Source organism: Cyphomyrmex costatus, unplaced genomic scaffold (genome assembly GCF_001594065.2).
Source record: "Cyphomyrmex costatus isolate MS0001 unplaced genomic scaffold, Ccosl1.0 scaffold302, whole genome shotgun sequence".
NCBI classification, from domain to species: domain Eukaryota; kingdom Metazoa; phylum Arthropoda; class Insecta; order Hymenoptera; family Formicidae; genus Cyphomyrmex; species Cyphomyrmex costatus.
This window is the reverse complement of record NW_017277148.1, coordinates 440,252-512,340: the sequence shown is the minus strand read 5'-3', so window position 1 is coordinate 512,340 and position 72,089 is coordinate 440,252. Positions and strand designations below refer to the sequence as shown.

Below are 72,089 nucleotides of genomic sequence, written 5' to 3'. Positions count from 1 at the left end.
TGACCGTATTGGAATGGTCGGTGGGATATTATCGCCTTTAGTTTTTGGCATTTGCCAATGCTTTTTCTATGCCGTATTAAACGCATGTTGCATAAAATGGAATTAAAATGAATAGATATAAAGAGTAATGTAAAACTCACCTTAAAAAGGTATAATTATAAATTTCGGTATTAATTTTTATATCTCGTGTAGGTAAATTAAAAAATTTTAGGAATATAATATTTCAATTTCTCATTTAGTTAATTTCAAGTATTGTCTCATTTATTTAATTTTGAATATTGATAATATAATTGATTTTAATTTTCATATATAATATAATACCTTAAAAATAAATTTAAACTTTTTTTCTAGACTTTTCTTCTTAACAAAATTAAGTAATTTCTTATAGGTTCTTTAATACTGAAAATGAATTCGTAAATAAAATTGCTTTGAATTGAGTAATAAAAGTAGTATTGTTCAATGCTTTTAACACTTAAAATAAAAAATTAATCACTTTCTGTCAGTATTAAATTTCTGTAAGAGAAGAATCTAAATCAAACATTAAGATTTAATGCCAATTGTTAAAGTAATTACAAAAATAATTATAGTTGTATTCTTAATGAATTTTTAGTGAGTAGAATTTTCTATGCGAAAACGTTTGATAATTTCTCAGCCATCCTATGTAAGATTCAATCTTGTTTTATTAGAAGGTCTGTACTACGTAGCAAGTCAATTTGTGAAGTACTTCGTATCTGCAAAGTACTGAACCATGACTTCGCAAGTGACAAAAGTCCGGAACTTATATATTTCTAAAGTAATTACTTTGAAATGATAGGTAAGATAAAGTATTTTAAAATACTTTAAAAATATAGCGCTTCGACGCGACGCCATCCTAATTTGCTTGAGAAGAAAAGTTCCTTCGACTAAGTATGTATCTTTCCCGTCGCTCGTTCTCAATTGTGCACTCTCAAAAGCAAATTTCAACTCTACATTCTCAGCGAACAAATGTCCTCATTGTCTTCCTACGTCATTCCTCGCAATTGTCACATTCCTCGAACGTGCTTCCAACACGTGCGTTTTGTGACACACTGAATAAAATCCACGAGAAAATGTTATTGTACATATATGTCATCTCTTTGCTTAGTCCAGTAAGCTACATTTTTATAATTTCAGTTAGAATAAATATATACTATACGAATACGTATATAAAACAATTTAAATAAATGTTTCATGTAATTTTCTAGGAAAACATTGAAATGGTTGGAAACAACTGAGTTTTTTTATCGTTTGTTATTTTAATTAAAGTTTCAATCCGTTTAAAAATAATTTTTTCTTAGAGTGAGAATTTTTACGTGAGAAACTTCTCACAGAGTGAGAGAATATCGAACAAAGTCATACTTTATCGTAACTGCATTTTTGCAATTTTTAATATTGTGCATTTTGTAATAACGCTTGATATTTCTGTCGATATTTTTCTCAGAAGAAAATATTATTTCTTGTGTCTTTGATGTTATCAATTAAAAATTAGCTGCACATGCGTACATATAACTGTTTTATATTATGTATTTATAATCGTCATTTATTTGAATGTGGCTGTTATTTTTCGAAACCAGAATATTACCTTATTATAAATAGGAAAGAAATGTGTACGCAGTGGAATTATTGGGCAAAAATTATTAAAATTGTTAAGCGCTTGATAATAAAAATAACAAGAACAAATGTATAATAAATAATTATAATTCAAAATTAAATCGACGAGAATAAATCAGTGAAGAAAATAAATCAATTAAATAATTTTATTTTTTTATCAAAGTAGATCTTAGTGTTTAATTTTTTCGGTGTGAATGATATACGTCCAATTTTATAAACTGCGTACCGAAATCTTTTTCAATTTTGAAACGCAATCATAAACAGTTTTGTAGAATTGGATAAGTATACAGTGCGTTTAAAAAATCATTTATCATTTATATGGTAGATAGTTTATACTATACTGAGAGAGACAATAAAGAGTCTTAATAAACATATGTAGATCGAAATCTCAACCGTTTCTAGGATATAAACAATTATATGCATCATAACTGATTTATTGCTTTCTACGTGTCGTATGTTCCGAATGTTTTGATTCAATGTTCATCGTATATACTTTATAATAAAAAATTTCACCGAAAAATCAGAAAGTTGACATCAAGCAGCCATTATGATTAGATGGACATTACAGGAGATCACCTCATTGAACATGTAATTCTCTCAAATAGACTATTAATGCTACTTATCGAAATTTTTCTCTTTCCACGTTGTGTGCAACACGTAAAAGAAACAATAAGTCAGTGATGTGTATATGTTTACTAACGATGTGTACTAATGTGTACACAAATTATGTATATTTAAAAAACGGTTGAGCTTTCGATCTATGTTCACTAAGGCTTTTTTACCCATCGTCAATATATTTATGTACGATCTGCTACATACAAAATGTTAAATGGTTTATTTTATTACACGTCCTGTATAGAAATTTACACTGAAATATTTAAGCACTAAAATCCTCGTTAACCTCGTTAATAGGATTATTTCTCTTCATTAAAAATACAAACATAATATTATATACTTTTGTATATTGAAACTTTTGGAAAAAGCTATAAATATTTATTATGTATAACTATATCTCTTAATAAAAAATTTTTTTAATTAATAAACTGTTATAATTTTGTAAACAATGACTTATAGAGACACGAAGGATTTCCTCCGTGAATTATTTTATCCTCGAGGAATCTTTTTTTCTACTCCAAGGTTAATTGTATTCCATGATGATGAACTTTAGTTGCGACGCGCAAAGGAATGATTGAAAACCTAAACGCATTAGATCTAGCGAGAGAATGATAAAAAGACTGCGGTGCATACTTTTCGTGCTATTTTCGTCGGAAAAAGTCTGTCGTTGTTTTGTAGATAACATGGATTTCGCATTAATGTGGAGATGCTACGGGCATTTGGCAGTGATACGGGAAATTTTCGAATCGGCCGAAAACGACGGAAACGAGATAACGAGCGAGATGCAAGGTGTTTTCAGAGTCACTGTTTTTTAGCTGATAGTGTGTTTAAGCCACATAATTAATCTTCGTAATAATCATTTTCGAAATGTGAAGAAGATCACATATCATTAAAAATAATTAAAGATAAAAGAATACATATAACATCAACTGCAATAATGAACAATAAGATATAATTCCATTTATTTCAAAAAGGTGATCCTCTTCTATTAATTAATAGTACTATTAGTTATATAATATTTAGTATTATCAATTATACATATAATTATTAACATTTCAGATTTAATGGCCGAAATTTTATCATATATATAAACATATATACACAATACACACATTATACTCGTACACATATAATTTATTTCACATCCTGTGCTATTGAAGTATTCTTCACAATATTTTTTGTATGTTTGTAGAGATTTGTTGAGATTTACCAAGAGAAATTTATCTCGGCTGTAGTATTCGAAACACTTTTGCTCTAACTCATTACTTCAAATTGCAAACGGTATTCGATCATTTTGAACACTCGTTCTGTCCACTATAAATTTTACCATTATCGCTGCGGGCTGTTAACCGCAAAGCGTCATTAATCATACACCCTACTACCGCTCCTGTCGCGCTATAAACCTTGAAAGTATTTGTAATTTACAAGTTTCTCGTGTAACAATTTATTATATCCCGCGAGGAATATAATAGTCAACGTCTCCATCTCAAAACATTGTCTTGCTATGTAGATGTAAAATTGGTACAAGAAAACGCAATAAGCCACATATTTCGAGAGATTCGTTTTTTTTTTATTTTTCACGGGAAGAATAATTTTCTCGAAGTCTACCAATTATGAACGTTATTTACTTTCTCTGCGAATAAATATGCAGAATATTTTTAAAAGTGACATTTTACATAAGATTTTTCTTTAATGTTTACGGTATATTTTTATGCAATGTAAGGCGAATATTTCTAAGAAAAAAATATGGAAAAATGCGATAGAATCATTATCTGATTTGTAGCAGCTTATTTCTGAGAGTGGCAATTTAAATGAAGGATAATTACAAAGTTCTCTAACAAACTCAATATCGAAAATTCAAGGATTACTACGCACTAAGTTTTATGAGCGCTACTAGTTAACAAAATTTAATTTTTTAAATACGTGTCTGTGCCTTAATATGACACTCTTAATCGCCTAAATGTTTAATGGTTAAACTAGAAAGTTGCGAAAACCAAGACAGGAATGATAATATTGCATCTCATTTTCTAAAAAGGTGTAATTATATTATCATGCATAAAGTGATTAATTAAACTGTTGAAAACTTTGCAGTCGTATTACTTAACTTGAATATTTTCTCAATGAAAATTTAAATAAGAATTATTATTTATTATTTAAGAGTAAGAATTATTATTTATTATTTATTAATTATTATTTATCATTTAAATAAGAATTATTATTCGTTTATTATTAAACTAGTAAACATTTAAGCGTGTACGATCATGTTCAATACATATTGCCCCGTTTGTCTATGCGAAAAGTGAAGCGGTCTGAGCCTTTATGGACGCAAAAGTCGAGGAAAACTCGATGGCGATTTCATTTGTCACGGCGAACGCATGAGAATCGAAAAAGAATTGCGAAAGATAAAGCGCAAGGAATCTTCGTGTCCGTTTTTCTGATAGCATGATTTTGCGTCTAGCTCCAGACCCACGTTTGTCCTTCTTTAGTGCTTCTTCCTCATCTTTATCTCAAAGGCATCGACCCAAATAAAGTGGAATCACGAGAAGACAGACATCGCAAACGACAAGACTCTTCGTGACAGCAAAGAGAACAGAAGAGCCTCCCGAGTTGTCATCTCTCGAACAACATCGATCGATCAGGTGATACTTAGGAAAGTGTTCGCCCACCAGTGATCTTGATAAATTGAGATAGAGATCTTGCATAAAAAAAATTCGATAATTAAAATTTTATTCTAAAAATATTTTATTTTTGTCGCTAGAGACACTTAACAAAATATCGTTATTAAATCGCCAAAATTATTTTTAAAGTTACAAAGATTTAAAATTCCTTTTGAACTTTTATTAAAACCTCAAAATTAATGAAATTTTTCGAATTACATTAACAGCAATTAAATTCTTTTTAAACCTATCAAATTATAAAATAAATTAATAAAAGTAATCCGCGATATGAAACTTATAAATCGTTTATTTGTTTGACTGATTAATCACATATAAAGCTATCGGATCTCAAATAAAATATTTAAATCAGATAAAATTAAAGAAATAAATGTTAAAAGTATTTAGAAAGAAAGATATGTCAATAATGTTTATCATAAAATTTTCATAAAATTTAGAGAGTTTATTATCGCTTTATATTATTTTAAATATAGATTTTAAATAACTCGAAGAAAACAGTAAAAATTGTTAAATCATTTTATCATTATCCAATCTTAATATACAAAAATTAACCCGGGATATACGATAATCTAAAAGCAATTCGTGCTTTTACATGCCGTAAGCTATAAGAGATCCACACTGCGTGTTCTTGTTCATTACGTAAAACAAACTTGCAAACCTATGGACATATTTACGTTACTCAAGCCAGAAACTGACACGAAATGCGCGACAGAAACCGCAGTACATGGAACGACGGTCCTTTGAAGATGAAGAGATAATCCAAACGTCCAGCAAGATGTTGCTCCAAAGCTTGGTTTAAATTATATATTGACCAAAATCTCGTCCGCTCATGAAACCTGTGAGATTCAATGAAGCTCTAGTAGGTACATCGCCACATCTCACCTTGCTATATTGCTCCATTCAGTAAATTGGTTTCATTTATATCTTTGATCAGATGACTACATTTAGAGAAAGAGACATAGTGACATAGTAATTAAAGATAACAACTATATTCAAGTACTTACGTAAAAAATTAATGTACATACAGTAAATAGAAAAAATGTTCGATAAATACAGAGATATTTTTTTATTAAAAAGCCTTATTTATAGAAAATAAACGTTAATTAGCAATTTAATAATGAATATCTTGTGCCCTAAATAAACAAAAGTGTTTTGCAAAAATAATCTTGTTTATTCTATCTTAGAAACTAAATTTCTCGACTGTAAACTTTTTGTGCGTCCAAATAATACAATTTTTTATATTTTCTTATTATTATAAAAAAGTGCATTTTAATTATTATATTTTAGATAAAATAATTTTAGAAGTATATAATCTATTTTATTCTTATTTTTAATAAATTATTGATTACATAATGTTTATTTCCTAAAAATAAGAGAAGTTTTGCACTCACCGTACGTGTATATGGTTCAATAAATTATAAAATAATTTATTTAACTATACATCAATTCTACATATAGAACTTATATATAATTATCATCTTTATACACTCAACAGCAAAATTAAAGCATCATTTATCCTATTCCCCCAAAATAGACAAATTTCAAAAGAGTGTAACTTCATAAAAAATGATCATAAAAAATTTGTAAAAAAGCATTCTAAAGTTTAAAAAATCTCTACTTTCAAAAATGATAATTGATATTTCGATTTGATTAATTCTTTACGAAGTTATGCTGTCACAAATAAACGTGCGTCAAATCTTAAAAATTTTTACTAATTTTGAGAAGATCTATGGCGTGAATTAAAAATCGCATAAAAATTTTGTTTCAATCAACATTAAATCAAAAAGGACTATTTTTGCTTCAATGTGTGTTGAATAACTGGATAAAAAAAAATCATACAGAGCTCAACAAAAAAAAAAAATTAATTAAAGGTAAAGATTCACGCTTTCGAATGCTGTAAATCGAATTTTTATACGATTTTTAATTCACGCCATGGAACTTCTGAAAGTTAGTAAAAATTTTTAAGATTCACGCACTTTCATTTGTGTCCGCATAACTTCGTAAAGAATTAATCAAATCAAAATATCAATTACCATTTTCGAAAGTAGAGATTTCAAGCTTTAGAATGTCTTTTAACAAATTTTTTACCATCATTTTTGACGAAGTTACATTCTTCTGAAATTTGCCTATTTTTGGGGGGGGGGGGAGCAGGATAAGTAATGTTTTAATTTTGCTATTGTGTGTAGTTGCCATCATTACGTTATTTCCTAATTGTGAGTGTAAAACAAACTTAAGAAGAAAACACTACATTTCCTACTAATTCGCTGCCTATCATCTCTTATTATTTTAAGGAATAATTTAATTTAAACCCCTCTCTCACACATATACACAGCGACGCAAAACTTCGCTTCTCGTCAGAATTCTATGGTTTCCGTAAAGTATCTAACTGACTAATGCAGACATTTCCAAACATAGGGAGATAGTAAAATACAATAAGCGGTGGTTATATACTATAGTGCTTGTATATAGTTCTTAGATGAAGTTACAACGTCGCGTGACATTAACAGCAGAACTTATTGGAACCTGTCGAATCAGGCAGCTCTCATTGCAGAGAATAATATTCTAAACTAATTGGATACGCTTGCAGGCCTTCCAGAGAAAATTGAATTGAATGATACGTATATATAGAATATATGCGGCAAGAAAATGTTAAAATATGGTTTGAGACATAACTGTATTCTCTAAACGTTTCAATTCTATTCCTTTACAAAATATTAATATACTGGAAAATAATTATTAATTACTTATTTTCAATATTGAAGACATTGTTGTTCATTAATTATTTATGTATTTATTATAAGAACTATTGTTCAGTGCTTTTAACGCTTTGTGGACCGGTGATCCCATTTTAGATCATATCCTTCTATTTTGTAAACTATTTGTTCGATTTTTATGATACTTGGCTTCAAGGATAATTTAATAATGTTCCAATATATAACAGAAAATTTTTTAAATAATTTAATTATCATAAAATTCAGTTACATGCAATTCTGTATATTCAAAGTGAAAGCATTAAACTTATTTCCAAACTAACTTTTAAGCTTTGATTATGGAGTTCTGTAATGTTAAATTCTCATTTACTGGAAATTTCAAACTTGATACCAAGTAGTACCAAGAATCTTTTAAAATTGAGTTTTATTATATATATATATATATATATATACACACATTGTGATGTGACAATTTTTTCGTAACAATTCTAGAAGAGATCTTGCGTCCTTCCGGCTTAGAGGACGAGCGCACGTGCGAACGTGCACAAAGTGTCTTCATTAATCCGATTATTATAAGTTACTTTTCTAGTTTAATTCCGAATCTATATTTTTATTGACGATAAGAGACAGTAATCGCTGATTGTGTTATTCTTTTGTGTTTTCATTATCTCACTCACCGTTAGAAGAAGAAAAATCAATAGAGAAGAGAGAAGAATCACTATACGGTCTTGGAAATCGTGTCACCTGTAAGCCTGGTATACATAAAAATCGTATTATTCTATATTTCTTTTGTATGTTGCCGTTTATACAGCTCTGTGAATATTGCACAGTAATTACAGACAAATCACAAGAGAAAAGAGCTCTTTGATTAAGCATTTCTTTCCGAGATCGAGAACATAAGTTACCAGGAGCGAGAATGATAACCGTAGGTACCGTTCACCGGAAGGAAGGACGCTAAGTCATGAATCCACCGTGGTGAGGGTGAGGCATCAATTAACATCATTCGGATGCAGTGGCGGATCCAGATATTTTTCAAGGGTGGGCCTCTGACGCGCCGCAAGAAAAATTTTTTCAAAGTCAAATATAAAATATGAAATATTTAAGTTACTATTGGCACATTACATTAAAAAATACTATGTAATTATATATAATATAATAATATACACTTTTTTACGACGCTTCTGATGGAAATAAATTGCTGAAATCGTTAAAACCTTTATTAATTTGATAGATTTTAGTTATTCCAGCGATTTTAGCAACTTATTTCCATCAGGAACGTCGTAGAAAGATGGATATTGTTATTATATAGTTGGCATCTACTTCTTCAGAGGGCAGTAGTGCGCAAGGCACACACATTTTGCGGTTACAGGAAAAAGACTCTTGTGTCCTCTCTTATTTCATATGAATCTCATAATAATTTCAGAAATTCTATCCCACAATTACATTAAGTGATTACCCCCTCAGAAATTTCCTTACAAGAAAATTTAGGTATTAAGCCTCAAAGGCTTAATAAATAAAAAATTAATCATTATAACTGAATTAGATTTTTGTAAGGATTCTTTAGAGATATATCTTTTGTATTAAAAAAACAAAATGCGCGAAAATTGAAGAATGCGTTAAATTATTGTGTAACGTCAAGTTTATAGAAAAAAATCTCAAATTAAAGAAGAACACGAAGTTGCAAATACTAAAAATAAAAAATCCTAAGAAATGATATCTACTTTTAGTACGACATTTATTTTTTATTTATGCATTACGTTTATTTTAAGCGAGATATTGCGATGCGTAAAGCAAATAGACGGACAGTCGGATAACTTTTTGTTGGCAAATTCACCATTAGTGGTCTCGGTGAGTTTTTTTTAAAGTCTTTACGCCTCCTCGTTGAATGAAGTTTTATTGGTGCAATTATGACAACTGCAAAAACGTCAGCGATAACGCTTGAATAATGATAACCGCAGAACCGACGATGCATCCCGATGTAACCGCAACCGTGGCAAAAGTTATAAACACCCACGCAAAGCTAGGTCGTAAAGTCGTCAAGGAGAGTTTCATTTTAAAAGTGCATCTCGCAAATATATTTGATATCTACGTCTATTCACGACCACTTTATGTACAAAATAAATGTAACTTATTTCGATACATTTAAAACCATTTGGAGGAGCAAATGTTGCGCGTTTAATATTATTTAGAGTTAAAATTATCTTTTCGGTCCAGATGATAATTATTGGAAGTGACTTGATCTGTAATGCGAATTAATGGATACATTTCCGTATCTATCAGAGAAAATGGCTGTTCTAGTTGAGAGTCGTGGATGACAAACGGTGACGACTTGTCGAGGAACGGTTAAACACACGGATTCCCGGAAATTAGAATAATGAAGGACGAGAGAGAGAGAGAGAGAGAGAGAGAAAGAGAGAGAGTAATCCACGTTTAAATGCCACAGTCACGTATAATTGTATGCCGTTCGGTGTGCTATTCTAACGACGCCAAACTGCATCGTCAGTTTGCTTAATTCGCACGGAATTGCTTCATATGGATTGCTCGCGGAAGGGCACAGAATTCAGATCTTATTTTTTTCTTTTTCCTTTCACTCTCCTATCGCTTCGTTTTAATATCCCTTTACGTAGCTATTAATAAAAGATTTTATTTCTTTGGATTCTAATGCGACTCGTTTTTCTCTTCAGCGTTCAAATATTATTTATATATAAATAATCGTAAATATGAAATTCAGCAATAAATATAATTAGTCACATTAAAAAAAAATTAAAATGTTTGTCGATATATATACTATTTTACCCAAAATTAGACTTATTTGTGTGTTAATCAGTATTAACAAAATTTATAATTTATTAATAATTAAAAAATTTTATCTCAAAAATTACTTATTAATTATTTTATAATTTAGGAAATTTATTTGGAATTTAACTCTGGTTTTAATTTACAATTTGAGATTTATATTATTTTCCTGAGATGTAAAAAAATGTTTAAAAAGATTTTCGATTTCTTGTAACTTTATATAACACAAAACCAATTTTCTTTAGAAAAAATTGCTTGATTTATTTGATATTTATTCTTTTTAATTTGTGTTTGTATTTGTCGGTCATTTCTTTGAAAAATTTATTTTTTTAAACACTAATTTATTTGCTTATAATATTAGCAGAAAAGAAGAGACAAATTTGTATTTATATTATTTAATTTCTTTATTGGTTGACTTAATTGCAAAAAAATATAGAAATGAATGGTTAAAATATGCAAAGAAGATTTCCTTAAAATGACTTTTATGATAACGATATTTTTGTCTTCAAATTTTTAAGAAATATATGTATAAGAACATCGTCTGAAATTACGAAAGAAATCATGATGAAACAGACTGGAAAAGCGGTGAAATGTGGGCCGCACGTACTCCAAGTTGAGGGAAATACAAAAATAAATTTCCCACGGTCCATTATTTACTCCTCTCGTCATGTTTCATTTTTCATTCGTGTAGCATGTCAACAAATTCGCGTGGCATTAGTCTCACTCAAAGCAGAAATAAGAAAAATATTATATAAAATTGTATTCAAATTTTATTATTTTTTAATTTCAATAAGACATTTAAATGAAATAAAATGAATTTAATATTAAAACAATGAATATTAGAAAACTTTTTATGATCTCTAGTTGTCACTAGAAAGAATTTCAAAATTTTATTTAATATTTTCACAATTTTTTTATCAGTTTTTTTTGGATTTTAGCAGAAACCCTCTTTTGAAGAAATTATATGCTAATTTAATGAAAAATTCTATAAAATTTTGTAAATTTATTACTTCATTCTTATATCGCACATCAATAATAATACGAAATTTTATACGCGAAATAATTTATATTATAATATGTCTTAAAAATTATTTTAAAAAAAGAAAAAGTATGCCAAGTGCATGAAAAAGTTATTGAATTCTTCTTAATAAAAAACGAACATGAAATAAATGTAATATTTAAGTATCTTATTACGCAAGACGCATAAGATGGACCGAAAATTGCTAAAATTGTCAATTGGATTATGGTAAAGAAAAAACTTAACATGCCCGGATCGCGTTAAAACGCAATATTCTAGAACTAATATTCTATTTTTTACCACGAAAAGTAACTGATATATTATTAATTAAAAGTGCTAGTTTAAAGTGAACATACATAAACTGTATGTAACTTTCGGTCTATTTTCGAATCATCTCCGCCTTCCATTGTCCCCCTCACCTCACCGTGAAGTCCTGCAACGTCCCGCAACGTCCAACAACCTTGTTCTTTACAAAGAACCAGATGAATTGTAAACTAATGAATCTAACTCAGGTAAAAATTAAGACATATTCTAACAAACTGTTTTTTTTATCACAAATAATGTCACGATTTATCAATAATTTAAATTCATAAAATTTATACATCGAACAATTATAACATTGACTTGCGTAATGATATTATAAAATTACATTTTGGATAATTATAAGGAGTAATACCTAGCACACAATTTTATTTTATCCTTGTATTATCCTTGTATTATTCTGTTTTGCATTGTTTTAGTTTTGTTGTATACTGAAGATGACCACATTTAGGTTCAAAACTATTGTAATTATTCTATTGTAATTAGTCTATTGTAATTATGTAATTGTACTTTACAATACAGATAACTTTCACTAATATGATCCAATGTGTAGCATATTCTTGACCTCTTATTTTGTTTATTTTTTAGCCACTTAAATTTATATATTATTTATTATATTAACTATTTATCTTATTTTATTTATTTATTTAATTAGATTAATTAGTTTATTTATTTATTAATTTTATTAATTTTATTAATTTGTTTAACTTTATTTACTTAATTTAATTTAATTTTTAATTTATTTTTTGAATGTAGACATTGTGAACAGCAGCTTTAAGGACGAAACGCTTTATATGTATGTATGTGTTACACGTACGATTGAAAAAATCTTGAATCCGTCCCTTTTCGGGACTCGGTCTCTAAATTTCGGTATTGGCTGCACCAATGTTATTCGGACTGGTTGCAATCGAAAGATACCGATGACATTATATAATAAAAGTATTTTTAGATTTTTTTATTGGACTTTTAATTTCGGAGTAATATTAATCTAAAGTTTGTAGATGTCAAAACTTCAGATAAAAAGCTAACGGTAGCGTTGCGAATTTGGCAGCGACATGAACATATACACGATGATGTTCACGCGTCAAGCGATCATGTCAAGCGGTTATATATTTTTATTTTATGCACTTGGCATCGCGACGCTACCGCGTCGCTTGATTCACATTTTCCTTTATATTAATTTTATTAACTTTAATTAACTAACATGGAATATATTTATGTAAAAAGTGAAAAAATTATTGATACATAAAAAAAAGTATCTAATTATATTCTAGGATCAAAGGAAGCTCTTTCCTGTTTCCGAAACTTCTGCAACATGTTGCAAATTATTTTACTATCAAAAGTTTTACTGTTGAAACAAGCGCATAAAAAAATTCTTATTATAAAGTCTGCACTACCGTACATTACACTGGTTTGTTTCGTGTAAAGCAATAGCCACAAGGCGTAATTAAAACGTAATAAACTCCGCAGCGAATTAAACATCTGGCTTAATGCGAACTTAAATACTTCTATAATATTCTCTGAAAATATTTCTTTTATGTATACTCATTTAGTTACCCACAACAAAGATAAACGAGTAAACAGAACTCAGTTTGCCTTATTACTCTCCACTGTTGGCAACTTTTCTGTTTAATTTAATATAGTATTATCACATCTTAGAATATTAAGACATTTACATGTCTGTGTTTTTAGATTACTATATTTTACTAAATACTTTACCCGAAATCGAATTTGTTTTGGAAATAATAATAGTAGTTTGATTTATACGATTTATATCGCAGGCCTAATGTGAATATTAAAGTGAAATACAAAAATTATAATATGTTTTAGTTATAGGCTACAATTTTATTAAACAAGATAACAAAATGTACTTTGAGAATTTTTTGCGATTTAAAAGTCGTTCTTTATTTATATTAAACACACATCTTTTTATTTGTATACGACGACCTTATTGTGTACCAGTGCACAATAATACTCCCAATTGAATTTGCTATAAATCTTTATGTAGAATTTAATTACGAAAACAATAGCACCAACGAAATTTTTGCTAAGAAAAAATAGATTCTCCATATTTGTTTGTATAGGAATGCATATTTTCTCCAATACCGATCGCGATTCAATTATTTCAAAGCAAGTAAGCGCGTTTGATACTCGAATCCCTTTGCGTTCGGAAAAACTTTTCCACATTCTACCTTCGGTTGATACCAATATTAATTGAATATCGAACTGCCGAACATTTTGCGATATCGAAATTAATTTTTGGAAAATTGTTAATTACCAGTATGCATAAACAAAGTAAAACAACTTGACTTTTGAATAAAATAAATTTCTCTTTTATTTAATATAATACCGTTAATGAAAGTATTGATTATAAATTAATTTAGAAAATGTTGTGCATATATTAATTATATGAGAACAATTACTTTTCCGAAGTTAATATTAATCTAGCGGTTTGGTAATATTATAGTACTGATATATATATATATATATATCAGTACTATAATATTACCAAAAATTGTAAACTTTTATTATACTGTTATATGAGATTAAGACGTAAATCACAGAAGATAAAATTAAATATGCTCTATGATACAGTTTTACAAATATATATTTACAATGATTGCAAATATTTTTTGTGTTTAATGAGTAATTTTATTTATTGTTCAGATAAAGAATTTTTATAAAAATTTAGTATATACTTAATATGTTCTAGTTATTTAAAATATTGTGTTCTTAAGTTAATTATAACAAGAATTTTAATAAACTATAATATAAATTATACAAAACACAAAGTATCATAAAAATTATCATAAACTTAAATATACATACATATGTATGTTAGCTAGAAATTTTTAGCAACTATTGTATTTTGCAATTTAATAGATATATTATTACATTTTTCGTAATCAATATACTTTAAATTACAATTAATATCCTTATTGCAGGAACGCTTAAATTTAACAGATCCCGAGATTGCCATAAGATTAAAGTTACTATTGTGAACAGTTAAAGACATGAAAGGATGTGTAATTCAGTATTGTTTTACATTCTCGTGCCAAGAACGATCCTTTCTAGAAACATCTTTGCAAATAACTTCTTACTCCATTTCCTGTGAGATTTCTCTGAAGGAGTTTCTTTTGAAAATAGAGATCCTAGCTTTGAGATCTGCAATCGGTTTTCTCTGAATAAAAACTTAAATAGCGACCATATACAACTTTTAATATCGTAACGTGAGATTTCTTGACAATTTAGTCAGAATTAAATTGACTTGAAAAAAATAAAATTATGTACATATTATACAATTTCTATTACTTTTGAGAGATTAACTTCCCGAATTTTAAAATAAAAAAATTTTAAACAACATCACACGGTGTTCCCAAGAGGTCACTCTGGTCACTCATGTAATAGATAGAGGTACTCTATCATAAGTAAGTATTAGTACTTACTAATCTTGCTCAACATTGCTTGACTTCAGTGATCGTACGAGAATTGGTAGGTTTAGTTTTGAAATCGTATATTTGTAGGTTTAGTTGTGTTTACAATTTTAATTTTAACAGAAAAATAAAGTAAATTGATATATTAAATATGCGTGACTTTGTGACTGTCAGTAATTACTTAAAAATAGTAATATAATATACAACAAACCAAGTTTTCCTTAAATAAAATCCTATAAGATCCTATATCTTAATTCCTAATAAAATCCTATATCGTCCATGCATCTAATTAAATTTTTAGATTTAGACTTCAGTAAAATCATTCTTTCCGTGTAAGATAGATTAGTTTATAATTCACATATTCTCCGTAAATATAACGTATGTATTACGCGTACAGTAATAATTTTTATAAAAGAATATCACAAAGTTAAACATACATACACAGATAGTTTGTTATTCTCAAAATTATTCTTCAAGGTTATTCTGAAAAATTATTAACAGTAATTACTTTTTTATTAAATTTATTTATAATAATTAATTAAACTGAATCTTACTTTTCTATAAAAATGTTTAAATTCATTCTTAGCTCATGGATTTTTATGATATTTTTCAAAATAGTAAGTGTCATATCTCGCATAAGGATATCCAAGAGCATCCGACTTGCATCAGATAACAGAAGCTCGTTAAATTATCTAGATCTAACGACTGTGTACAAAACTGTGTTTCGTAGCAATGGGTAAGATGATCCAAGGTAGTATAAAGTATAAGAAGTATAGCGAACCGAGCCGATGTAATAATAAAACCGGTATTTGCAAAAATTTATCTCTGCTTGTTAAAGTAAAAATATTATGTGTGTGAAATTAAATTATTAAAGATTGTATGTATTACAATTTAAAGCATTATTAAAAATATAAAAATTTCATACAGAGTGAGAGAAAGAGAGAGGTTGTTCTACTATCACTGCATACCTATATAAAATTTAAGAACAAATTTCTTATTGGTTTAAAAGTTATTTAATTTCTTTATTTGTCTTGACCTTTATATTAAACCGCGTTTGTAATACTTATTTGCAAATTTGATAAAGTAACATTACGAATTAATTTGTTTATATATACTAATAAAACTCTAATATATATTTGTGCAAAGTTAGTTTGGATCCATTTACTCATTTAAAAGTTATTTATCTAAAATAGCAAAATATGATAACTGCATAAACTATTAAAAGCCTAAAAACCATTAAAAATAAAATAATTTTGTATTTTACAGTTGAATTCAGGGTGCATTTACGACAAAATTTTTAAACTAATATTAGCTAATATTGGCTTTTTTAGCTAATACTTCTAGTTGATAAGATAACTAAACATCCTTAACGAATTAACGATAAGAATCAAAACCTGCAAATTTCGAAAAAGTTACAATTATTAAACTTTTTGTGCGTAAAAATAATATTTATGTCGACATCAAAATTATCATAAAAATTCTTAATATCCTATATATTAAAATAATAATCAGTTTAGCCTTTTCCGGCATTTTCATGTTTACTAAAAGAAAATAGATCGTGAATTTTTGCCGTTTTAAAAAATAGATCGCAATCCACAAGTTTAAAAAACCCTGTTTTACAGTAATAATTTTTTTCTGCTTTATATAAAAATATTCCAAACGAGATACGCGCGCGCGCGTTATGCAAATATTATAAATACTTTCTCTAATCGCTGTACGCGATATGTTGTATAACCGGTGTACTTATATACAATATATTAATATAACTTATTGTCAGAAGGGTTTAAGACAGAGAGGATTCTCTATATGATAAATTCATACATCTGCAATAGACGTACGGCAGCACGGATTGTGTGAAAATGTACAACGTTCCGCGTTAAGATAACACCTGAAATACACTTGTGAAGAGAAGAAAACACTTTAAACGTTTGCTATGTTAACAAGTAAAGTTTATCAAATGATGTTTACCGTTTTGCAAATAAGGAACACACATCATGATAACTATATGCTTAAAGGAAATTAAAAAAGAATTGTACGTTATCGTTTACTTAGAATAGAGAGAGAAAGAGAGAGAGAGAGAATTGTCATTATAATTAAAGCTCTAGGATCTTCTTTCAAGCGCTGAAAAACATAATTACTTAATACGAATTGAACAATATAATGTGAAATGACATGGTAGTGAAGAGCTGGAGATAAAAAATATTAAAAAATGAAAAATAAATAAAAATAAGAATATAAAAATAAAAGGGAAAGTGAGAGTCATACATATGTCTCTGTATGCATTTATAGAGAAAATAGAAAGAGAGAGAAAGAAAGAAAGAGATATATATATATATATGTATTAGGTACATATGCTTAAGAAAAATTTACATAAACATTCTCATTCCATAAAAGATTCTTTACTACGTCGTCTCCTCACCGGTTGCTATTCGTCAATATGTGATTCAGCATTATGAAAATTATAATCCTTATCGCACTCGATCGGATAATTAATTCAAGCTTCGCCTATTGAAATGCACAGATTTCCATCTGAAATTGCAGACTTGTATTTAATTAGTAATAAACATCGGATAAATTGGAAATAGCCGACAACGGGCCGGTCTTTAACGGTGTTCGATACAAATGATACTCTATCTCGTTCTTTCTGTCTCTCTCAAATCATGTGAGCGTTATCTCGTTTTTCTTTTTTATGCTCCCGCCATCTCGGTGGGGTCCCGAGTTCACTTACGCATAACCAGTTAATTCCAGTATACCAGCATACTCCCCTCTTTCCTTTCATTCAGCTGACACGTTATCACCGATAAGACTATTCTCATTTAACAAGATGTTTGCGTACTCATGTCAATCGCAGCTAAACTCCGATATTGACAAATTCCACCGCAGAGTTGACTACGAAACACATTTGATTCATTATGTGAAATGCGATACATATTCGATGCAATAATGCTTCTTTTTATTCAAACTTTCAAAAAATATCTTGGTGCGAACGATATCGTATTTAAATAGTGATTAAATAAACTATAAATAATAAGAGTTATACATTTTAACAGAGTATTTATAATAAATATGCTCGAAAAGAGAGAGAGAGAGAGAGAGAGAGAGAGAGAGAGAGAGAGATTCTGTTCCCCGTCATTCGAAAAGTACAAAAGTATTGTGCAAGGCAGGGTTATCGAAAAGTGATATTTCATGAAACATTTAGTATTGCATATCGTAGTATATCAGTATAAAATATAAATATCTCACAAAGTGTCTCTCTTTTCTTCTCTCTTTCTCTCCTTTCAGTGACCTTACTTTAATTTACGAATGTAAAACTATAGTATATTAATGATTAAAATAATCAACCGATGTTAAGCAACAAAATATTCCGCTCTTCTATAATATTATATAAAAGACGATTTTAGTAAAATATCTAAAAATGTACAGATGCAAATTTAAAAATAATTTTGTTGAACCATCAAAATAATTACGTAGAAAAATCTAGATGCAGAGATCTGAAAATAATTTTGTTGGACCGAAATACATATCTCAAACAATGCTGCGAAAAGGTGTGACATTCTATAATAGTTTGAATATTCTGTATCTATTTTAATAGTTTAACAAAATATTTTCAGATTTGTATGCAGGAGATATTCTATATTTTGCGGCGTTTAATAGATTCCATATTTAATGACGTCAATGCGTGGTTTTCTAAGATTAAACGCAAGAGCATCAATCAATCATTCACGGATGGAGCTTGAAGTGGCATTTTATAACGTGGAACGCTCAATAACTGTATCAGTCTCGTGCTATGATCGCCAAGAGGGAAGGAACCAGGATTTCTGAAATGCGCATAGAACGAGAGGATCTCCCATGAGAAACTTCCAGGAATTACGAACGTAAGATACCGCAAATACGATTAACTCATGGCGTAAGAAACGCAAAACATTTGGTGATGTCGACGGTGTGGACCGAGTAATACTCTCAACAGACCAGAAACTATAATCTTTATAAGATGTTCCGTTAATATCTTTTGCCTGATATTTACTTTTTCTACAAAAGAAAATACACATATTATTCATTTTATTTTTATATTTTTACATATTATTTATAATTTTGAGTATTACTTTTCTCTTAAGAACGCTTATATCTCTATATATAACTCTGAAGTCTACTAATTTGAAATAAATTTTTGTGACAAAAAAAAATGCGAAATAAATGAAAAATCATATAGGACTTTGTTTAAATAGCTTTGAAATAAAAAAAATCAATAACATCTTTATTACTTTATTTTTGTTATTTTACTGCATATTTGATTTATTCTGTAAAAAGAGTTAAATCGAAATATAAGCTGTTGATTCAACACAGACTATATGAATTCGTAGTAAGTATCTAAAGTGCAATTTGCTCTGTCAATAACATAACAATTTAGTCAATGTTTATACAATAGTAGTATTTCTCGAAAGGTGTGCTTCATGGCTTGACTGAGAAAATAGAAATTTCATATCGTTCATTTGTTACAACACAATATAAAAATTGATGATTTTGGAATTACTTATAGAAAAAGAATAGGAACATAAATAAATATACTTTTAAAAAACATATTCTTATACCTCTACAATTAATTATTACACCAAAATTATATATTTCAACAAAATTACACCAAAATCAACATTACAATCTGAAACATTGCAATATGCACTTCATGATTGAAAAATTTTATGAGCTTTATGTATTCCTGCTCATTACATTTTTTTTAGAATCTGAGAAAAGTAGAAAGGAAAGATTTGTAATCTATGCAATTGTTGTTGCTGTTGTTGTTATATTATTATTATTATTACTATTATTATTATAAATCACTTTGTTTTGTTACATGAGACAGTATATGACTAGCTTTTTTATTCTCTCTCTCTCTCTCTCTCTCCCCTCTCTCCCTCCCTCCCTCCCTCCCTCCCTCCCTTCCTTCCCCCTAAAACTGTATGAATAATACATAAATTAGACGCGTGAATCGGTTAGAAATTTTACTCTCTTTATGCTTGAGAATCGCTGCATCTCATTATTCATATCACACAGGACGTTTTTTGCTTGCATGCCGTTTATTACGCCACTATCACGAGCTTCTCAGAAAGCAAATGTAATTAAAATAGCCAGAGGCAAGCTGTCAATTTCCCGAAGACATAATCGTTATATGAAGATAGATTAATCGCCGTTCGATCCGGTTAGAACGGTTTGATCGCCTACTTATTGTGCACGCGGCCGGATAATGACCTATACTTTTTCGATTAGTCAATTTTTGCTCTCGTAATATCTCCGGAAGAATTAGGTAGAAAAATATATGACGTATCTGTGAGCCACGACCGGTTATCATGTCACAAAGATGTCGCGACGGAGTTATTTTCCACGCTGATAAGATAACGCGGTCCGCTGGGGGTACCAAAGTCGGATGATTTCTTGACGCCTGACGATATCTTCGTTTACTGACGCACAAAGCGCGTTATTTTGGTTGATACGTGATGCGCGAAAACAATTTAGACGCGAAATTGATAATATCTCCATTTTATTGATTTTTATATACAATATATGGGCACATATTTGCAAAATTCGTGAAATCCGATGATCTTTACTTCAACGGGAAAACAGGATACGATGTGAGATATCGCACTGATTATAAAATACATGCATTATTTCGCTGCACAAATAAACATTATAACACAGGAAGGTTGCCATGTAAAATTACCATGGCCGCAATTTGAACGTTAATTGCGCGAAATACACGCGATAAGCTGTGCATTACGTTATTAATTTGATATGGCAGAAAAATGGCGCAGTTTTATTTTGTCTACATAATAGAAATATAGTCGGGTTTTGAAACACGATCCAAATGCAAGATGGAATAGTAATATTTCAAAATAAATTAATCATTGATTTTAATGATAATAATGCTATTAAGCATCTTGAAATATTGCAAAAAATTTGTTTCATATACTATGTTACTTTAGCCACAATTTGAATCTGGATTCAAAGAATTTAATCTTGATTTAAAGAAAATAAATAATATGCATAACAAAGGTTCCATAACTTTGGTCAAAATTAACTTATTTTCATTGTCTAGGACATTGAGTGAAATTACCAATTTCAGTATAAACAATAGAACCTCTTTTACGCTTTTTTTCTATTTTTTATGTACTGAATCATTTACAAACGTTTCAAACTAAACTGATGGGAAAATATTGAAAATTGCAATCAAAGATCAAATTTTATGTTACTCAAATTGTATTACTTTTAATGCAATTTTTAACATGTTCCCATCAGATCAGTTTGAAAGAATTGTTTGCAAATAATTTAACACATAAAAAAATACAAAAAACATGCATAAAAAGAGTTTTATTACTTTTCAGACCGAATTCAGACCGTAATTTTATCCATCTTTCTTTAGAAAGAGAAGACCTTTTTTTTACTTAATTAAAATTTAAATGAACATTTTGTCGTTTGAATTCTCACTTGTTTAAATTATGTTCCATGAAAATTTAAAATTTTTGATTCTTTGTTCTAAACAAGAATCAAAGGCGTGTGATTTGTGCTTTCATCTTGTAGCAATCGCGTTATCAGTCGTCGGAGAGGAACAGTGAAAATTGAGTTGTTTGCGAGAGACTGCAGAGAGCAAGAGTGAGAAAAGGAGCGAGAGAGAAAGAATGCAAGATGATTGCACCAGCGAAGAGTCATGGAGACATCACGCTGTAATAAGATTATTTGTCGCTGAATCGCGGACCCCCAGCAGCAGTTGCATCATGTTCGCGCGCCCCGACTTGACCCTATCGTGTTGCACGACGATGGAAAATATATTTTGCACTGCACGTGCTTTTTAACGAATACGCAATGCGATAACCCGCTGTTATAGTCCGTTACGCAAAAACGCTGACGTTTTTTTTTTTTTTGCAAATTGGATGAATCTCGTCAGATTTTCAGTATTTCGACAATGATGGTAGTGCAAATTGTCAAACTTATTCTACGATATGAACAGATCGATAGCACCGAGATATCGATAATGAGTTATCGTGAAAGGATGTTTCTTTCTTCTTTCTCTTTCCTCTTATGTTAATGAATTACGCGTTCGTTCCTCTCGATTACTTTTCCATTTACAATTTTCAATCAAACGCCGAAATCGATGGACATGTAATTTGTGTATTACAATCAGAGAACTATTTGAAAAACACTTTTTAGAATAAATAATTTTAATGATTAATTAGAATAAGAGATATAATTTTTATTTTAAAATAACAAGAATTAAATTTAAATTATCTAAGTATTATAATATAAGCAGTATGTTATTCTATAAAATAGAAATAGAAGAAGTATTATATTAATATTTAAAAAATTGATATGTGTAAAAATATTAGTATTTATGAAATAAAAATATTTTAATCTTTTTAACGTCAATCATTCGAATATGTGTAAACTTATACAAGAATCATAACTTTGTTTGGTGACTCAGTTTATTATTGCAGAAACATTTGTTCATTTCACGTGCAATGTTGTAAATATCGATGAAAACTATTTTGTCGAAAAGAATGAAATAATGTCAATATTGTACAATTCAATGATCATAAAAAATACATAACAGAATGTGTGAAAGAAGAGATTTTAACAAATTTCTAAGGAATTCCGAGTTTTCCCTTTTAACTCGAAAGAATCTGATTTGATTCTTTTAAACAGAAAGAGTATCATTAAATACGTATCAGATAGCAATAAACGAAACTTTACGTTTAAGAAACTTTTACCTTAAAGAAATATCTCTTATTCTAATAAATCATTAAAATTATAATGAAATTAAAGAAATGCACAAGCTAAAAAAATTTATAATCGTTGAAAATTATAAATAATAATTTAAAAATCACCATGCAATTTATTGAACCCGTTTTTAGCACAAAAAATATAATTGTATAGTAAAATTACATCTTAAATTATACAATTATTACATCTCACAATAAAAATTATTTTCATGTAATTCATAGAGAAAATATATTTTATTATCACGATTCTTCACGCTTGATTTAAAAGATAATTAGCAATCAAAATAAATATTATCAGTATTTACCACGTACTATTAATAACTGACATAGCATTCAATAACAAGAATGAAGAGAATTCGAATAATTTTTTAATTTTTTTATCTACATATTTTCTAAAACCATTGTGTCGATCAAATGCTTTCTAAATTAATACAAATGAAAATATATAAATGTTGATATCTAATAAAATTTTAATAATCTTTTTAATCACGTTTTACATCATTGTAAATTATTATATCAAGCTCTCAAGTAAATTAAACTAGTAGATATTAAAAATTGGTATACTAAATAATATTTAATATGAAATAATTAAAAGTATATAAAATGGTAAAATAAATAATAACATATATAATAAGTTTCTTTTAAATCTTAAAATTAATTCTTATATCTTGATATTACATTAATGAATAATAAAGTTATTTCCTTTATTTCTCGATTTTTTCATATATACGTGATAGATATAAAATTAATACACACACACACATACACACGTAACACTTTGATCACCTAATAATACGTTTATCATCGTAAAATGCCATCACTCCACTTTTCATTTCAATTTCCTTTTATTTGTATCGTTCCGTTTCTTCCAATTCATTTCACTTTTTAATTTTAATTTATCTCATTCCATCTCCAATTTCCATCTATTTCTGAAACGAAAACAGCTGATAATAATAATAATATTTCGCAAGATATTCCATTACATTCAAAATATCGGAATTCTAAACATCGTTGACGAAATATTTACAAGTGCGGGGCGAATAGGTCAAAAAATCGTAAATAGACATAATAATTATCTAAGCACATTCTGAAAATGCCTATTCGAGCAAGGTAAGATAAAAGCACTCGGGACGAATATACGTACAGACCGAGCGGTTTTCACCGGCGAGCGGACTGCAGGAAAGAGGGAGAGCCCCATCAACAATTCACTCACGACACTTCTCTCGATCCGTCCGAGAGTGGGGACTCCACTATAAGAAGATAAATGACAGTACAACGAGTCAGTTTACGAGTGGATCACCGTATACGCACCGATATAGTCACGAGACTTCTAAGTTTCTCTCTTTTCTGCACTCGAGACCTGCTCAGCCGAGACGTATTGCGAATTCTTCCACGAGAGGAGAGACACGGAAAAGGTAGGTCCCGCAAATTTAAATTCAGTCTCGTCGATCATGCCGCGCCCGGAAAGCTGACACCATTTCCGCTCCGAGAAAATCTGACACTTGTTGCTGACCCCCGGTTTCCGTCGTCGCCATCGTATACAGGAGGCGTTACGTAAAAGTGCAACGTAGAATTCGCGAGACATCCAGAAAACTTTGCCATATAATTCTTTAAACAACGTGTAACGCTTTAATAGCAATACAATTTTTAGGACAAATTTTCAACAAGATGGTTTTAAAGCCTCATTATTTCTTGAATTTGCATTTTGCGATCATCATCGTCAATTTTTACAATAAAACTGTATGAAGAGAAACTCTAAAAAGCAGGGTTTAAAATTTCGCGAATACGATAAAAATTTCGATTAAAATATGTTAACAGGTAGAAGAAGAATTTCTGGTTTTTGCTAATCATAAAATGGAAATAAGTGTGCATCTACCTACTTCACTTACGTAACTTTCACTGACTAGTGACGTGTTCTATATATTGCTACTATGAATACCGGTAATTCCTGAGCGAATAAATCGGCAATTTTGCGAGTTATTCTGTCGCATAATACTTTATTAGCTCGATATTACGTAACGAAACCGGAACTTTTAATTGCAATTAATTATGTTCTACAATTTCCGCATGTGTGTGGTACTGTTTTTTACATTTCTATCTAGTTAAAATGCAAATACACATTTTTATTTAACTTATTTAAATCAAAGTATAGAAATTTTCATTATGTTTGAAATGAAAAATACCGACTAATATCAATTAAACGCAGGATTATTCCTTAAGAAATTTGAATATTATAATTTTACTAACGAAATTATACACTGTGTGTGGGATAATAAATTTTTAATATAAATTATGAAAACAAAGAACTTCTTATTGGTCAAGTCTTTAAAATAAATGACAAAGATTATTCGCTGTTTTAATTGGGACGTTTCGACAGGATTTTTTATTACTAACTTATTTTAATTGTTAAACTTAAAAAATAAAAATGTAATTACATTCTTAATATTTATTTACTTGAAAATTATTTGAAAACATAAACACTTTAAATTTCTATAAAAAATTGATATTTACTTTATTTATATCTATGCTTATTTTTAAATGCAGAATATGTCATTCTTTTATTATGAATATTAATAATACATATTAAAGATCGACAACACTAAAGACACACTCAGTCTTATTAATTGAAATCCAGATCATTTTATATTTCGTTAAATGCAAATTAAATTTATTTTAAAATATATATTATCGCAGTATTTAAGAGCGCAATAAAGAAAATCATTATACTTCTGAGGCTAACAATAAATAAATGAGTAAATTTTTAAAAGATCATTAGATAACTGTAAGTTAGAATATTTTGAATTAGAGACACGTTTTTCTATTTTATATGATATATTTCCGATAATCGTAGTTACAAATGTTTAAAGTCATTTAATTAATTATCGAGATTCGCACGTGAATAGCTCCAACTACTTGCAATATATTCAACCTAATTGTAAACAGTCCGTAATTATTTACTATCGATATCAATTTATATCTGATAAAAATCAAAGAATAATATTATTATATTCGCTCATCAATTGTCACAACTATCAGAAGTATATTCATATTTGCCGATTGATTACGAACCGCCAACTATATAAGCCATCTTCTTAATTAAAATACGACGTTTGCGTATATTGTAAAACTCTAGAAAATATAATCATTACTAGCATTATCTAAAAATAGCAATTTAATAAAGCGATTTATACGGCGCGGAAATGTTTGATCGGAATATTGCTTCTAAATCATGCAGGCAAGATCAGCTATTCCTCTCTTCAAATAAACAAAGTGTTCAAGAGCTTCGTTTGTTTAAGGTTAAAATGTCGATCAACTTCAAAAGTGTTCTCATAAGCGATCCCGTGGACGAGTCTTGTGGAGCACTGCTCGCCGAGCATGGTATTCCAGTTACGACGAAATACAAGCTACCGAAGGATGAGCTGATCAAGGAGCTGCAGGTGGGTGGATTTTAATACTGTAAAACTCAGCAATTTCCGTGCTTTATTGAGCCAAAGCGAATCGCGATGGGAGTTGCAAAGTTATAAATTCCGCTCAATATCCGACGTCGAAGACTGTAAAAACGGAGAACTCCGTCTATCGTTGAAAAAGAGAGCGTAATTTAAAGTCGGAAACTTGAAAAGAAATTTACTTAAAAGGGCTGTTTCGATCTCTCCTCCCGTTCTCTAAAAATTCCACAACGCGGTCCTAAATTCTTAAAGACTGTTCTAAATTTTAATCGAGGCAGCATTGATCATTTTCAATGAAAGATATCGGTCTTTTCGTAACTTTCTTTAAGTGAATTTCTGAGCTTATATAAAACTAAGTTTAAGTCCGATTTATTTCAAAGACAGCGTTTATGAATTACCAGCTGCAGTCATTGATTCTACAGACTCATTGATACAAAAACTATTGTTTCTGTTTTAGTATGATCGAAAGGAAATCCGCGCTACTTAAGGAAAATCTATTATGTTTTTATTCTCTCTTTCATTGTCAAATAATATTTGTATTGCACTTTCAATATTTATTTATTTTGAGATAGAATGATATTAATAATAAACAATAGAGTCAGAATACAACGTAGTATAATCCCTATAAGCAACCATTGTATTTTTCATTTTATTGCCAAATATCGATCATAAAGTGTATTTGTAAGTTGTGAATATAAACTCGTATAAAGAATAACGATTGAATCCTGAAAAGATTACGCGAGATTAATTTTTCTTCAAGAATAGAAGTTATTGATATTGAAATCAAGGTTGTGTGCGTTACCAATATACGATCTATTGAGTGAAAAATATCACGTGTCAGATGAGAAGGCATCATCGATAATATTAGATTACACTGGAATTCATGTGGAAGATAAACACAGTTATGATAATGGAACCTCCCAGGTTGAGAAATCGTGTGGAAAAAACTCAATTATTTAAAAAAATTTCTAAAAGGATTGAGAAAGAAATATTTTGCAGCAAGTTTGTATATGTATACAATCACAAAACTAATTTTTTGGTCATTCCTTCAAACTATTGCCCAACCAACAAACAATATTCTGCAAAAATTGTTTAATGACGTATAAATGTTTCTCAAATAAATACATATATATATTTATTTGAATATTTGTTAAAAAAAAATATTGTCTGTTGGTTAAATCTGTTGGTCCGAATGTTAAAAAATTGTGATTTTACACACACATAACAGTACTGATAGTTTTCATTTATATTTGAGTAACTAATTGTAATACTGTCAGTGTCGTAATGCGAATCGCAACTTTTAAGAATCGAAAAATAATTTGAAAAAATCATCAATATAATAGTGCACACAGAGAAAGATATCTGGTTGAAAATAGACAGACTGGAAGATTATGATTATATCAATCAAGAATTTCAGTTGTCTCAACTAGTTTCTGATTCGTTCATTTTCAACTAGAATTCCAATTAATCCAACAAGATATTTTTCTCAGTGTTCAGATAATTAGTTTCGTGACTATGTACATACATACTCAAGTTAAATAATTTTTTCTTTTTTTATTATTAGATTAGATTAGATAACACAGATATGCAAATATATGTATATTTCTACGAAGAAACAAGTGCAGAAAAATTTTTGTGACTAAAAATTAAAATGTGTTTTATCATAGATAGGCTATTCGTTTTCATTTATGCACTAAGCCGATTCTGCCAATCAAGTGCTATTTGTAAATTTTTTTTGTTTCATTTTTTGAAACACATCCGATTCTCGATAATCCAATTAAACTTATATAAGGATCGAGTTATATTTCTTCAAATTAATATGATCATCAAATGCTTCTCTGCGCAAAGAAAAAATAAATAAAATTGGCAAAATTGTGCTTTCTTTTAAACATAAATTTAAAAATATGTAAAAATTGTAATATTTTATTAACTAGGTTTGCCATATATTTAGTGTGTATTTTATTATTTTGGTTCTTATAAGAGTAAATCTAATTAGGTACTATAACTAAATTTTTACACGATTTTGCTGAAATATTGAAAAATATAGCTATAAATATAGATCTGAAAATAATTTTAGACCATTAAAATAATTATAGAATCCTTAAACGACAATGCTGCAAAAAATTTTAACATTATCGATCGATCAGTTTAAACATCGTACAATACGTGATTATAGGTAAACAGTCCACAAACAAAATTATTTTCTAGTCAGTATCTATAACAATTTTTAGATTCAACAAAATTATTTCTTTCCGCCTATTTGTAATCCATTTTAAGGCAGATCATTCTCGATCTAATGCAACTATTTTGTACAAGCATAAAATATATGTAAATGTAAGTAGCAGCATGTGGGATGCGTCTTGTTCTCTTTCTCTGCCTTTTCTGTCTTTCTCCGTCTCGCTAGTTTCTTTCGATCCCTGTTTGTTTTTTTCTTCTATTAATTACTTGTGTTCGAGTCGGTGATCCGGTTCTATCCAGTTGACTCGACTGGTGCAGATACTGGTTAGTTGCGACGGGTCGTTGTACCACCGGTTTACTCTGCATGTGTTGCACACATGAGCGCACACATAGGCGCCTCTATATAAGATTTACTGTCGTCATTCGTATTTCTCAATAGATCTATCCTAGCATTCCTTCTACGCTCAATTTCTTTTCTCTATCTGCCATTTCCCATTTTCATTTTACAGAAAATCCAAGTGTAACAGTAAAATAAAGAGCATCTCAAATTGCACTTGTTGTCGCGGGATACATTCAGTATAACACGTAAGCTAAAAAATAAAAAGAAATTACGCAGCTAAGAACTCCCACATAGCAGATAATTCGAGTCGGACAGAAATTGGAGATTTTAAAGTCTCTCTCAAAATATTATAGATATACACAATGTGGACGCGGGAAACAAAATTTGAAATTAATTGAATTTAATTAAATTACGAATAGATTGGGGCAACGGGAAAAGAAAATTTTTTAGACACAGTTCAGTTTATAGTGATCGAAGAAAGAATAAAGAAATTTTGTACGAAAAAATAAATCAATTAAAAAGAATTGTTATATCATACATATATAGAAGAGATTAAATTTGTGAAGCTGTAAATTTTTAATTACCAAAATTGGAGGATGACATTGTCAAAATTTTGTCTGTCATTTCCAATTCTTTTGCACTTATTTGAATTGTTTCTCGCAGAAAACAAGAAAGATTCTTCCTTTATTTATAAACTAATATAAAAAGTATATCTCTCTTTGTGTCACAAATATTAACCAGTGCTTGAAATACCTTTTAAACGTGTTCGACGTACATTACATAATGTTTTCGTACTTTGTTTTTGTATACTGCAGTGATTCGAGGTAAATGTGCATCGATTTGATGAAAATAATATCGATAGACGCCCATGCGACCACATGTTATCCTTATCTCCATTTTTACGTGCATAATTATTACTGAAGTCTAAGCTGATTAAGCATGGAATACATTTCCACTTTGCGCAAGTTCAGTAACCAGTTTGCACAAGTTCACAAACAGTAGTCTCTATAAGCAATGAGCTAAATCATATTTCTTAATCATAGAGCCACAGATATAATTCACGTCTATGCATCTCTTTTCACTTACCGCGTTTGATACAAAAACAGAAAAATATAAATTCAGGACATATTTTTTAATGTAAACCAGAAAGATCCAGAGCAATTTGATAAGATCTAATTTTACATTCATGATATTTAAAAAGCATGAATAAATTTGGTCGACTTGAGAAACTTGTAGGGACTATAGTAATATAGATTCTCTTGAAACTTATATAAAGCTTTCTGTATTAAAAAGTATACAAAGCAATTTTTTATTGTCGACTTGAAATTCGTACATAAAATAACATAAATTCTTGATATTATGGTATAAATATTCTCTGTGAAAAAATTTGAAAAATAATTTCATTGCAATGTTAACTCGGATTAAATGACCTAATAATACATTACAAAACTTGCTCTCACGTTTGAAATCATACTCGTATTATATATGTTATATATATAACAAAAGTAGATATACATACATTTTAAAACTGATAATAATCCCGAATATTTATCACTTCTTGCTTTTCCAATATAGATTCATTAAACCAAACTACGATTTACACTGAATAAAATTTGAACTCGTATGTTTCAATTTTTCTTGAACAGAAGATGAAAATGTATATTCTCTTTTCGTCCAACAGAATCATGATGCTCTTATCGTCCGATCCGAGACCAAAGTTACGGCGGATATTTTTGCTGCTTGCCCAAATCTCCGTGTTGTTGGACGAGCTGGTACCGGTGTCGACAACATTGATCTTCAAGCTGCCACACGTAAAGGAGCAATCGTATTAAAGTACGTATACGATCTTGTACTTTTATCTATAAAAATTTTTGCTCATGATGAAATTAGGTAATAGATTTCATATGACGAAGCAATATTTGGTTTAACAATTTTTTTCAAGCGCATATCAATCTTAAGTGTAAAAACTTCCATTTAGCGTTTTGCTGGAAAAGAAACGATAAAAATCGATTTGAGAAGAATAGCGATTTCAAACTCTTCTTCTCAATCGAAGTTATTTTTTTCTTACACACACTCGAGAGTCTTTTAGAACATCATCTAATAATTTATGATATAACAAGTCTGCTGAAATAGATTTGCTCATTAAATATTAAAATAGAATTCTTTTTACTGGATCAGTTAATTAACGTCTATGAGAATTATTTAATTGATTGAATCTTGAATTATATTTTTATCTCTGTAATCGAGATCAGATTTAGTAGCAAAAAAAATAACCGATTAAAATGTCACAATGATTTCGTGACGAAATAGCTTACAGATAACAACTATAATATATCACGTAACTGTATTGTTCTTTTGATAATTGCAGCACCCCGGGAGGCAACAGCATTAGCGCTTGCGAGTTAACGTGTGCCCTGATCTCCGCGCTCGCGCGCAACGTCGCACAAGCTGCACAATCGCTGAAGGAAGGTCGATGGGACCGGAAATTGTATTCTGGATACGAGCTGTCCGGCAAGACCCTCGCTATTCTCGGGATGGGCCGCATAGGCCGCGAAGTGGCTCACAGAATGCAGAGCTTTGGCATGAATATCGTTGCCTACGATCCGTTTCTAACAGACGAAATCGCCGCACAGCTCAGCATCAGAAACCTCAGCATGGAGGAAATATGGCCCATCGCCGACTATATTACCGTACACACGCCGCTCATGCCTGAAACCAGAAGTACGAATCGTTCGATCTGAATGTATTAATTTGATGCAAAAGATTATTATATAACGAAAAAAAGATTGCACGAATTTACGAATATTTTAGCAGAATAGAATCGATGAGTTTAAAACACTTTTTCCACCTGAAAAGAAGTTCTTCGGTTTTTTCTTAAAATACTCAAAAATTTTATTTTGTAAAGAATCGTAAAAAGAAACAACGTAATGTACGCCGATTCATTAGTAGAAAAGTCATTAAAAATTATTACCAAAATTGATAGAAAATATTTTTTCTATATTTTTCTACTATATACCATATACATAATTTTTAAATTAATAATAACTGATAAATTAATTTATTTCATAATAAGTTTAAAAAACTATAATTATAATTTAATATATATAGTATTTTAATTAATACTAATGTTTACATAGCTATATGTATACATATACATATGTATATATAAGTTACACTGTAAAAAATAAAATGTTAATTTTAACTCAAAGATGAGTGGATTTTCTGAAACATGTGCAAAAATGTTAATATTAACACAAAAATGTTAATTTTAACATTTTTGCATGTCTCAAAAAATCCACTCAACGTCTTTAAGTTAAAAATTAACATTTTATTTTTTACAGTGTATAAACTCGAAAGCAGAACAAGTCATTATGATATCATAATGATGTCAAAATGACTCCAAAAAATAATTTTTCATTCATTTCCGACTCATCTTAATGTCATTTTGATATTATTATGACTTATTATTCTGCTTGGGAAAATTAACGTATTAATTAAACTTATTAAACACTGTAAACAGTTTGCCGATTGAAATCTATACTCATAGGAAGGAATCTTAATAAAATAATACATTCTTTATTTTGAAAAGAATTAATTATATGTGTTAAAAATGATTGCATAGGATTATATTTTATATCTATATAAAAATATTTACTTAATCATGCATGTTTGCAGATATGATCAACACAACGACCTTGGCAAAATGCAAAAAAGGAGTGTATATCATTAACGTTGCACGTGGTGGCATTGTTGATGAGGAGGCCCTCTTGAATTCGTTAAAATCCGGTCATTGTGGCGGAGCGGCTTTAGACGTCTTCGTGGAGGAGCCGCCAAAGAATGCAATCACTTTAGAGCTAATTAAACATCCAAAAGTTGTTCCAACACCTCATCTTGGTTTGTATAATACTTATTTATTCAATTTATAGTATATGTCGCAAATATTATATTAAATTATAACAATAACTTTTCCAGTTATGTATCATTTTGACTTTAATCTCACGTTCTTTTATTTTCCATTACTTGTTTAAATATAACAGTAATATAACTTAACATGTTGCTTATTTGCTACAACATTGACAAGACTAAAAAATTGTCGTTTTTTTAATTGTATGTGAAAATAAAACGGAAATATAATCCAGACGTCACATTGTTTAGAAAATGTTCTTATGATATCTCTTATAAACATTTATACATATATGTCTAAAAGACGTCGTTATGATATAATAACTGATATGAGCTAACCCTTTTATTTCTGCAATCATCAATTATTACATCAAAATTGCATTTCAAATTAATATAAAATTTAATAACTTAAATTTTCTTGAATTCATTTTCTAAAAAACTTTGTGGTAAAACTTCGGAAAAGCTACAACATTTACAATTTTAATGCAAATATATTATTTTCCATGTATTTTTGGCTCCTGAAAACGAATCTGACAATAAAATGTGGCGGTCAATCATACTTTGGCCGTCATTTTAAAAAAACTGCCAAAAAATCGATTTTTTCTTCGTTTTTTTATATCTTAGAAAATATTGATTTGACAAAAAGAAGTTTTAAACAAAAAATTAATCCCTTTAAACTCTCTACAAAAAAGGTTCTATGCATAATGTTCGTAAACTTAACGGTTTACGACTTTCTATGCGAAGCGAGGGCCACTCCAAAAAAAGGAAATCTATTTATACGTGGACAGTGAAGTGTATAGATTAATTTTTAATTAATTTTTTATTTGAAACTTCTTTTTGTCAAATCAATATTTTCTAATATAAAAAAACGAAAAAAAAACGTTTTTTGGCAGTTTTTTCAAAAGAACAAAGTAAAATTGACCGTCAAATTTTATTGTCAGATTCTTTTTCAGGAACCAAAGATACGTGAAAAAAATGTATTTGCATTAAAATTGTAGATGCTGTAGCTCTTCCGAAGTTTAACCAACCTTGTCTTTATTAGCTAATTGTCTTTAATTTTACCGATTGTAGCAAATGAGCGACATTTTCTTCTATATCTTTCTTTAACTTTGAATGCCTCATTACAGAAACAGTGAAATTAACGGTTTATTTGATTACAGGTGCCAGTACAGAGGAAGCGCAGCAACGAGTAGCTGTGGAAATTGCGCAACAGTTCCTGGCTTTATCAGGTAAATCGACGGAATACGCTGTCACCGGTATCGTAAACGCTCCGGTCTTATCTGCCGCTATGACGGCTGAGAACGAACCTTGGATCGAATTGTCAAAGAAATTGGGTCAATTAGCCGGTCGCTTCCTCAAGGGTAAACTGAATACAGTAATTCATAGCCGCACGGTAGGAAATGGCATGCAAGACAAGAAGTTCATACACACAGCCGTTCTGGTTGGCATACTAACTGGTCAGACTAAGAATGGCTTGAATCTAGTTAACGCGCCCATTCTGGCACAAGATATTGGCGTGGAATTGCAAGAGGGCCACATCGAGGGTGACAACAAAGCGGTCATCGTGAAAGTTGGAGAACACATCATCAAAGGTAATATATTATAATTTAATATCATTAAGAAACTAGAATTTATTTCAAGGAATCTGTGACGTTAACTTTACAAAGACCAGAGAGAGAATGAAGAAAAAACTGAAAACAGAATTTTAAGTCGTAAAAACTAAATATATTTTTAACCGACAACTGAGACATAACTAAACAATTTTTTATTTTTGTTATTGTTATTTTAAAAATTGCAAATTTTTAATTAAATTTCTTGAAGAGGGCTATCTAGAATTTCAGTTGAAGTATTTTTCGAAAGTTTGTAAATTAAAATTTTCAAGTTTTTTTTTTACTGCGCATTATATATTATACATAATATCAAAAGTAGAAATGAAGCACATATGTTCTTAAATCTCCTCAATTGAACATTACATTACAATGATATCATTGTGTAATTACAGGAGCCGTCCGTGACAATCAACCGCTATTGCTCGCTTTGGACGACGCAGTTTTTACCAATGGCATCGTGCTCAGGGACTACATTTATTTATATCGGACGAATCGAGTACACGATCTTGCCAGTATCGTGAATGTTTTCTCGTCGAAAAACATGCACATTCACAATTTGAATGCCAATGGCAGTTGGGTCATCATTCACACCGATCAGCAGGTCTCAATTCAAGTGGATGGAATTGAGAGCTTTTAAGCGCACTTGCGTGCATCCAAGAGAGGCATACTGACAATAAGTGATCCTTGAGAAGAGACGAGAATGCAAAGCCTGATTTTTAAAGAATTCAGTATTGTCCAATTGCTAAAAAAAAAAATACGGACAGATCTTGTGAAGAGCTTACTATAGAAATACGCATCTTTTTAATTATATAAACTCCATTTATGTAATATCATTATTTATTATCTTTATTATTAAAGTAAATGAATAAGAAAAGCTAGGTAAAAATAAAATTTACTAATACATACTACGATAAATATTTAGTTTTCTTTTAGGATAGAGATTATTATATAGAAAAAAAAATAGATGTGTAATGCTAATTTCATAAATATCATATACGCGTATTAATCGTTAGCAAATAAGTTGTACTTTTTACATACATGTGCACATAGAAATGTAAATAAAAGTATATAAAATGTATCTATAGAGGTATTTATATTTTTATATTATTAGAGATTTTGTTAATAAAACATCACATTTTATCAAATCACCATTTATGTGTCATTACTGACTATACAAGGGTCTAAGCGCCCATATACAAACAAACAGTTTGCTTGTATAAAAAAAGATAAGAACTCTACTCTAATTGTAGAAAAAGTTGATCTTGTGAATAGTTTTACTAATGTTAGTAAAAGTTCTATAAAAAATATATTTATGGGAAAAAAATGCTCATGGAGAAAAATAGCATATCCATGGAAACATCCAATTTTAACGTCTAGGCCCTTGCAGTCAAAATATGATCATACATACATCGTTAATATTAGATATCTTAATTGATTCACGGTCGCTTTTATCATTATTTTTGCAATATACATTGTACTTTAAAATAAGAACATCCAATGTTAGAAGGGATTAACGAGTCCTTTGGTGTATAATTCACTCTTCAGATACTAATTATACGGCTTGGATACAAAAATTAATTATGTATCAAATTAAATTGAAATGTCTATCTCATAAAAAAAAATAACATTGAACGTGACATTGCGTAATAAAGTATCACATCTTTCAATGTATATACATTGTACTTTTAACATGATAAACAAATATCGAAAGCAACAGAAATACCAAAATTAAATGTACAATATATTATACTGATTGCAAACAATTTACCAAATTAATTTACACAATGTGAACGGTTGATTAAAAGATTATTCTTATCTTAACTATTATATTATAAACTCTGTTAAAGTTAAATGTACAAAGTTTTAAAGTAATACAAACAGAAATAGAAGTAGAAAAAATATTTGGAATATAAATGGATTATTTATAATACACTAAATTATGATAAAGTTCAGGCGCTTAATAAATATGAAATCGGATCGGTTTAACAAAAACATATTATATTCTCTCATAACTGTCCGCTCGACAACAGTTGAAGGTATAGACGACGCCGTCCTACAAAAAGATAGAATAATATTACTCTGGATCAAATAGAGCTATAACCATATTACTAATTGTCGCAGCCACTTACTCTGACTAGCGAAGGAAGTTTACACCAGAAATCGTGATTAGGCACCATCTCCCAGCCTGTAGCTCCCCTCAATGCTTTCAGCACTATGATACCACCAATGAAATATACACCAACGCTGACAAAGAACAAAATAACTAAAAGAGAACCCGTAGATAATCCCATTTCTTGATGTAACCTACACCCGTATGGCGAAGTCAGCTGAAAAGACTGCAAATATTATTAGTAATAAAATTAAATAAAAAATGATGTCGTAATACCAGACAATATTATTACTATTTTCATACTTACATATGTTTTATTATTAGCAGGAATTGGATCAGATTCAAGTACAAAATTGGTTTTATCTCCCTTAAAGCACACAATGTTTATTATCATTTTAGTGTCATTATGATGTATTTCAAAAATTGGAAATTTGCCATTATACGACAATTTCATTTTTGTTTCTTCTGCTGTTCCAGTTAGTATTTTAGTGTTATTGCTGCTGGGTACCATACATAGCTAGAAGAACACAATATTTATCTAAGAGATACTGTAAAAACATCAATTATGCAAATAACAGAATAATGTATTTTTTTTAATTGATCAAAACTGCTTTAAATCTTACTGATATATTTTCCTTAGGACATTTTGCGTTGCTATCTACCGTCATATTTACATTTGTGCATGGATGAAAATAGACTGTCCAATTAATGTTATTAGCAGAGAATGGCCTGAAAAATAATTAATTAATCAATTTATATTCTATATAATGCACTGTTCTACAAAAATATTAGTTATACATTAAATAAATATTGGAAGTATTTAGATAAACAATGAATATATATATATATATAGATAGATATATAGAGGTGTTTGATTCTTAAAATGTTTTATGAAAAAAGTAGTGCAACAGATACTGAGTACAATTAAATGCAAATCAATTTACATATTTTTAGTATTAATAAATATTTTAACTACATATTCTCCTAATTATATCTATATTTTTTGTCTTTGTTATCATGAAAACCTAGAAACATCAATAGGTTTAAACTATTAACACCAAATATAAATAAACTGATTTTTAATTTATAGCAATTAATTGTACCAGTGTCGCATTACTTTTTCTGGTGGAAAACGTTAAATAGCAGAATTACAGAAATATCAAATATATTTTCTGGAAAAGTATCTGGAAAAATAAAAAACAACTTTAATAAAACACAAAGATTTTTCAATAATAACACAAGATTAATAGGATTAAAATATTTTGTTCATTGTTTATTTAATCAATTCCTCTAAAGTTTTCTGCAAAAGCTGAATTTGTGCTAATACTATTTTCTCTGTTTATAAGAATTAGATAATGGACATATAAAAAAACGCAAAAACAAAGCCGGAGGAAACACGGAGGTTAACAGTTAAAAATCTACTAACTTTTCGTCAGCGAGGGCGGTCAAATTGTAATAGTAGCCGTCCGATAACGAGCAAATGCAAGGTGCCTTCTGTATGCATTCTGATGACGTCGTGTCGCAGAAGAATATCAGAAATAACGAAAACACGATAAACGTCGCATTACTACGGCACATTTTTCTCAGCTTTGTTTCATTGACATTCGCACTCTTGACAAGACGATCTTGATACGTTTCTGAAAAATAGATGTCGTTCATAAGATATATCAACGCAAATATTGATAATGGAATTTGTAATTACCAATAGTCGGACATGTCACTAGACATTTTTATCAACCGTTGGTATATGTTGCTATCAAAATCGATCATCAGAAATAATTTTGAGAAAATTCTTTTAAATTCTCAAAAATCAAAAAAAGAATTAGAACAATATAAAAGAGATAACACCAATTAAACTTTCAAAAATTGCTAAAATTAAAAGTTAAAATATTTACATCTCTACAAAACTCCACTCTTGAAAATTAAAAAAGTGTAAGAAAAATTCAGTAAGAGAGTATTGTGTATACAAAGACACGTACACATTAAAAATTCCGTGCATTACAATTACTAAAATGTTATTTGATGTTAATTTTCTTTAGTATCTATAATATAATAACTACGAGTAAAAAAATTAATAGCTAGTATTATAGTCCATTAGATTCTTACTTTAAGGTCCAGTCATAATTCATAATTAACTCTTAATCGCGGCGAGGTTCAACTTATCTTCCATTTCTTTTCTGATTCTAGAATTGGAAGAAAATGAAAAATAAGTTGAACCACGGTTAAGAGTTAACCATGAATCGTGAAACTGGGAATAATAAGATAATCTTAAAATTAAATATATTATATAAAAATGCGATTATGCATGAATATCAGACTTATGCCCATTTCCACTAATCAGATTAACTTTAATCTCGATTTAATTATAGCTCTTCGTCTTTTTCTATAATTCCAAAATCAGAAAAAGGTAAACAATAATTTTAAGTTAAACCGAGATTATAAATAAGTTAATTTCTCGGTTAATTTGCATTGATGGAAATATAATTGGTTTTAACTTTAAATCCTCACTAGATTTATATTCTTTGATCGCAACTCGTAAAATGCTTTCTTCTATAAGTGGTCATTCAAAATAAGAAAAGGAAAACAAAGAGCTATTACAAAAAATAATTGTTTTTACTATTGTAAAATTTTTTAATTAATATTAAAATTTAATAATTAGTTTATACATTTATTAATAAATCTAGTGAGGAATTAAAGTTAAAACCAATTATATTAAAGAATTTTAAATACTTATAAAGCTGCGTTCTCTGCATTGCACACCCTAATATATACCTATATATAAGATACCTAAATACCTATATACCTTAAATTTAAGCATAATTCCGTCGTATTTAAATTTTTTTTTCATTCTCAAAAAGTAAAGTTTGTACTTTAAAAAGCTTTCGATAAATTTTCAGGAGACGCGGTGGTAGTGTCTCCAGCCATGTGTTGAAAAACTGAAAGACACTACACAAAGTCTCTTATCCCGAGCCACCAGAGTCCAATTTGGGGGGTGCATAACTACTAAAATATAAAAAATTTTGAATCGAACGTTATATGTCCTGAAAAGGTGGCATTGCCACGATCGAGTAATTTGAGCCAAAAAATTTAAAATCGGTCAAGCCGTTCTGGAGTACAAGCGGTTGAAAAGTGGTGATTTTAATGAAAAATTAAGAAACGTCTCCTCCTACTCTTTCTTCATTATTTATGTATATATGTATATATATGTATATAAACCTATAATACAGAGTGTCCCATAACTATATTAGCAATATTAGCATCTGAAATATCTTTGAATCAATAAGGTCTAAAGAAAATTACTCGAATTGCTCGTTATAAAAGGAACTATCATATGGAGATAATAATTTTTATCCAGATGGATGATTCCTCTAATTCTTCTTCATTAAAAGTATTAAGATAACGGTATAATTACATTACATAAAAAAATGTATACAATTCCACTTAAAAGAAAAGATAAAACTGACCTTGATATCTCCGAAGCGCTTCCTGCACCTGGATAAAAACTTTTTAACTCTTTACATACACTGTATACAATATTGGTTATACAAATTTTTCTCTAGATTCTATCGATTCAAAGATATTTCAAATGCTAAGAATTATTACTGAAAATAAAACACCTTGTATATATTTTGTGACTTTATATTTCGAATGGCTAAGACTTTCGCGGGCAATCGACAGTCGAGTGTGATTTCCGGCTGATCCGACTGGCGCGCCGCGACTTCCGGCGCTACGTCAAGTGTGCGTTCGGCGAATTTACTTCTGCGCTAGCGCAAAACGCGGCTCGCCGTGTGGGTCACCGCGCCGCTACCGCCACCCCGTCAACGCTCTACCGCTACCGTTGTCGCTGCCGCCGCCGCCGCCATCCGTCGCCATCCGTCGCCGTCGCTGTCGCACACCCGCGAAGGAATGTCGATGACTGTCAACACGGAAATCGGCCTTCACTTCACGCCATTTTGTCCGCGTGCGCATTGTTGGCGTACCACCAGTGCCGATAATCTCGCGGCACTACGAACGTCGGGGTGTGGATCGTGCCAGGAGCCGTCGACGAAAGGTAAATACTCGTGCCGACGTGAGCGTGCGTGCGTGCGTGACATCGGTGAGGCTTTTCGCACGGAGGCTTTATCTCACGTATACATACATATTCGCGCGCCCGAGCGAACAAAACGGGGAGGCGCGCGCGCGCGTTTCGGAAAGAATCGATCGCGTTTCACCGTCTCTTCCGCGCCTTACCGACCCCGTGTGCCCGTTGGAATTCGGAACGGAGTGGCGCGTGTGTGTACGTTCCCGGGGGTGACGTCACCGTGTCGGTACCACCGTCGGGACGACCCGCGCATCCCCCTCGCTCCTCCTCTCCCCCTCCGGCGTCGAGTGGGGCCAGTCTCGCCGCTTTGATCCGCGAGTCACTCCGGGTGAATCGTGCGATCAGTGCGGCTCGCTCGCGTTCGTCCGGCAGCTGGCTTCTCTCCTCTTTTACTTTGGTCTTTTCGTTTTCTTTTTCTATCGGGTTTTTCCTCCCTCTTGGGGGGGGAAAACGTCCGGGGAACATGGGCGAAATAACGCGAGCGGTTGCTAGGTGTCACGGTCACGGACGGTAAGCCGCGATAACCGGACGACGGCCCGGCCCCTCGCGAATCTTCCTTTCGGGGTGTTTTCGTTCGCGAGGCCGCGAGAAACAGTCCGCCGTGCCCCTCGTCGACGCCGAGTTTCTCATCGTGAGTATCAACGAACCCTCTCTGCTCTTCTCCTTCCTCCCCTCTGGCTTCTTCCTGGCCGACTTTTTCCGCATAGCCGCTGGAAAAAGAAATATACCCTGTTTAAATATCAAAGGAGCAATGGTAACTCACTCCCTTGAATTAAATAACACGTTTTATCACTTTCAGCTTCTGTGTGTGTGTGTGTGTGTGTGTGTGTCAAAATGTCAATCAGTTTATTTCTGTGGTTAGTTTCAAAGTAAACAACGTCCGCGTTAACATCGCACCTAAATAGTAAACTAAGCTCGAGTTAGGTTTAATGTAATACATTTTCATTATAGTTAAATTTAATTTAACCGCATTGTTTCATTTAACGAATTGGAGTAGAGGAGTAGTGGTGACCTATAGAAATGATTGAAAATAACTCAATTCGGTATAATTTGGCATTATGAATTTAACGGTGTACAGCGAGACGATCCACGCGATGTATGGATGTGTTTCGCGTGATTTCCACGTTTCTTTTCGTCTCCCCTTTTTCGCGTGGCCGGTGAATATCGAGGAGCGAGAAAGGGTTAGGTTACCCCGGCCGTCGGTGCGTTCGATAAAAATATTCGTGGATATCGATACGCGCGCGCGAAGGTCTCCCCCCCGACTCCCCCGTTCTCCGCCTCCTTCCCGCGAGTGCGTCCGAAACGAATTATTTATAAAAAAAAAATAGGCGAAAAGGAGGAAAAGACGGATGCGCGCTGTCAAAACGGTGCAGCAGTGGCGTGAGTCTTTCTCGGAAATATAAAAGAAAAACAAAGAGGAGAACCTTAAATTTAATTAAATTAAATTTTACTGCATACTCAACTATTTACGAATTTTGACATCGATGAGAATCAGTCTAATTAAATAAGATAAGTTCTGTAAGATAAGATTCTGCAAATCGATAAAACGCGCATCATAAAGTCTTTTTTGATCTTAAAATGCAATTATGAGTAGGACAAACTATAATGTTTCGATTTCACAACTATATGTTTATGATTAATAATGGCATGTATAGTCAATTGTGTCATTAATAATAGTCACTCACACTAATCGAGAAGATCTTCATTTTTTAAACACATGTTTTAATTATTACTACATAAATAATACATGAATTTAAGAAAATAATTATTGTGATTGCATTAATATTGAATACAAATGTTTATTTTATTTGCCACTTATACAATATTTTATAAACAATATTAATATTTGAGATTAATTGTTATAATTTATAATACAATTTTTTATGTTTAAGAGAATATGTAATATATATATAGTTATTATTACTAAATAACATAACAGTAATAACCACAAAAATGGAGCTTCCAATTATAATTATTTTATCATACGATTATATTCACAAATATAAAATACTTCTCTCAGTATATACGTAATTTATAAATATTTATTGTTAGCCGTTTCAGAGATTGATATCTTTCGCATTTTTATCAGTCATTTCGGGTAACCGAATCCCTTGATTTAAATAACATTTTTATTATTTTTAATTTCCATGTATGTGTCAAAATTAATCTATTTCTTTGGTTGATTTGCTCAATTTTAAAATAAGCAACGTCAATATTAACGTACGCACTTAGTCAATAAACTGTAGAATCTAATTTACATTTCTTGACTTAAATTATTTGACTTAATTATTTTAGTAAAATCTGTTAAATTAATATTGAGTTGAAGCAGTGACAACCTGTAACAACAATTAAAAATAACTCAAATTTAGTATAATTTGACATTATAAATTTAACAATGTAATGTTTTGAAATTCTTTAACATGATTCTGTGATTGATATTTATGACGCTTTAAAATTGTACCTATGACATTTTTAAATTGTATTTAAAACGGTTTTAAATATAAGATCTGACTATGAATACCGATCTTGTAATCAGTACAGATTCTTCTTTTAAAAGCCGATAATAATAAGATCAGTATTCATAGTCGGTTCTTTTTAAGACCGTTTAAGTTACAGTCTTAAAATGTCATAAGCCATTCACAGAATCGTATTAGCATCTTAAGACATTACTTAAGACAGTCTTAAAATAAGAACTGACTAATCAGAAAAAGAGTCTGCTTGTATTAATTAGAATTTGAATTGAAAATAGATAAATCATAACTTTTTGGTTGAATTTTTATAATTCTAATTAAGATAACTAGAATTCTTATACGATTAGAATTCTCTACTTAGTTCATTTTCAATTAAAATTTCTTTTCAATGTATAAATCAGCTGTATAAAATATTTTTCCATTTATTGTTTCTTATTATAATTTTTATATTTATAATCGTCTTTTACGTGCAATCTCAAAAAACATGATAATTTAATTTTATAATTATATTGACATTGCTTAAAATAATCTTGAAATATGATCAGACTGATGAGTTTCTTTATAGACTTTTCTTGTGTAATGAGAAATCTCCAAGAAGTAAAAGATAAATATATATATATACATATATATACATATCGTCTTAACGTAGAAGTAACATTAAATAATATCAAATGATACTCCTCGGGGATTCGTAATGGTAAATCGCGTAGCGAATCGTCCATTCTTTCCCACCGCATGCCGTTCGATTTTCGCGACGATCTGCATCGTTTGGGCTTCCCGAGGCCGAATGATCACGCGGTTTTTCGATTCTCATTACGCACCAATGTGTGTATACGAGCGATTTCATCGAAATGTACTAGACGATCGAGACAACAACGACGATGATGGCCAAAACTTTTCATAGTTTCTGCGCACTATTAATATACCCTTTCCAAGATTGCGGGAAGAGATATAAAAAGAAAGCGGAGAGAGGTGTACACGCGGGAGAAACGCGTGCTGTAAAGTTATTTATGTATCGCAGGCCGGCGCATAACGCTGGACCGCGGCACTTGTAAATTTTAATACGATTATTGTACAGTTCACGATTTTGGGGGAGGCGGGACAGACGTTGCTTGTGCGTACATTCGTCGGCTTCGTTGGTTTTTTAATTTTTACTTCTGCTAGTATAGATTAACTTCTTAAATTGTTAACTGTAATCCAATAATTAGTATAAATTATTTATTTATTTTAATCTTGGTTTAACTTATTCTTTATCTTTTCTAGTTAATTTTTTAAATTTTAACACGATTTTATATACGCAGCTCTCGATTTAGGGAAGATACGGAACAGACGGACATCGTAAATACGTATTCATCGATTTGATAATTTAGTATCCATATTTCTGCTAATATAAATCAAAATCAACTTATAAATCATTAACTTTAATCTATTAATTATTTTTTATAATTATTTAGGTCCGGAGTTTCATCAATGTAGGACTAACTTTAATCTCTGTTTAACTTACTGTTTACCTTTTTCTTATTCTTAAAAAAAAAGAATAAACTGAACCGAGATTAAAGTTACATTGGTGGGGAACCAGGCCTTTTTTGTTCACTTTAATCTTGGTTTACTTACTCTTTATCTGTTCCTTATATAGTTTTAAGAATTAAAAAGGTGAAATTAAACCGAGATTAAAGTTAATCTATCGATATTAGAATTGGAGACAGAAGAAGATAGATATCTTTCTACCAATGTAAATTAACTGTAATCTCGATTTAATTTACTCCTTCTGTAATTTTCAGAACCAAGAAAAAAGATAAAAAGCAAGTTCAACTAGATTAAAGTTAATCTATCTTGATAGAAACGAGCAAGAGTAAGCTGAACCGAGGCTAACGTTAATCTACATTGATAGAAATGGACGTAAGACGGCCGATGTATATCGATCTGCACCGCTCTTTCCCTCTATCTTCCTCTGCTTATGTGCCGCAGAGAAAAGTGGAAAGAGGAAGTGGAAACGTTCCCGTTCGTCTGTACCCGACATAGAGATGGATACGCGAGCGAATGTTTTTCCATTTCGTTTATGCCCTCGGCGTGCAGGATCGATTAAATGCTTTTACATAGCTATACACTATCTCGATGAAACTTTAAGGTCGTCGGTACGCACGCACATAAACGCACGTGAAGAGCTATCATCCTATAAAACGCGGATCGAACGGTCATTCGGCGTTATCGTATAAAAAAAAAATTTAATGTATTGACAGCATCTTAGCCAACAACAATCTAATTGAAAATAATCTTGCGTTAATTCAACGATAATATTAGTAATAAAACATGTCATGTTCTTGTTTTAATAAAATCGCAAGGTTGTTAGTGATCAGAGAAAACCGGAAAAGATCAGAGAATTAAAAAATAATCAGAGAAAATCAGAGTTTTTTCTGTTTCGCTAATAACTCTGTTATAGGAGCGGAAAAAACTTAATATGGATAAAGAAACACAGAAACTCGAGAGAGAAGGATTATTTGATGAGTTAAAGGTATTAAAAATGGAGAAATTGCAAATTATATGTCTGACAGAATTCGAAGAATAGTCAGGAAATTTATTCTGTTCTGCTAAAAAAAACTCTGGAAATGTCATTTCCTTCATTAATTTAGTTTAATTTATTACGTACAGTTTTATATGAAAAGATACATTAACATGAAAATGCAAATGATAAAACGTTAATATGACTGCTTTATGTTACAATGTTTGCCAGATATTTTATGTGAAATGTGAGAAGAAGGGGAAAAAGAAATAAACGCGTGTAACACACGACAATTATTACACGGGGTAGTTTCCATTTGATGATACAAGTCAAGTTCTATTTTTATTACTCTCTAAATGTCAAGAAAGATAGAATGATGTTTATGTCGACACTAAATGGAAAACACCCACACATTTATACATAAGTACACACGCATCAATATTGTTATTATAGATAAACAAAAGCATTTTCGATTAGACTGCTGTTAGCTAATGCTCTATACATTTTTTTTTTCCGTGCATGAGTGCAAGGCTATCTTTTTCCTCTTTATACAAAACGTCGAACCTTGGATGATACTCAGTATTTGTGCAATGATTCGTGTTTCCTCGACACCTGCTGTGCACTTTAAAGCTAAATCCTTGAGGTACACATCTAAATACGAAAGTACGCGTCTGGGCGGACGTGATCAGGCCACTTTTTCTCCTTGCCGGTTTAAACGCCGGTAAACGTGGACATGTCCGGCGATGTATTGTCGTTGAAATTAATTAATAACGCGCCGACGCACACCGTGCCGAGTTATGTCACGATCCGTACATCGCGTCTTACGTAAGCTAATTGAATCGTAATCCATCCGAGTCACGGAATCCGCTAGCGAACGTGCGTCGCCGTTTCCCCTTATTACACGATCGCTGCACACCCTTCATTAATATTCCGCTAATCTTCGGATAGCATAATTGTCTGAAGAAGAAGGGCGTGTCTGTTCGAATAGTGTGGGTTTCGTTGCCGAGAATACGTTAACGCGATTTCCGTAATTGTTGTTTTAGTCATCCAAAGGACATTAATCTTATGAGGCCTGACTGTTTATCACCTGGTAACAATAGAACAGTCAAAGCAAATCCGACAAGGATATATCTGACAAGAAGAACAACTCTTTAAAATCTAATATACTGCAAATTTAGATATATCTAAAAACAATTATGTTGGATCATAAAAATAATTAAATTTGAACGCTTAAATTGATTGCTAGAATATTAAAATTTTTTGCAACATTATCATTATATTTGCTATCTTAATTGTTTTAATGATCCAATATAATTGGGCTAATTCGCGTTTTTTTAACAAAATCGGAGTAAATAAACTCTAAAGTGAAAATAATGGAACAAAATATATAGTTAGAACATGTGAGTTAAAAATACATTTCACGTATCCTTCATTCAAATTTTTGTGTTATTTTACACAAAAATTTTATACAAGATGAATATGTTAGAAAGTAAGATAAATATTATGTAAAAGAATTAACACAAAAAACATAATGTTGTTTAACACCATTTATAAGCAAATTGTGGAAGTGTATTTTTTCTAATATGTTAAATCAACATGTGTTTTATTCATTCATCTTAGAATTTTCATTTTAAAATCATCATTTTTATATTACTCAATTGTTTACTTATTTAATTGTACTATTTTAGCACTAAGAAATGTTGAATTTAACACAAAATATTTAAATAACATAATTACTTTATATTAAATTAACACTCAGAATATGTAAAAATTTAACAAAATTTTAACAACAACACTTGAGTCGACTGGTTTTAATACAAATATAAAATGTTTTTTACTGTATAGCAATAAATTGTTGATATATTGTATTTTTTCCATCACTTTAACGTTTTAGAGTCCATTTGTTCCGTTTTTATAAAATATGAGTTAGCCTATTATTGCAGCAAGGCTTATAATTATTTTCAAGATCTGTATCTAATTAAATTTTTAGATACTTCAACAATAAAACCGTTCTTTCCACGTATCTGCAGTGTCCGTATTATCTTTTTTCTAGCCCGTGCCTTTTCTTTACTTCAATTTCGGATTTATCTCTTGACAGAATCGCACCCTGCATGGATATTCCCCCGCGAATATCCCACGTCAATCTGCACGTGTCGCGACTTACCGCTTCGGGTCACATGGAGCGGGCACACGTAACGAAATCCGAAACGACGCGGTTTATATTGGATTCCGGCGTCCTAACTGCGCGTTCTAACTCCGGTCCGGCGGAAAAGCGGGACGGCTGCCAGATCGCGGGAAAAAAATCACCCCGGGCATCAGATCCGCGTCCTATCGACGCCGCGCGCCGTCGTTTTGGCAACATCGTGAACGCATTTCTTCCGTTTCTTCGTCTTCGCTACAAAGATTATTCACACGATACGTATAACAATCAATGAACCGCGATGAAAAATATTCTATAAAGAAACACGAAAAGAATGATTTTGCTAAAGTATTTAAAAATTTATCTAGATACAGATCTCAAAATAATTTTGTTAAACCATTAAAATAATTATAGAACGTTTAAGTTTTGATAACAATGTTGCAAAAAGTTTTAACATTCCATAGCGATCAGTTTAAGTGTTCTACATAATTATTTTGATCCAAACAAAATTATTTTCTGATTCTTAGCTGCACAGAAAGAAAAAAGCTGCATTGAAACATCTAAATTTCTGTAAATATGAATCAAAAAATAATTTTCTTTGGATCATCAAAATAATTATTGCTTATCATGCTTGAGTTTTCTATCTACACAATTATTCCAATAAAATTATTTTCAAATCTGTATCTAACTAAATTTTTAGATACTTCAATGAAACCGATACTTTTGTGTACCGATGTGTATTGAACGAAAATTTTCCAACTTGCAGGGGAAAAAACAATTTTATTGAAATATCTAAAAAGTTTAGATACATATATTTAAAAATAATTTTGTAAAAATCTCAAGCATGGTGATTGCAAAAATTTTTAACATTCTAGTAACTGTTTAAGCATCTTACATAATTATTTTGATAGACCATCGAAATCATTTTCAGCTTTGTGTCTAGCTAAAATTTTATATTCTTAAACAAAATTGTTCTTATCCCGAGAGATTTATGTTCTCTCTTCAGCTGATATTGAGCGTATCGTTCGACAATGTGACGCGATTTTGCTGTCGAATGGTCCGTCGTATCTCTTTGCTGGATATAGTATAATCTCTCCGGAGAAGTTCCGTGGAAAAGGAGGGCAAGGTGACGCGATATACTCGAGCGAGGGACGAGGTCAGAGGTAAAGCGCGAATTAAGCTCGCCGCGTTGCACCAAGAACGATACTCGTTTTGCACATTTTACGTTTCGCGAACTCACACAATTTTCAATCGCGTCACGAAGGTCGACCGCGTTATATCACCGCGCGTGGCAATTATCGATAATAGCACTCGTTGAAATTGTTACTTCAACGCACGTATTACATGTGTACCGATTGATAATGAGTCTTCTGACCTGCGATACGAGCACACAGATTCCAACAGCTATCAGATTCAAATTTGAGAGATTCTCGCGAGAGAGGCGGTCGAATATACTACTCCGTTCCTCGAGTTGGATTTACCGATAAAAAGTCGTCGATCTGACTTCCTGAGATAGATCTCGCGAGTGCACCGTCCGCGGATGTCCGCGATCCTGTAACTACAAACACCATACACCTGATCAGCGTCAAGAAATCTTTGTAATAAAAACGAGAAAAATTTCAAGTAAATCATCTTTTATTTCATACTAATTAAATATGCTTTCTAACGAGAGATACGGATGACGTAGTATAATACAGTCATCACATTCTTGTGGTTTGCCGATGTTAAACAAAGATGAAATAATAACGGCGTCACATTGTGTCTCTTGCTGACAAGTATTAAAAATAAAGATACTAAGTTCAAAGTAGTATTACACATCGTGATGCTAGGAAAATTAAAATCGTTACAATTAACATAATTTAACTATAATTTATAGTTTTGATCACCAAAATTTATGTATATTTTTTGTGAAATTAAAAAAATATTAGGTACTAACATATTATAATAGTATAATAACTACAAAAAGCTTGTAATTATAATAGTATACCACGTGCAATTATAATTAAATATATTAAAAGAAAAGTTTTTCTAATTATAATCGCAAGTTACCATAATTATGAATATTATTGCTACAATGTTAGTAATAATAACTATATGTATAGTTTTATCAACAAATTGATATAATATATGTATATTATTATTAACAATAGCAATCATAATTGTAGCAACATGTAATTATAATTATAAATACTAAAAACACATTTTTCTCTCAGTGTATCTTTGTATTATTTTGTTGAAAGTTTCGAGAAAGGAACTGCGCGTCGCAATCAAAAGATCGCGGTTTCCGGTCGTTCCGCGAGACTCGGGACTTGAGGAACCAGGAACGAGTTCCGCACGAAAGGTCCCTTTCGAAGTCGCCAATTAACGTTGCTAATAAAACTCTTGTCTCTTTTCCTCTTATAAGCATATTTATTTTTACTTTCACATTTATTTTTTTAGAGTGCGCGTGAGAATAATGCAGTAAAATGAATTTCAGGCATTTGACGGAGAAGCTCGAGGAGATCGGCGAGCCGCAGAGCACAATGTCGTATCATCGCAGCGGGCAGGCGGGCGCCGTAGCGGTCTCATATAGCACCAGTCCAATGGCACCACATTCGCCTAGCCGAAGGTACTCGAGCGGCACCGGCGGCGGTGGCACCACCACCTCTGCGCTCGGTAGCTCGACGTCCAAGTACGGCAACTACCGTTCCACCGGCTCATCCTCGATCCTGGACCGACCCACCAGCTTCTACACATCGTCCTCGGGCTCGGGCTCGGGCTTGCGCTCCAATTATATCTCTTCGGAGTACAGGAGATCTTATTGTGCGCCTGTAGGAAGGTTAGTATTTTGTCAGTATTCCCTGGGGAATGGATAATAAAAAAAGAATTGTTAGTGAACCCTCGAGAGTTGCAACAGCGATCGCCCTTATATATCGCGGTTTATGTATGTTCGTTTCTATATTTTGTATAAATTAATTTTAATTGCTTTTTATATTTTTTTCTAATTTAAAAAATTATAAAAGATAAAGAGTAAATTGGACCGAAATTGAAGTTAATTTATATTGATTTTATTTTGGATTAATTTACTTTTCATCTTTCTTTAATTTTAAAAATTATAAAAAGAATAATAGATTAAAGTTAATCTACATTGATCTCTACTTTCAATTAATGTAAATTAACTTTAATCTTAGATTAACTTTTTATTTTTATTCTATTTCTAAAAATTATAAAAAGATCAAAATTAAAAAAAGAGATTAAAGTTAATCTATTGAACATTGATTTCTATCAATGTAGAATATATTAACTTTCATACGTGGTTTAACTTCTAATTCTAAAAATTAAAAAATCACAATTAGTATGATAGATGGAGATTAAAATAATTATATTAATGTACACATTGAATAGAAATGGATATTACTGGAAACGTATAAATTTTTCGTAAAGCAACGCGTAACATGTAATCTTTGTACAGAATCAAACATGAAATCAAATACTCACACTTTGATCTGAATTATAATCCGATTTAATTCTTGTTTTATCTTTTATGTACATCAACTGAATATCCTATTACATGTTTTATGCTGACTAAAAAGAGTATCTCGTTTAATACCGACGTAATATTTATCGCGCGAGTTAACAACGCGTGGAGAAAGTAGACACGGTTGAATGGCAGGTTCCGCCAAGTCGAGGAGCGTATCTTGTAATCACGCTAAACGATGTTTTTCCTTCCTATCTCGATCTACATGAAGTCTGGCGATTAAAGTCTTCAATTAAATACGCAAGAAGTAAAAGATTGCGTGCTGTCGCAATTTTTCCTCGGCTGATGGATCTTGCGATTGGACTAGGTTTGAAACGACACAGTTAAAATTTAAGTATAGAAAGGTGAAATTTTCAATAGTATTGTCAAAAGGCAAATATACAAAGTCGACGCGCTTCCGAAATGTTGAATTAGAATTTGACAAGGTATTTATATATTCGATCCGCCCCGCAGCTTCTACTCATCGGCTTCTACCGGCACGAGCGTCCGCAGGAACTACTCGTCGTCGGAGTACAGTCGATCCACCTGCTCACCCGCAAGGTGAGCGATCTTCGAAGTAGGATGTAGATTTTAGGAAGATAGCAAAACACAATCCCGTGCATAGAGTCGAAAATTGAAATGCCTACATGGAATGAACAGTTTGAAAATTAATTAATTGACTCAAAATCGGAGTAATTTGATCCAAATTTTAATAACAACACACGTGACAAAATCGAGATCCGAAATGTCTCAAAAGTTTTAAGACGTTTTTATATGCTGATATATTGTCTAGATATTTTTAAATTCAGGCCAAAGTTATCCTAACTGGGCTAAAATTATCGCATTTTACAGCATCTAAAAATTTAGCTAAATATCTAAAGATAATTTGATTGGATCATTAAAATAATTGTATAAGACACTTGTTGCTAGAATGTTAAAATTTTTATCAGCATTGTGTCATCAGGCTTGAACTTATGTAATTATTTTGATAACCCAATAAAATTATATTTTTAGATCTATATCCAGCTAAATTTTTAGAGACTCCAGCAAAAACGTTCGTGTAGACATATAATGAGCATGCTCCAGCAAGAGACACAGATGACAGTGTAAAACAGTGAATCATTTATTCCGCATTTAACATTGGCGAACAAGATGAAATGATTCACTGTGTCACAGCATATTAACTGTATCTTTTTCACTGGAAAGCACCCAATATTAATCAATATCAAATCACCCGTATCCTTGAGATAATTTCCTACAAATAATATCGTAAAGTGAAAATCATGTTACTGTTATTCTTCTTTAATATATGATAATATTTTCTACCTTCTCAAGATATCGCACCTGATGTCGAATATCTACGTCTGAACTGAAAGTCTCGCGCGTCACTCACCTTGCCTTACCTTTGTGTTCACGTCACTATAATTCAATTACAAAGGTAGACACGATATGTACATCCCCATTCGTATGTGACCTAGGTAACTGGCATTAGTCCTACGTTAAAGGTCGAGGTCAGCATAAACTGGTCGCGCTAGGTCCGCTACCTGTTATTCCGGATCAAATAGCTTCGCCTCTATCTCGGTGTCGTTAATCAAAGCATTGCTCTCCTCGTCGAGGTAACGCGAAGAGAACCTCGACGGTATAAAGCACCATTGAAATTCGCGCGGCAGTGTTATGTCGAGAGAGCACGTAGCCGCATTTATCGATTTTAAATAAGCACGCTCGCGCTACGGAATGTAGTCGTGGACCTTGACCTCACGAGATTATCCGGCCTGTGTATGTGCACGACGCGTTTCGGATATCTCTGTAGCACTAGATTTTCTCTCTTCAGATTCCAGAGATGCACTCCACCCTGGATTTTCACCCTGCGTTATTCCTCGAGAGAATATACTATTTAAATATCGAGTACGTGCGTGTCGGCGTTGCGAAGCTGTCGCGTCTCCGCGAACGGTGTCGCGGGTCTGATTTAGTGACCTCCAAACCTCGAAGTAGAAGTAGTTGCGCCCGATTGCTGACGATAGAAACGCGCATATCTCGGTAGCATACACGCGCGCGAGTCCCACCGAAGAACGGCGTCTATACTCGCGCGCGTTGCATAACGCGATCTCGCGAGGCAGGGGACAGGGGACCTTGGCCAAAGGCCCGGTCCGGCGAAACGCGATGACCGCAATATTCTTATGTCGGGCAAATTTTGCAGGTCAGTCTCGTCGTCAACGTACGGCGAAACGGGCGGCAGCAGCGGCGCCGCATTAGCAACAACGATCGTTAATGGCACCAGTGGCAGCGGTAGTAGATACATCTCGACTACGCCAAGCACGTCGGTCAACTCGTCCATATCCTCGAGGGAACGCGGCAGCGTCGACGCGGCCGCCGCAGCCGCCGATATCATCAGCAGGTACTCACCAGCCAGCTACGTGCCTAGTATTCAACGTCAACAGCAGGCAAGCGGTGGCAGCGCGCATCACTGGAGGCACCGTTCGACGTCGTCGTCCTTGAACGAATTGTTCGGTGGGGACGAGCGCGAGGTCGAGCGCAAGGATCTCCGTTTGGAGTCCTCGCTCTCCTCGTCGTCATCCTCTTCGTCCGTGGCTACCGGAGCGGCCGGTCTATGGTCCAAGCCCAGCAAGAGAAAACCGTCTACGAACAGCACGGTGCTCACCACCGTCGGGCATACACGCACGGACGGCGCCGTTTCTCTCGCCGAGGTAACGACTGTCGACGATCACGTTACCTGTAAACCAACCGACGACGACGACAACGACGACGAAATCGACGGTACCAAGGACGACCAGCATAACAACAACGGCAACGCCGACAACACGGGGCGTGACGGCAACGGCGAGGATATCGCGTGCGGATACGGCGTTAACAACAACGACAACGAGCGTGACGACGATAACGACGTGGACGGGGACGACGACGGAAACGAGGACGAGGACGGCGACGACGCGAATGACGACGATAATCTCAACAATTGCCACCACCGCTTCCACCAGCAGCGTCGCCACCGGCTGGACAAGGTCTCTCCCGTTAAGCGTAACGTTCTCTCACCCGCCGCCGCTGGTGGTTTGATCGGTGTTGGTAGCCTTGACCTGTTAACTAACCTCGCTACTAATCCTCATAACGCCGAGCTGCTGATCAATAACAACGCTCAGAACAAGGTGACAGGAAGGGAGAAGAAAAACGAGATTACGACGAACAACGAGGTAACGCGCGGTACCGACGATGTCACGTCTATCGTGTTCCTACAACGCGATCGCGTTAGTGACATTCCTGAGGACGGCGAGGAAGAAAATAGCGCGTCCAACAACACGGACGAAAACGGTTTCAGTGGAACGATCAACAACATAGCCGGTAGACCGTCCGTCACGCACGGCGACGACCCGTCCGTTCCTTCGACGTCGAGGAGAATAGATCAGCCCGGTCTCTTCTCAAGTGCCACAGGAAATAATCTGACATCGTTACCAACGAATCCATCCACGGCACACCAAAATATCTATCGCGGAGTCAACGAGCAATACGTGAGTGCGCTTGTAAAAGAAGTAATACACTCTGGCGCGGAGCAGCATAGACTACGTTTAATCCTCGATGTTTATTAATCGATTATTAACAGATATCTTCATGATCCTTATGTCTGCCTATTTCTATTTCAATGTAAATTAATTTTATTTTTTATTCTACTTCTAAGAATCAGAAATAGGTAAAAAGTAAATTAAACCGTGATTAAAGTTAATTTATTGGTAGAAATGGGCCTACGATTTTTCTTTCTTCATTCAGTCATCTTTGTGATTGCTCGTAGTCAATGCTGTACCGTGACTGTTTTCAAAAAGTTTTTTAACCCGTAACAGATGGAACATATAGACTTTCGTGATCCTGGGATATTTTCGTAATTGTTAAATAATGTAATTTTTGGATTAATTTTATGTTTTATGTTATATTTTTCAGTTTTATTTTATTCCGTAGGCTAATTATTGCACTATACAGCAGAAAAGCTTGCAACAATACCGTAGCATTGTAATATTACTGCAATATTGCTAAAATGATCTTGCTGTATGAGTTTATTTACATAAGCTCAAATTTTGCTATTCTTAAAAAAAATAAAATTAATAATAAGAAACATTAATAAGTCTCAAGGATACTATGTTTCTTTAGTATTATAAAAGGTATGTGTTCCTGTTATGGGTTAAATTGACAAGCACGAATCTTTCAACGGTAATACCAAAGACGTGAGTATAACGTATGTTGCGTGGATTAAAATACAATCGAATCACCGTCGAATATAAGTATAGATTCAACGACGCATATTCTTCTATATGAAATATGTATACTGCATATGTATAATTATACGTGTGTGAGTTTGTATATTTGCAATTATAGTGACTGCGTTAAAAAAAAAAGTAACTGTTGAAATGTCTTTAATATAATTGATTTTTATTCTTAGTTCCTCATTTCTAAATATGAAATAAAAATAAATTTAAATATGACTGAAGGTGTAAATTTGCGCACATTATATGTCGTTTATACCTTCAGTCACCTTTTAATTTGTTTCTTTTTCTCTAAATATATGTAAACCAATTATATCAAAGAATTTAACACTTGTAAAGTTGCTTTTTATATAGAACGCAATAATGTCGTATGAAAAAAAGATCGTTACAAAAAGTATATAAGTTTTAGAAGTCCGATTTGTTGTGTGTTTGTTCGATTGGTGAGAGGAAAGTAATCTTCTAAAAAAGGAGAGTCTATGACAAAGATTTGTTTATTTATGATGTAGATTCAATCATACTTCGACGTACGTTGGTAGAGATTCCTCTCTACCGTGCCGTTGCCACATTATTCGTTTACTTCCCCACCCGGTCTTGTTGCGAAATCTCTTTGCCCTCTCGTTGTCTCCAACTAGAGCCTCTTCGAAGTTGCTGGTGTTTTATTAATAGCTCACAGCTCTTTCTCTCTCCTTCTCGAACTCTCCGGAAGATAGAGACACGTTGTCAGCGAATTCGTGTCCACAGTATGCCGTGGTAATTTACGGTAGCTGACCGAGTTTACATGCCTCTTCACGCGACGATTCTTCATCAGAAATGCATCGATTCAGACGAATAATCGCGATTGTAGTTTGCATACTCCTTGTAAATTGTATCTACTCGAACTATCTCTAACAGGATGGAGCTGGCAAGTCACTCAAGTTCATCTCTACACTTTGGAGGAAGAGATCGAAATTGCAAATTCTCGCGTCTTTTCCTAATGATAAACGGCACATTTTTGAGAATGCATTTGCCGTCCGAAAATGATATCGCGAGATATCACGGCTGTTAAAGCGTTATTGACACGTACAGTGACAAGCGTGACGTATAGATAAATGACGTCTTTTTTTGCTTACGTCTTTTTTGTTAGACGTGCATCGAACGAGCGACAGATTGTGCATAACGCAGACAGCACACAGAAGTTTTATATCCGGCGCCGTATCGCTCGGGAATTTCTTCGAAATAGAAATCACTACGTGTAAACTGGCTCACGCTCAAGCGATAGGATGGGCCTTGTGGTGTTTGTGGACGGTAACAGCCTTCGTGCTCACTTACGCCTTCTTTCTCGGCATCGCGACACCTTTGTTATCTTCCAAACGTGTTCCTTCGAGAATCAGTTCGATACATATTAATAATTGCACGATAATTACTCCCGCCGTGCCACATGCCATCCGATCTTCGTTTGTGCATTCACAGGTGAGTATTTATACGATTGATTGTGACTTTCCGGCAGGTTGTTGATTGCCGATCACAATCAATGTTGTCTTTGTCAATTCAGTTGCTTACACAGAAAGAATAATTTTGTTGAAGCATTTAAAGACTTAGCTAAATACAGATCTGAAAATGATTTTGTCAGATAAATAATTATGTAAGACGCTCAAACATAATAAGCAATGCTGCAAAAAGCATCTTTATGTTTTAGCAACCAACTTGAATATCCTATATAATTATTTTGCATTCAAATCCTCGTCCAAGTGCCAGATATTATTTTATTTTTGTCGTTCATAGGACGTTAAATGAGGATAACATGACGAGGCACTCGGATGTGAATTTAAACGCACTCTTTATGGTCTAACAAAATTATTTTCAGATTTGTATTTAGCTAAACTTTTAGATATTTTAGCAAAATCGTAAATCAAGCATTGCAACATTTTTTATGTGTCCTATGTGAATGTGTGTATTTTAATAAACGTCGTCTGACGAAGTTGTCTACATATCCACATGTGTGCCTAACAAGTACAGTGTTACTAAATCTAACGCGTTATCAGTTTGCATAAGTTTGTGTAACGCAAGTTGTTTGCTATCGCGAAATGCTTAAATCTCCTTTTATCGAGCAATTTGCGATATTTTTTCCGATCGGAATGAATGAACGCTCGGACACAGACTCGGATTCAAGACGACAGTATTTGCAACGATATACGGACTCTATGCATCATCTAATTGATAACAGCTAATATTTGTGTAGAAAATTAATTTGTCCAATGTCTTTCAGGAAGGAAGCCCGACTAATAGGTCAGCACGTAGCCGTCTGCAAGCTCTTCGTGATGAACGATGTGGTCTAAACGGCTTACGGAATATTGGAAATACAGTGAGTACAGCATCACGAAATAGTCTCGTAAATTTTTATAACTACGTATAACTCTACGTTAATGTGCGCACGATTGTTTTAGTGTTTCATGAACAGCGTGATTCAATGCTTGAGCAACACGAGGCCTCTGTTAGAGTATCTACTAAACGAACAATATCTGGCCGACATAAATACGACAACGTCCAGCATGAAAGGCGCTTTGATCAAAGCGTTTAGTCAAGTGATTCACGAATTGTGGGAAGTGGGCGGTGATCACGTAGTAAACACGACCGCGCTTAAATCTCAAATACAAAGATTCGCGCCACGTTTCATGGGTTATAGTCAACAAGACGCTCAAGAGTTTCTCAGATACTTGTTGGAGGGTTTGCACGAAGATGTCAACAGAGTCACCACAAAGCTACCGCCCATACACGGAGACATACCTGATAGTTACACGTGAGAAAGTTATAATATTTGCGCGATATACATGCGCGTTTAGTTTACAATATGTACAGATTAAATATTCGACATTATTACTTTATACAGGGATATGCAGAAAGCGGTGGAGAGTTGGAAACGTTATCTACGCAGCGAAGATAGTACAATAGTCGACGTTTTCGTCGGACAATTACGTTCATCTTTACGTTGCACTTCCTGCGATCACGTATCAGTCACTCTTGACCCATTCTGGGACCTAAGCTTGCCGATACCAGCCAGAAGTGGCACGGTAAAACTGAGCCAATGTTTGGAGCATTTTACAAAAGAGGAGGTATTGGATGGCGATGAGAAACCAACATGTTCCAAATGTCAGATGAGAAGAAAGTGCACCAAGAGCTTCAGCATACAGAAATTCCCGAAAATTTTGGTTATTCGTATCCTTTTTTCATCGATCTAATATGAATAATCATTCATAGGTATATATATACAGGGAGGGACATTTAAAACAGGTCACCTGAATAACTCGCTTGTTTTTGACAATAGAAGAAAAAGTGTCAAACAAAAGTTGCTTGGTTTCGAGGGCCACATAATGTGATGTCAATAATTGTTTTTTTGGTGGAGGCGCTAAAAAGATATGAAGGTCACCTCCACTTTTTTAAATGGAATAATGTAATTTTTTTTAGATAACGTGATTCCTCTAATTATTTTGCATATAAAAGTATTAAGGTAGATACCAAAAAACCAATAGTTTTCGAGATATTTTACACTTTATTTTGATACATATTGACATAAAATGTTAAATAACTCGTAAACTGTTGACTTTTTGATTATCGTACCTTAATACTTTTGTGAACAGAATAACGAGATAAATCAAATGGTGTAAAGAAAACACATAGTTGCTTTAAAAAAAATAAGTATACAAAATGAATAATTGTCAAAATAATTTATTGTCAAAAACAAGCGAGTTATTCAGGTGACCTTTTTTAAATGCCCCTCCCTGTATATAGAGAATGTATTATTGAACTTTGTGGAAAGGATTCTGTTCGGAACGTTTTTACACATTGTATATATATATATATTATAGATTCAATAATTTACATTATTAAATCATCCAATTATTAGTATCCGTTTGTTCGATATATTATTATTATTATTATAGATAAATGTAGCTCGAATTGTAAAAAAAATTATTTTTCTTAATACTATCTATTAGATTTGAAACGTTTCTCTCCGATGGAGCGCTTTCGCGGCAAGCTGAACGTGATGGTGGACTTTCCCCTGACGGGTTTGGATCTCAGTGCCTTTGCCGCCCCGAGAGTTCCGGGCTGCACGTACAATCTGTACGGGGTCGCGAATCATTCTGGCACCACGTACTCGGGTCACTACACCGCGTACTGCAAGCACCCGTACTCGGGGGAATGGCATGAGTATAACGACAGCCGAGTGTCCGTCGTGTCATCACGATCGGTCGTTTCCAGTGAAGCCTACGTACTGTTTTACGAACAACAGCCTCACAGTTCTCACTTGTAACCTTACGCCATATTTAGAGAGTAAAACAACCATCTTGCCTCTCTCAATACCTCAGCTCAGCCTAGTAAAACTCTATCTTCTGATGTATTGAAAAGCGACTAAACACTGAAAGAAACGGAGGGACATTGTCTCTTCTTGGACAAGTCCAACGTGACCTTATTGGCGATAATCGTGTCTCTTCCCGCAACACGTTTCTCGACTTAGTGTCGCATACGTGTAACGTCCTTTCGTAAAAAAAAAAAGAGCAAACACAAATCGATGTATAATTGATGATGCAACATAATTATGATATGTATATGTGCTTTATGAGATGTGGGAAATTATTTCCACGATCATGTTTGATCTATGAAATTATTTTTTTACGTAATGTTTTTGCGAAACCTAATTTATACGTTGCGATCATGTTTGAGATAGGAAGATGATATTGTATTTATTCGTTACTTTAACCGCATGAGGAGTGTTTCTATCTAGAAAAGAATACGAAGGTACGGGAGTCGCCAAAGATCACACATATTCACACATACACACACATACACGCAATGCTTCAGATGTCTAGTTACTTTTGAATAGACAAGTAGTGACACATCTCTCTGTCTCTTTTTCTCACTCTTCATTGAACACGTGGCGACATACAGCTATTTACTTTTGTAAAATATTTTGTTTAATATATATAACCACAGTCAAGAGTTATTTATTATAATTTATGGAAAGAGAAAAATAAAATAATATATTCGATATTGACACAAATATAATATATATTATTATACATATATATTATATTCTAATAAAAATAGATTATAAAGAAAATACAATTAGGCAAAATACCATTTAAGCTTTACAGAAACAAAGATTTTATTTTCTTATCCTAGATGCGAATGCGCAAAATTATCATCAAGATAAATTTAAGAACCCTTCCTTCCCGATTTTTTATCGTACTGTCTAAAAATGAAAATTTTCTCAAAATTTTTATACGAATTTGAACACTTTCGAAATATTGAGAAAGTCTATTTTCTTAAGATTTTTTATAATATAAATTTTGAAATTTTCTAAGATTTTTCAGAAATTATAAAATAATTTCTGAAAAATACCTTCAACCTTTTTCAGATTTTATACAAAAATTATGTTCACGCTACTAGGACCGGAATCCATAATCCGTTCTTAATCTCAAGACTTAAGCAATGTCTTAAGACGTTAATACGGTTCTCCATTTGGTTCCTGATGTCTTGAGCACTAGCTTAAGAACATCTCGAGTTTTAAGCAACATCTATGGATTCCGCCCTAGAATCAGTTTGATATCTCGATCTCAGACGGAGAAAGAATTGACCAATCGCATTGTTCATTGACCGTATTGTTCAAACGTGATTTACTAATTATTTTGCTGTCCGAAATTTTCTCAGTAAACACACGTAACGTATCATTTATCTGTTTGGAAACGTTACCCAACTTCTGTATATCGTTTTATCTTGTTCATCCAATGTTAAATAAGAACAAGACGCGGGGTAACGTTTTCGAACACAGTTTTAGTTATAATTTTCCATTCAACATAACCGTTAATGTAAAATCATGCTACAGTTTTTTTTTATTGTTACATAGCAAATTACAATTAACACGTAAGTTAGTATAACTCGATGTTTACCGAAACGATTCTAGAGCATCAAAAAAGAAGTTTTAGAATATTTTAGAATTTACACACACGAAGAATTCTGGAAAAAAATATATGTAAACTTCCTCGAGACTCTCGAAAAATATTTCTACTTATATTTAAAAATCCGAAATTTTTTCGGAATTTTCTAAAAAGTTATAAAATTATTTAAAACTTCTAAAAGAATTCTGCAAACAGAGAAGTATCAAAAAAAGTTTTGAAAAATTATATTTAAAAAAAAAATGAATGATTTCATCAAGAACTCGTGTGCCGTCGCTGTTCGATCGATTTACTGAACCAGGTTTCCGCGCGGTCATACAGATGGCGCCAAACGCCTTGTCCGAGAAGCGCGCGTCACCCTTGCGAATTTCAGACTGCACGCGATCAACGCGAATGGAAGTCCATGCACATGCACACGTACGCACGTATGTGCGTACATACACGCGGGGGGGGGGGGGGGGGGGGGGGAGACATTCAGTTTCAACACAGCTTCCGTTTTATGCTCCCATCGTTCTATTCGTCTCCTTCTCTCTTATTTTTACCTTCTCACTCCGGATGGAGAGGAGCTCGGAGCAACGCGGGCGAGTCGCGAATCGGCCTGCCGGCGAATTCGCGACGGCACACACACGCGTGCGCGCGCGCGCGCACACGTACATACGTACACACGTGCGAATCGTGTCGGGGAACGGGTATACGGAACGGGAGGAGACGGGAGAGAGCCGGACGGCCGGCGAAGCCCGAGTCGGTCGGAGTCGGCCGGAGTCGACGTACCGCCACCGCCGCCGACGTCGCCGTCGTTTCGTGTGCGTCTCGATTTCGCATCTCGCGCCACAATATTCACGTCGTGCGTCTCCGCTCCACGCGACGTAGTCTCGCCGGCGCGGCGACGACCACCCGCGGGAGAAACGTTCGTCTCGCGCGTTCAACCCGCGGATCAGCAGCGGCGGGTCCCCGACACCGCGCCGTCGTGTGTCCGGCAATTCCGTGCGACTCGCGTGTTACGCGCCGCCGGAAATCCCGAGTGACAACGCGGAGGAACGCCGGGGGGGGGGGGGGTCCGCGCGAAAAAAAAAAATAAAAAAATACGTCGGACGGCCGTCATCGCTGTGCGCGACTACTTTTCCCGGACGCTGCGTCGCGCGCGTTTCTCTCCTCTCTCTCCCTCTCTCCCTCCCCCTCCTCCTACCTCCCATTCTCTTCCTCCTCCTCCTCCACGTCGTCGTTCTCTTTCTTCTCCCTCGTTCTTTGCCCGACGTCTCCGTTCAACCCGCTCCGCGATCTCGTCCATTGCTCCGAGCTCTCTCTCCCTCCCTCCCTCTCTCCCTCATTCTGCCTCCCTCCCTCCCTCTCTTTCTTTCTCTCTCTGTTGCCGAGCGCGAGACTCGCGGTAGACCGGAAATCGCGCGTACGGCCGCACACGGCCTGTCATCTTCGGCCGGCGGACTGATTACGTGTGCCGTCTCGTCGTCGTCGTCGTCGTTGTCAAGCGCGCGAATCAGTTAGTGGTTCGGTCGTTTCGCGATACGTTACTGGCCCCCGGCGGTCTGACACGGAGGAACGAGAGAAAGCCTCGTCGGGTGTGCGTGAGGGCAGTGATCTCTCTCGGAGAGCGGCGACCTGACGACGGTACGAGCGGAACCGACGGTGCCCGATAGAATATATATATATATATATAATATATGTATATTATGTATGTATATAATATATATATATATATATATGTGTGTATATACGTCATGTGTCGACGACGCGGTCTCTTCCCTTGGCCCTGCAACTGCCCAGCGGACTGCCCGCGGCGGATTTGCCCTGCGGATTCTCGGAGCGACGTGTCCCACCGTCGAGTCGGAACGTTCCGGAGGAGATCGTGGACGCGAGCCGAGGTAAAGGAAATTCAGTCTACGAAGCCTATAAGCCCTGTCTGACGACGCTCTCGCGCGACGCCGCGCGTCGCGGCGCCGATCGCGTGATAACGTAGTATCGAAATTCAAATTGGTAAAATTGCCGGCTGACGCGACTAGGTATACGGAATCGCAGGGGAGGACGCGAGGGAGTCTCGGAGATTCGGGGGTTCTGTCTGAAATCCTGTTAAGCCTGTGGTTTAGGTTACCGATTTCGTTGATTCGACCCTCTTCGAGCCTCGACGGCGCGATTTCTCTGGCACGCGCTAATTTGAATTAATCGCACTCTTTGAATTAATCTCTGTGTTATTGTACGTCCTGGAAGCCATCTGAAAGCTACGAAGCGAAAAGCAGAGTGGATGTATTTATTCTTGGACATTACACAGGAAAGGTGTAGTCTTGGTAATTTTAGGAAATTGGAGGAAAATATTACGGTAGAATAAAATTATTCAAGCTACGGGTCGTCGTCTTGTTAGCGTAGAACATTATCGTCTGAGGCTTATTTAAAATAAAGAAATTTGAAGGACAAAATCGTCCTGCACTTCATAGGTCAGCCATATCGTAAAACACGCTGCCGATTGTTTATTGCCATCTCACTTCGCCTCTGAATCCCCTCTTATTACATTCATTTTATCAAGGGATTAACTTTAATCTCGGGTTTTTCTTTTAATTCTAATGTCTTTTTGCCAATGTAGATTAAGTTTAGTTTCCATTTAATTTGCTTTTATCCTTTTCTAGTTCTCGGAAAGAGATAAAGAACAAATTAAACCAAGATTAAAATTAAATTATATCGGTAGAAGTGGACATAGGAGTTAGAAAAGGATAGATAAGTTAAACTGAGGTTGAAGTTAATCTTTTACTGCCACTCGATGTATATCGTTTTGCCACGCAATTACCGTATCTGTTATGAAAACTATCGCATAAAAATAATCGCATTGTACACTGAGAAGAAAAATTCATTTCTTTAAATCTGTTTGGTTTGTCTTTATTTACTACGTTCAAATATTGAATAGAATTGACCCTCTTCACACACAGTATTTACACAGTCAAGATGGGGATTTAACTTTTTCCACGTTCTCCTATTTTAATATTTAGGTCAAATACACGTGTAATTAACAGTCGAATATATTTTGTATTTGGCTTAAATATCGTTCATCGAAAAAAGTAAAGACGAATTAAATTAATTTAGCCAAATAAACATTTTTTTCTCAATGTCATAATTTGGTTCGATCGAAGTGTCAGACATTAAGAAATAATAACACAATGATAATTAAATGTGTATATATTGTATATTTGTTAATAAAAAAATTACAGCATAGCAAAGTAAACGGACTTTCTTCTATATATCGCCCTAAAAGTGGCACGAAAGGGTCAGTCTACTCGTAAATATTAGTAGAAATGCCTCGAATCTCGCAGGTTCACTTCGACAAGCGACTTGCAGCTCGCACCGTCAACGTTAATCAGTAATCCCCGAATTAATCCGACTGCGGGGTGGAGCCCTGGCAGTCGTATTGAAAAGAATGTTGGTCAATCCGTTCCCCAGTTTCTATTGTAAACAACTCACGCGGGTTTGTACAGGAAAGAATAATCGCGTTAATTGAGACGTGAAATTCATTTGCAGCTTGTACCAGCAGTCGCGCGGACTCGTTCAGTTACAATCTCGATTAGCCGCCAATAAATCCCTCTCGTTCAGCTTCTATCTTCATCATCACGATCGCCGACATCGAGCGCAACTCGCGTTTCGTCGCGCTCTCAAGCTCGTCGTCTCTCTGGGCGGAGCCTCCGAACCGCGGGGAACTTTTCTTCCGGGAACTTTTGACGGAGAGAAGAACCCTGTTCCGAATGGAGCTACTACCAGCGCAGCGTGGTGGTGCATTCAGAGATATGCAGCCGCGCGTTTCGTTTCTCCAACTCGTCTGCCCGTTTCCATACCGATGTAGATTAACTTTAATATCTCGGTCCTCAACTTGCTCTCCATCTTTTTCCAATTCTTAGGACGGGAAAGGGATGAAGAGTTAATTGAGAACCAAGATTAAAATTGGACTACATTGGTGTAGAAACGGGCACACGATCGTCGTCCGCACTTTTTATTGTAAACATCCAAAACCCTTGCCGCGGATCGCGCGTCCCGGTTCGCGGATGCTCCGTGTAAGAAACAGTCAAAAACAGCGGACATATTATCGGGAACCCCGACAGCCAAATGCCGACCCTTTCCCACCGGTAGGTTTTTCATCGCCGGGCACGCCGGTCCACTATTGGTCGGGACCCAAATGAGAATTTTTCCGACGCGACCGTTTGGCCCTGCCCCCTTTGTGCCGCGCGTTTCCTTTCCAAATGGCGGCACCGCGATGCACCAACGGTGCTGTGACGCCCGCAGAAACGCGATGCAACAAGCATTTTTCGTTTGACCCCCGGTTTGCCGTCCTTTTTTTCTCTCTCTCCCCTTCTCCCTTTCCCGCCACGCGCGGTAATCACCCGGAGTATACAGCTGCACCCCTAAAGAAAGAAAATAACGAGGAACACTTTGTGCGTACAATTGACTTTATTTTGAAAGATGGAATACAATATAGATACTTGGAATGGTTATGAAATCTTTATAAAGTATATATAAAAATATTATTAATTTATGTTACTGTGTTTTATATTACCATATTATATAAAATGATTTTATAATATTGAACTTGTTCTATATTATAATATTTTGTAACATAGAATATTAAAATTATTATAGAATATATATAAATAGAAAAGTACCTGTTAATATAGTTACAAAATAATAATTGTCGGAAAGAATTACGAATTTTAGGCATTACGTTGATTAGGTGTTCTTCTAATTCTCTAAGAAACCGTGAAACTGAATCGTGTTATTGCAGTAAAAGTATATGGTAAAATATATTCTTAAATTAACTCTTAGTACACATGACTGATTTATTTATGTCCTTCACATTTCTTTTCCTCGGAAAACTATATAGGAACTTTAAGTAATTAGTTATAACACACACATATGCATATATATACAATTTTTTTTAAATATACATAATGCTACAAATACTTTCTAATAATGTTAAAATATAATATATATAAGAAAATCACTTTTAAAGGTTTTTTGTATATCTATTAAAGTGAAATTAACCTGGCATACTAATAGATCATTCGTGTGTTTTAAAGGGTCAAAAAATCATTATGTGTGCTTTAAGGGGTAACGCCACTCTAGAATTTTCAAAATAATCAAAAAATTTTTTTTTGTTTAAATGATGCCTTAGAGTCTTAAAAATAATGTACACTTGGCCCCGTAGTGCGATAAAATTTTTAAGTACTTATTTCGAAACCGAAACTGCCTTCGCTCGATTAAGAAAAGATTCGTGATACTCGTGGCAGAAGGCAAAAGAGGCCAGGGTATTGTTAAAAGACGCAGAGTAGGAGAATTTGGAAGGTGAAATGTATGGTGCAGGCATTGCCGACTAGAGGTATATAAAAAAAATTTATACTATTTTAGTACTTGAAACTTTAAACGCGTTTTTCTCGAAACAATGTTTTTCAAGTTGGCCGGAAACATAACTCGAACAATTTTTGAACGATTCAATTCAAATTTTAACAGTAGCTTTGTAATTAGATTTTACACAGAAGTACGTAGGAGTTTTTTGATATCTTGTCAACTTTTTTTGTTATAAATATACAATTTACGATGAAATTTTTTACTGAAAAGTGAATTTTTTCTTCAAATAAGCATTATTTTTTCAAAATTCAATATTTTCAAAATCCCCTACGTACTTCTGTAGCCAATTATATATAGTTTACAAAAAATTTTGGTTTTTTGTTCCGGATTGAAAATTGTGGGAGAAACTTTTCCGGCCGTGAAGCCCTTATTTCAGCGAGAGGTGGTCTCGAGTTTCGTATTATGTAGCCGCCATTTTGTTTAAAAATGTTAATTAAAAAATTTTTTTATTTGCTTCAGAACATGTATAATACGCTCCTATAAACAGATTTTCCATTTCCTTTATTGTATCTCTGTAAAAAATTATCAAAAACATGTCTTTTTTTTTTTCGAGCTCTAAAGTGGCGTTACCCCTTAATATGTCTACAATTTGCAAAAATGAGGATTTCTGAGTTGTTTGAAATTTCTGAATTTGTTTTGTAAGGTGTTCCCAAAAAATTCGACGTTCCTTAAACGACAGACTCCTTAAATAACTCGTCAATTATTTTGTTAAAATATTGAAAAAAGTTATTGTTTATCGCAGTTTCTCTCACGTCGTGATATAAATTTTAAATTAAAATTATGAATTATATCAAAATTCTCTTCGCATCTGAAAAGAATGTAATTTTCACCCATCTGACTCTTGATTATAGTTCGCTGTCTATTTTTCTATTAATATTGAAAAGATAACCTACCAGCTTAGAAGTAGATGAAAAGTGAGTTGAAGTGAGATTAATTTTAATCTCAGTCTAACTTAGTTTTTATCTACTTTCAGTTCTAGGAATTAGAAAAAGATAAAGAGTAAATTACACACCGAGATTAAAGTCAAAATCCACGTTGGATAGAGATGGGTCTAAAAATCCATTCTTATCATTCTATTCATAACTTGGATGTAATCGACGTTTCACTTTTGCCAACGAGAGACTCGAATTCACCAACGATCCATACAGCCGAAGGGATATTCGGTCTCTAGGAGAGTTTCCGACAACATTACACGCTCCAGAGAGAGAGAGGTTGGATTACGATCTTTTCATATCAGCCGAGAATGACGCTTCTCGCCACTTCATCGGCGCGCTCTTTCAGGAGCGTCCCGTGTGCGCTCAAGCCGATCGATTACGATCTTTTCATATCGCTCGAGAATGACGTCTCTCGTTACCTCACCTCACCAGCTCGGCGCGGCGCGGCACGGCGCGGGGCGCAGCGCGGCCGGAATCCAAGGCGCGAAAGCCGATGCGAAAGCCATTCTCCGTCTATGGGCTGTCTAGCCGAGAACGAGACAGACGGGGACGCGCGCGGATTACCCTGTCCCCGCGTACCGCAGCGCGATCCTCTCCGCACGAGCGTAGCGCACACGCGCGCACGCGTGAGTAGGTACGTGTGTCGCGTCGACGTCCGTCGACGACGCAATGCGTGCACACCTGCGCGCGTGACTACGTCCGTACGTGAGAGTGCGTGCGAGATTAGGTTGGCCGATCGCGTGTGCAGGTGTGCACGATTCTTCTTCCCATACGATATACGTTGCGCATACAAACCGTCCGTCCGTCTTCCGCGCTTAAAACGCGCGTCTCCGCGTGGAACGAGAGCGGATGCATTGACGATCTCGTGTATATGCACTTCCGTATGTATATTTTATGAATTATCAATTTTTCTTAGAATATACTGTATTCCATTTTACTGCTGCTTAAGTTGCTTAAAGTACATAAAAATTTACGTAGCTGTACAGATCTGAAAATAATTTTGTTTAGACTATCAAAATAATTATATAAAACACTTAAAACTGGTTATTAAAATGTCAAAACTTTTTACTTGTCGTATTCGAGTTTCCTATAGAATTGTTTTAATGGTCTAACAAAATTATTTTCGGATCTGTATACCTACCTAAATTTTTTAATACTGTTAATACTTTTGAAATGGTGAGATCTCTTTTCTTCGTGTGGAGTAAATCTTATCCCAAAAAAGTGAAATCTCACTCTCCAAAAAGGAGTCAAAATCTATAACCACTTTTATTCGAGAGTGAAAATATTTTCACTCTTGGAGTGAGATTTCACTCCAACAATTAGAGAGGCTGGAATTTAAAAAGTTCTACCGTCGACGTGCATATTTTCTACTCCCTCTTCTGTTCTCCTTCCCCACCCTCTCTCTTTCTCATTATTATTATCATTTTACTTTTATTTTTTACTTTTGTATTTTTATATCTCTCCTATTGTTTATATTCGGTTTCTTCCATTGTTACGTTTCTTGTACTGTGTATTATAATATTTTTCACAGCGCTTAATAAATAACGATATCCATCTGTCTATCTATCTTTCTCTCCCTCTCCTCGAGGATTGGATAAAATTTACGATAAAATTGCTTTCTCTATACACTCATAGTGCATTGTATAATACCCTATTCATCAACATGCATCTACATATTCATACTTCTCATCCAGAGACACGGTGGTGATGGTGGCTCGGCACTAAGAGTAGACTCATACGCGAATGCTCTCCGCTGTTAATGACGACATATTTCAATCGGAGCTAGAATAATGCAGGGATGACTTACGCGTATCCTTAGCTCGCTAAGAGGAGGATCTTAATAAACAAGCGAGAAGGGCTTGTCGTTTATAAGCTCGATGCGCGCGCACGTGTGCAATCATCGGAGTAAGATCACCGGAGGCTGTTCCTTATTGTCTGCACCTCGTCTACGCAACGCGTATGTCCCGTCTCTCTGTGTCCCAGCGCTCTGTCGAAGAACATACGTTTCGCGAAGCAGCGAGATCTTCGTCGATCGAAGCGATCGTTCAATTTATCGAATTGACCGAGTAAATAAGTAGATCTAACGGTAGATGCTTATAACCACTTCCTTTACAAGGTTTCAACAAAGAATCGTCTGTAGATCCTCTCCCCCCTCCCCCGAAGGAGAATGCAAAAGTTCATACGCGTCTTCTCTCTCTCTCTCTCTCTCTCTTCTCTCTCTCTCTCTCTCTCTCTCTCTCTCTCTCTCTCTCTCTCTCTTCCCAATCATCACTTACGCGCGCACACGTATACGCGCTTTTGCGAATATATGCGCCTGCGAGGAGTAGAGGAAGAGAACGAGAGAAAGAAGGAAAGAGGGAGAAAGAGAGAGAGAGAGAGTCCCTTGCGTCCGCGGGGCTTCGGTGTCAACAGGTTTTATTTTTGCCCCGCGAAAAGGCCAAGGTCCTCTGTTGCCCCTACCGTGCGTACTCGAGGGGGGGGGGGCCCCCTCTCTGTCCTGCGTTCCCAGCCTTTCAGCCTTTCGTCGCTCCGCGGCGAGTATAGTATAGCCCCTTTCGCTCGCCTTTCTCGCGAGGCATCCTGACGGCGACGAGGACGACACGAAGACAACGCGACGACGGTCCCACGTGAGTGAGAACGATCCCGTGGGGATATGTTACGAGAAAGCTTTTGGATTAATGCCCTCGCGCGCGCCTCGCGAGAGTACGTTCCGATCCGACGGAGAAGATCCCCCGCGGGCCCCCGGGGAGCATCGCGTGACGAGCGAGCGTGGTGCATGGTGGCGGCTGTGCGCGCTCGTCGTCGTCGCCATTTATCACGGCAAGGAGATTTACTCCCGGCGACGGCGAAACCAGACGGACGGCTTTCTTATACGAGACCGAGACGATGAGAGACTCGCAATTTGAGATCCCGGATTATGGGGTGGAGGGGAGTCTTTCGCAGCCGTCAACCATCAGAGGGATTGGAGTCTCTGCGCGCTTCGCGATAATACAGATGCAACTTGAATCGAACACCCCCTAATATATATACGCACGCAAGACGTCCCTCGCTATTTTCCGGTAAATCGACTACATTCTACGTACCGCGATAAATACCCAAGTATAGGAGGCGAAGGAACAGAAGAAGGAGGAGCGGATACGCAGCCGCAGCATCCCGCGCGACGTCGTCGCCGGCGACGTGCAGGAGGCGTACGGCGGGGGTGGCAGCATCGGTTGCGGAGGAAGCGGCTCTCGCTCTCCCGCGAGAGCGCGAGGAAGAGAGGGCGAGAGAGCGAAGGGGAGGCCGGGGCGAGGAGGGGGAGCGAGTGCAGCGGCCTGGCCGTCTATATTCCGCGTGACTATAGGCGGTCCGGCTAGAGGCTAGAGTCCGCGTATAATGTATTCTCGAATATCGTACACTCTCTCGTGATCGATATAAGCCCCGACGCGAGCCGGAGACGCACGAAGACCCACCACCTCCTCTTTCATCCTCCTCTTTCCACCTCCTCCTCCTCCTACTCCTCTTTCTCTCCTCCTTTCTCGGAGCAGCCGCCCGCTCCTCTCCGGCGCTTTTTTTCGCGCGGAGTGCAACGCACGCCGGATCGCAGCGCGCGAGAAAACCGCATCTCTCTCTCTCTCTCTCATTCTCCCTCGATTATCCATGACAATGAAAGCCGGGAGGGAGAGTGAATCCGCTGTTGTGGAGCGCAGGGGGCTGGAGGACTGAATGCATGATCTGTCGAGAGGACCGTCTAAACGGTATTAAGGATCGCACCACTTTCCTCGCTCGATCGGCATGATCGACGCGATGGACGTAACGATTTTCGCTCAACGTTTGTTTGAAAACAAGGAAGGGACACGTCACTTCGATGTGTTCCGCTCGGTTTTAGAATTCTTCAGGCGTGCACTGGTAAATCCTTGACTCTTGCATACCTATAACGAAATTTCATTTATCATGGTAAAAGCGCGAAATCTTATTTCACTGCCTCGACTTAAATTTTATATACGTATAAACAGAGACGCAATTGTAATTTTATCCCCGCGAAGTTAGACCTTCCCACTCCAATCTTCGTACACCCTGAAGGGCTGCTTCAACGGACACTCTATTTACCTAGGAATCCGCCAAAGAAATCGAGCGATGACACGCGTCATCTTGCCCCTCGCGTGAACGAGTGCAAAGCGCCGCCGAATTGCAACAACACCAAATATTTACAGTCTGATTATTTCTCGCGCGCCATGTCCAATTAATCTGATATCGACACGAGCGCGATTAAAAATGAAACGAAACGCAAGTGATTTAAATTATCTCCCTGCTCAAATGCGAAATTCGTATCTGTTCTGTTCGTT

At 34.0% G+C, this 72,089-nt stretch overlaps 3 protein-coding genes across 7 annotated transcripts; 2 read left to right on the top strand and 1 right to left on the bottom strand.

The window, feature by feature from the left end:
• The first annotated feature begins 24,241 nt into the window (after positions 1–24,241).
• Positions 24,242–35,251, top strand: LOC108775628 (hydroxypyruvate reductase). The gene is made up of 7 exons (XM_018542051.1): positions 24,242–24,380; positions 26,262–26,402; positions 30,611–30,762; positions 31,298–31,650; positions 32,605–32,823; positions 33,993–34,424; positions 34,835–35,251. The coding sequence occupies exons 2-7, from the start codon at positions 26,268–26,270 to the stop codon at positions 35,077–35,079; spliced, it is 1,536 nt and encodes a 511-aa protein (XP_018397553.1). The 5' UTR covers positions 24,242–24,380; positions 26,262–26,267; the 3' UTR covers positions 35,080–35,251.
• Positions 35,252–36,398: 1,147 nt separating this feature from the next.
• LOC108775652 (uncharacterized) lies at positions 36,399–38,175 on the bottom strand. Its single transcript, XM_018542081.1, has 5 exons — positions 37,979–38,175; positions 37,176–37,281; positions 36,860–37,069; positions 36,572–36,778; positions 36,399–36,495 (listed from the first exon to the last, which is right to left on the bottom strand). The coding sequence occupies exons 1-5, from the start codon at positions 38,128–38,130 to the stop codon at positions 36,439–36,441; spliced, it is 732 nt and encodes a 243-aa protein (XP_018397583.1). The 5' UTR covers positions 38,131–38,175; the 3' UTR covers positions 36,399–36,438.
• Positions 38,176–40,394: 2,219 nt separating this feature from the next.
• On the top strand, positions 40,395–60,362 carry LOC108775664 (ubiquitin carboxyl-terminal hydrolase 20). Of its 5 annotated transcripts, none has more exons than XM_018542100.1 (8): positions 40,395–40,603; positions 50,221–50,562; positions 51,715–51,801; positions 53,438–54,761; positions 57,751–57,846; positions 57,929–58,281; positions 58,372–58,697; positions 59,477–60,362. In XM_018542100.1, exons 2-8 carry the CDS (start codon positions 50,267–50,269, stop codon positions 59,791–59,793), a joined length of 2,799 nt encoding a protein of 932 aa, XP_018397602.1. In that variant the 5' UTR covers positions 40,395–40,603; positions 50,221–50,266; the 3' UTR covers positions 59,794–60,362. The 5 variants fall into 5 exon arrangements, with proteins under 5 accessions (XP_018397602.1, XP_018397603.1, XP_018397606.1 ...); XM_018542101.1 differs by lacking the exon at positions 40,395–40,603 and adding an exon at positions 41,061–41,264; XM_018542104.1 differs by lacking the exon at positions 40,395–40,603 and having other exon boundaries at positions 50,144–50,562; positions 53,438–54,260.
• Positions 60,363–72,089: the final 11,727 nt, after the last annotated feature.

Coding starts and splice junctions, on each gene's coding strand:
- LOC108775628 (XM_018542051.1), top strand. CDS start 26,268: ATGTCGATCAACTTCAAAAGTGTTCTCATAAGCGATCCCGTGGACGAG. Junction 30,763..31,297: donor AAAGGAGCAATCGTATTAAA/GTACGTATACGA, acceptor TGATAATTGCAG/CACCCCGGGAGGCAACAGCA. Junction 34,425..34,834: donor TGGAGAACACATCATCAAAG/GTAATATATTAT, acceptor GTGTAATTACAG/GAGCCGTCCGTGACAATCAA.
- LOC108775652 (XM_018542081.1), bottom strand. CDS start 38,130: ATGTGCCGTAGTAATGCGACGTTTATCGTGTTTTCGTTATTTCTGATA. Junction 37,282..37,978: donor ACCGCCCTCGCTGACGAAAA/GTTAGTAGATTT, acceptor ATTATTTTTCAG/GCCATTCTCTGCTAATAACA. Junction 36,779..36,859: donor CTGCTAATAATAAAACATAT/GTAAGTATGAAA, acceptor TAATATTTGCAG/TCTTTTCAGCTGACTTCGCC.
- LOC108775664 (XM_018542099.1), top strand. CDS start 50,210: ATGAATTTCAGGCATTTGACGGAGAAGCTCGAGGAGATCGGCGAGCCG. Junction 54,762..57,750: donor GCGGAGTCAACGAGCAATAC/GTGAGTGCGCTT, acceptor AATGTCTTTCAG/GAAGGAAGCCCGACTAATAG. Junction 58,698..59,476: donor CCCGAAAATTTTGGTTATTC/GTATCCTTTTTT, acceptor ACTATCTATTAG/ATTTGAAACGTTTCTCTCCG.